The sequence below is a fragment of the Arabidopsis lyrata genome, assembly GCF_000004255.2.
Source record: "Arabidopsis lyrata subsp. lyrata unplaced genomic scaffold ARALYscaffold_6, whole genome shotgun sequence".
Lineage (NCBI taxonomy): Eukaryota > Viridiplantae > Streptophyta > Magnoliopsida > Brassicales > Brassicaceae > Arabidopsis > Arabidopsis lyrata.
Window position 1 is genome coordinate 22,053,752 of NW_003302550.1, and position 64,889 is coordinate 22,118,640.

General features: G+C 36.6%; 5 protein-coding genes, 1 long non-coding RNA gene and 1 pseudogene across 6 annotated transcripts; 2 read left to right on the top strand and 5 right to left on the bottom strand.

Annotated features, from left to right (window-relative positions):
- Positions 1-6,670: 6,670 nt before the first annotated feature.
- On the bottom strand, positions 6,671-7,874 carry LOC9310841. The gene has a single exon (XM_021022054.1). The coding sequence runs from the start codon at positions 7,551-7,553 to the stop codon at positions 6,720-6,722; it is 834 nt and encodes a 277-aa protein (XP_020877713.1). The 5' UTR covers positions 7,554-7,874; the 3' UTR covers positions 6,671-6,719.
- Positions 7,875-25,140: 17,266 nt separating this feature from the next.
- On the top strand, positions 25,141-30,279 carry LOC9310842 (oxysterol-binding protein-related protein 2B). Its single transcript, XM_021021988.1, is given in 11 exon segments — positions 25,141-25,608; positions 26,644-26,806; positions 26,809-27,005; positions 27,284-27,380; positions 27,637-27,971; positions 28,172-28,327; positions 28,611-28,778; positions 28,879-29,019; positions 29,107-29,316; positions 29,439-29,552; positions 29,645-30,279. Coding segments are annotated over 11 exon segments (2,064 nt in total). The 5' UTR covers positions 25,141-25,296; the 3' UTR covers positions 29,816-30,279.
- A 5,486-nt stretch (positions 30,280-35,765) lies between these two features.
- On the bottom strand, positions 35,766-36,603 carry LOC9308728 (pEARLI1-like lipid transfer protein 1). The gene has a single exon (XM_021022081.1). It carries the CDS (start codon positions 36,513-36,515, stop codon positions 36,018-36,020), a length of 498 nt encoding a protein of 165 aa, XP_020877740.1. The 5' UTR covers positions 36,516-36,603; the 3' UTR covers positions 35,766-36,017.
- A 2,241-nt stretch (positions 36,604-38,844) lies between these two features.
- Positions 38,845-40,220, bottom strand: LOC110227562. Its single transcript, XR_002331277.1, has 3 exons — positions 40,062-40,220; positions 39,242-39,291; positions 38,845-39,074 (listed from the first exon to the last, which is right to left on the bottom strand). It is a non-coding gene; the product is annotated as an uncharacterized LOC110227562 (long non-coding RNA).
- An 821-nt stretch (positions 40,221-41,041) lies between these two features.
- LOC110227538 lies at positions 41,042-43,410 on the top strand (annotated as a pseudogene).
- A 12,845-nt stretch (positions 43,411-56,255) lies between these two features.
- On the bottom strand, positions 56,256-57,362 carry LOC110227549 (lipid transfer protein EARLI 1). Its single transcript, XM_021022080.1, has one exon. The coding sequence runs from the start codon at positions 56,950-56,952 to the stop codon at positions 56,449-56,451; it is 504 nt and encodes a 167-aa protein (XP_020877739.1). The 5' UTR covers positions 56,953-57,362; the 3' UTR covers positions 56,256-56,448.
- Positions 57,363-59,407: 2,045 nt separating this feature from the next.
- LOC9310843 (pEARLI1-like lipid transfer protein 2) lies at positions 59,408-60,191 on the bottom strand. The gene has a single exon (XM_002874730.2). The coding sequence runs from the start codon at positions 60,117-60,119 to the stop codon at positions 59,559-59,561; it is 561 nt and encodes a 186-aa protein (XP_002874776.1). The 5' UTR covers positions 60,120-60,191; the 3' UTR covers positions 59,408-59,558.
- Between the last annotated feature and the right edge of the window lie 4,698 nt (positions 60,192-64,889).

Consider the following 64,889-nt stretch of genomic DNA (forward strand, 5'->3'; position numbering starts at 1 on the left):
ATAATTACTTACAATTATCTTTTTTATTATTTTAAAAAAGAAATTTTGTTTTACACGTGTCAAAATCTAAGATCGATAGATTTGTCATGTGTCACAATCCTATGAGTTATTAACTTTGAAATCCATACTTTATATAATAAGATATTTTGGTCCATATATAATTTGAAGAGATGGACATACTTAAATCCAGAATCTCTTAGTCATTAACAATAAAAAAAACATCGGTTAATATGTATTTTTGCTTATATCGAGATAATATATACGTTTGTGTGTATATTATCAATGATATTAACAATAAAAAAACATCGGTTAAGACTGTCGAAACAAGTTCCAAGAAGAGCAAATCTATCAAGGCTTCTTGCTCAAGTAAAAGTCAATCCAAGAAAAGCTTTCGATCTAAGCTGTTCTCATCTCCTCAAGCTTGAGAAAAGTATAAGTTATTTAAGGATATGAGTTTAGTTGAGGAACGCTTGATTGATTTAGAGGGGGAAGATATTTGGGGATATTTAGCTTTGAAGAGTCTACTGTGTCCAATCTAGGAAGCTATGTGAAGGAGGTAGTTGCTGAGTTCTATGCTAATCTCCCTTTTGAGAAGTCTGAAGAAAATTCTTAGAAAGTCAGTGTATTCGTTAGAGAACATATCTATGAGTTTTCTCCTCAGAAAATCAACAAGTTTCTCGGGTTCAAAGAGTTGAACAAAGATGAATTGAAAGCAGATAGTGAGGCTGATTCCATCGGAAAAGAAAAGCTTGTAGAGATTTTAAGTGAAGAAGAGGTAACTAGCTGGGATGACTTGATTTTCAAGAACCTTTCACCACGGGTTGGAGCACTTCTTTGTATCAAGGCTCATAATTGGATTCTTTCGTCTAATCCAGATTATGTTTCAGTGGAAAGAGCTCAGCTGATCTACAAGATCTTTCATGGGATCAGATTTGATGTTGGGAAGATGATTTTCAATCAAGTGATGTCACTCGTTCAGAACAAGGATGAAAGATGGTTGGTGTTTCCAAGAATAATCTATGGAATGATCATAAGTCAAAAAGCAGTGCCAATCTATTCTGGAGAAAGGTTTGTAAATCTGAAGTTCTACAAGAAGGATGTCAGAACTGGTCAGGCTTACACAGAAAGGATGAAGGGCAAAGCAAAAGCTGACACTCAGCCAAACACTACAGAAGCTGCTCCTCAAGATGCCTCAGAACCTCCTTCTCAGTTTAATCTGGAGTATCAAGGGTTTGGTGTTGTGGAAAGTGTAAGCATTCAAATGCCACAATCTGATGTGGATGACTCAGAGGGAATGTTTATGGCCCTTCTGGACACAGCTCAGACAATCTCCAAGCTGAATGAAGTAATTCACCAGCTTGTTCTCAGTCATCTTCTGTCTAAAAGGTTGTAGGAAGTTGGTTTTTTAACCTTGAGCTCTCATGCAGGGGGAGAAAAGGAGTTTGGCTGTAATTTTGGGGGAGTTCTTGGGTTGTGGGGGAGTTTTTATTTTGTGTTTTTGGTTCCATTCCAGACTTTGTTGCTTGTTTTTTCAGACTTTGTCAAATTCCGGGGGAGTTTGTTTTTTTGGACAAAATTGCTAAGTTTTAAAGACTTTGGTTGTTTGAAGCCTGTGATTGCTTGTAATGAATTTATGTCTACAAAAGTTATGCATAAGAGAGAAGATTTCAAATGCAGGTGCTTGAGAGACACAAGATTAAAAAGGGGGAGATTGAAGATGCAACTTCTGAATGAGTTTCTGAACTAAGTCAAGATACCTCAAGAAGTAACTCAAGAGAACAGAACAACGTGAATCAAGATTATGGAAAGAAGCAGAATCATGTTATGGCGGTTTGAAGTGAAGTCTAGAAGCTTGGAGAAGATTCTAGAAAACTGAAGAGTTTCATTTTCATAGGAGGAAAAGAAATATGAAGACAAAGGACAATTTCCTATTCGTACAAGAAAAAAAAAATTATCCTTTCCTAATAGTATTAGGATTGGAAATTGACCTGTTGTATGCTCTCAACCTATTTAGTATATATAGGAAGGCTAAGGCTTGCAGAAAGCTTAGCACAATCACTAGAGAGAATTTATAACAGTTAAGTTTTAGCTTGAGAGAAATAGAGAGCTAGAAACTTGAACAGGGCTAAGGGTTTTAGAGAAAGTTATTGTTCTTAATCGTTATGTGATTAAGGAACAAGACTTTGAGAGAATAGAAAATAGTGTTAAGGAGAAACCTTGTAAACATATTTTCTATTAATCGAATGAGTTTTTGAGAAACTATGAGTTACATCGTGAACTAATTCATAAAACTTAATAGCTCTTGCATTTACAATCTATTAAGGACTTGGAGGTATATTTATTTGTCTTTGTTTTTGTTTTTGTTTTTGTTTTTGTTTTGCAAAGTGTAATTTTCACGGTGAATTACAATTTTCAGGGAAGGGAGAGATTAGAGGGAAAGCCATTGTATGTGCTCGTAGAGTATCGATGATATTATTATTTCGTAAATTGGCGACAAAGCAAAAACCTTCAGCATAATGTGGTGGGTTTAGATTTGGATCAATTGGTCGTTAATTTATGTTCTCATATTCATGGAATATGGGATTAAATTTGGATTTTGCAAATTTCGTGTTCCATCTATGTATGACAATCTCCCATGGGAGTTGAATGGGTTTGGTTCGTAACCAAATAAAATTAATTAATTGTTTTCCTTTACAATGATTAGTAAACAAAAAAATGTTTCACAAACACAATAGGCTTCCGTAGTTAGCATTTTGTTTTCAGACAACATTCTTTATCGACCAACAAATGTTTTATGGACTCAGATAAACAAGTTCCGTTAAAAAACTATATGATGATAAAAACGGATATGAGTGAAGTTCATGATAAAGTATACTTGCTTGTCATCAGGGTATTACTAAGACAATTAGATTTCATAAATGATGTGGAGTATTGTATATGATTTTGATAAGAGAACTACATTTTTTTTTTTTTTTTGAGCAAACTGATAAGAGAAGTACTTAAATGCTACATTTATTCGCAAAGGGGGTTCCATCAAAGAAACTCTTTGTCGTCCTACTTGTTTGTTGTATGTACGAAAACTCTTATCTTAAGTATCTGTAGAGTGAAGCCATATAAAGCTCTAACGGTAATTTTTGTGGCATGAGTACCCTTAGATTTATCATCTTACCTTGTAGATGATAGTTTTTTTTTTTTTTTTTTTCTGTAAAACAGAAGTGCTTCAATGTGAAAAGATTATTATTAATACACTCCAACGTTTTGGAAAGATTTCTCGATCACGCATCAATTTTTCAAAATCATCAAAGTCACACGAAAAAAGAACTTAAACAAACATTAAAGATATTAATTCCCGTCGTATGGATTGAGGAGTGCAATGTGCGCTAAGCCATTGTTGGAATAAGGTATCCAACTACAAGACTTGGATCATGGTGTAATACCGTAGTGTGGAAGGATTCTTGGATATCACATACATAGCCGAGACCGGCATGTGGAACATGCCAAATTTTTCATCCTTCTCTCATGGTGAACTAACTTATACATTCAATAATCAAGAAATAGAATATCAATATGTTTGTAGACTCGAAAAATATACATCTTATTCGAGGGTTGACCATTAGCAAAGATTACAAAGAAGATAGCCTGTGTTAGCATTTTAAGAAATTAAAATTTAATCAGAATATTGAGTTTCTCGGAATCGACTTAAACTAAGATTGGTCAAACTCAAACACCAAACATTTGTCCGTTACAAGCTCATGCTTGTAGTTAAAAAGACCAGCAAATTACATTACACTAAATCTTAAAAGTATATAGTTTTAATCAGGATATTGAATTTCACATACTAATATCGGTCAATTACAAATGTTTTCGGTTACAAATTCATGCCTTTTTTTTTTTAGTTCATGCTTATAAAATAAAAAGACCAGCAAAACAATTTGGCAAACGACATACAAACAATCATTTAAATTTGGTTGTTTTTTGGTTTCATTTTTGTTTTTTTTTTGTTGCTTATGTCGTACATGTTCACACTTTTAATTCCAAAAATGAATGATTATAATTAGAGAGTTAGAGGATCATGCTTAGACACATATAAAAAGTTGAATGGTTTCAAAAAAAAAATGAAACTTGAAATATAAGTCACCAATAAAACTTAACAAATGTTAATAATTACTTGTGTTTTACTTCTGTCTCTCATTCATATCTGTTTGATTGTCCCTCTCATCTAACAGTTTGATGAAAAGCACCTACTAATTAATATATATTATACTCGAAAATATATCACTGATTATTTTGAAGTACTGAAGGGAATTTTACCTTACCAAAATGAAGTTCTTTTTTATGCATGTTTTATAGGATTTTGGGATCGTGGACGGAATTTTTCCAATTGATAAATTAAGAGAATACAAATTTATACACCTACTATGGTTTGATAACTATCCATTTATTAGTTATTAAAAGTGGTATCTACGTACTATTATATAATGTGGGATAAGCTTATTTAAAATTTCTTATTGGTTGGTTTTAGATTTCCTTTATAATACCATATGAATGCCATTAAATAGTAGAAAGTAATACTAGTACACAAAACGGAATAATATCAAACTGTTGCTTGAAAGCAAATGCTGCTGCAATTTAAAATTTCAAGAGATTGTCTAGAACAGTTGACATACTACCACATGTATTGTCTGTGTTTATGTTATCATATATAAATCAAATATTTAAGTCATAATGTAAAGAACTATCATTAGTATTTCCACTTGGTATTGTAATTATACATCATGATAATGTAAGTTAGTCTTCCACCAAATCTTCATTTTCATGATTATCTTTTTTCTGATCACTCTTTTAAAGTCAAACTAAATCAGCCTCACGAAGACACCAACAACTAAGTAAAGTTAATCTATATAACTAACTTCTGTTAGAAATGTTGAGTTGCATTGTATGGTACTCAAATCTACGTTTATATGACTCAGATCGATGGTGACTGATTAGACAAAACGAATAAAACAAATAAAAAGTACGATTAAATGATTGTTTTGTTTTTCAAGTATTGTTTAGTGGTTAGTTGTTACGAAGTTTAAAATGATATTTCTCAAATAGAAATGTTCAGCTCTCTCATATTTCTTTAATATTATTTACAAAATTGAAGAAACTGATAATTTTATTAGCCTGATTTGAGAACACATCCGCTTTGATCACAATTGCTGGCCATTCATGTTTCGAAATAAAAACTGAAAATTATTACAAATAATGACATATCTACTCCAATTCGAAATTTTTTTATGTTTTGTTTTGGCCTTGTTGCTCTCTCACTCTTCCACCAAGACAAGAAAACCTTTATAGTATTCACTTGTGGTGTAAGAAGAGATAGAGGGTATGTAACACAGATTGCTAATTTGAAATGCGCCAAATCCAACGTTCGTCGTTACTTGTTTTTATTAATAATTGATCTTTTACAAGGATCATATTTATCTCAGACTTACTTGATCTATTCTACCAAAATAACTAACCCCGACTAAAACAAATCTAAGCCTAACTCTCTGCTCTTTTTCTTATCACACAACTGTGAAGACAAAAAAAGTTCAAAACACACTCACCTTCTAAGCTTTTTAGTTAGCTTCAAAGTTTACAACCGTATAAATATTCAAGAGTGCTAATCTAGACTCGTGGCCAACTCTAGAATACTTATACTAACCCGAAAATCTTAATCCTAGAATCATCTAGAATAAACCCTAGAGATACTCTTGTAATAAATATATATTCACCTGTAATTTGCAAGTGAGTTGTCTCTTTGGCAGTCAGCGAATTATAGACCACTTGGTGATTGGTGAATATATGAAGCTCGTTTATTAGTGAATAAAAATTTTGAATAGATATTTGAGATTTCGAATGAGATCAATATACATCGTGTTCTGCGGTATGAATTATAATGTTGTGGTTCCATTCGTGTTTGGGTGTACCATTCAGTTTTACCATGTGCTGCATTTGGTATATCTAACAACTTCCACGAATATATCCCCCATATATACAAATACTAAGTGGCGTTTAATCAATTTTATTTGTTATTTAAATAAAGTTTACTTATTCAGTGCAAACATATGAAGTATCTTAGTTAATACTTAGTATTAATATTTTTGGAATTTCATTGGTCTTTGGACCCAAAAAAAAAAAAAAAAGAATTGTATTGGTAACTCTTTACCATAACGAAAAAGATTATATCATTTCAATGGTTATCAATCATAAAAACAAATTAAATACATGGTATTTAAAACGGTATCACTATTTATCTCTTATCATTTCTAACTATTCGAGTACTTTTTCTATTTTTTTTCTTTTCATAATTATATTTTTAGGTGTTTTGAATCACCGTCCAAACCCTTATTCATTACTACTTACTAGTACTATACAGTAGTATAATTCTATTCGACATTTTACGAATCTGCCTTAATACATGGGCATTCAAACAAAACATCCCTTACTTAATTAAAACATCACTAATAAAGTAGTAATGAATATTTTATTTTATCTATGATCAATGATTTTTATTCAATATCGAAACCTGCCAAAGTGTCTGAACCTTAAACATGAGAAAATAGATTGGACCCTAAAAAAACAACCAAAATTTAAATATAATCTGAAATACGAAGGAGATGAAACAGAACCAAAATATATAAATCAAAATTAATCTTTAACTTTATTGTTTTTATAATAATAATAATTTTTTACAATCTGAAAAAGATTAAGAAACAAGGCAACACGGCGCGTGCATCGAAGACAATCAACTCACCAGCTCGACCCGCTACTGAATCCGACCCGAATTCACCTTTCTTCGCAACCCGACCCGCAATTACTCTACAAATCAACATCGCCCTCCTCCCTCCTCCCCCGCCTGTGCTCGCATGCGCTTCACCGCTACCTGAAAATGTACAAACCGCCGCTCCTTTACCACCAGGAAAACCCCACGCGCCGCCGTTAATTCCTCCCGGAATCGGACCTAAAGGAAAAAACCTCATCATCTCATTCCCATCAGCCGAACACCGCGCGTCTTCATCACACGCGCCGCCGTTAACCTCATCGGAATCAAATTTCGTGCGCCATCGCGATTTCACATCTTCTCTATATTCCTCAAACCGGGTCACAGCTTTTGACCCGTTTTCAACTTTAAAGATCATTTCTACCCGACCCGGAAACTCGTCGGAGCTCCAACTAGATTGGAATATAATCTCCACGACGTTTCTCGACGGATGACCGTCGGGAAGATCGGTCAATACGGGCAATGTTGATTCAGAGGAAGCTCGAGCTGATACGCTTCTTCGGGTCTGGTGATGAGAATTGGATTCTGATTCGGGTCGACTAGAAGAGCGTAAACGTCGTAAAGCCGGGTCGGGTTTTGGGCTTTTCTTAATGGATCCGGGTCGGTTATCGACGACGTCTCTAACGTTTTTTCTGCAGCTGTAACTTGGCAATAAGAGTTTACCGTTGTTGGAGTGATGATGATAGACATCGTCGAATGCTCTTGATTTGCAATGTAAGGATTTGACCCACCCGATTGGCATATTCAGGGTACCGGAATCGAATACGGGTTTGTCTTTCTCTTTGTGTCTTTAGAAATTTAAAGTTTGTTTAGAGATTTGTGGGGGCTTTGAAGTTTTTGGTGTAATGTATGGAATGTTGTAGCTAGTACGTATGAAGTATGAACGTTGTCGGACGTTTTATCGGTTGGTGTTTCTTTATATTATTAGTAAATGACGATATTACCCCTTATTCTCAGCTTCTTGTCTGTTTTTTTTTGTAACATTAAAAAAGCAAAACAGATCAAACTAATTAATTATGTATCATAACCACGTACTGTGCTTTGTTTATCCATTTCAACAATGCTTTTACCTTGTTAATCATGATTGACTTAAGACATGTCTCACTTTAGTCTTAACATTAAAAGAAATTTCACGTTTATGTTGAAAAAAAGATTTAGCTATCTTCTTACTTGAAATGTGAATTTATAACATATGCATGATTGCATGTCACTATGAAATATGTAGAATCGCATGACGATATGATGGCAAATATTTTGTTATTTTACAGTTCTTAACAATTCATATAGGTTTACAAAATCGTGATTTTAATGACAAAATAATTACCATGTTCACCGGTATAGTTCAATTTGTTTTGCTTAATTGTTCTGTAATTTGTTTTTGTAAAATGTTTTTTTAAAAAGGTTATTTATTTATAACAGTAAGTTGAAATGGAAAGAAATTAAGAAAACCTATTTCCCTATTTTAGATTTTATAAAATTTGAATTCTTTAATGATTTATGTATAAATTAATCTTTTCTTCAAATTTAATCGGATGTCCTCTATTATACTATTCCGTAAATTTGCACCTTTTTTTTTTCCTAATTCTGCACCTTACGCATGCAATATTATTACGAATTAGAAACATTAGTACTCATATGTGTTTGTTTGTGAATAAAAATTTGAATTCGATCAAAATGATACGTATTCATTATTTATGGATTTAAAGTTGTTGGAGAAGGAAATTATAAACGAGACAAATGTAATAATTATAAGCAGTTGGTGAAGATTAAAAAAATCATTTAATGGAGAAAATGGCTATGGCCTATGGGAATGTGTTTGCTGTTCTTAAACATGTTGAGAGCTGAAATGAGTAAAGTCTATTGTCGGATGATGAATTTATTGACATATTCGTATATTATTACAATAAATGGGAAGTTTCAATTCGCTTGATTCAGAGAATTTAAACGTTATAAAATTTTGAAGAAGATTGATGATACTGTAGGATATATAGTTGTATTTTAATTTGTTCATTATATTAATTCGTTTCAGATATCATCTTTAGGCAATTTTAAATTTTATGATAAGTTCGTTTAATGAACTCTCGGAAACATCAATGCGTGCAATTTACGTATACGAGTATTAAATATTACACAACCAATGAACGAAATATAACCACTTTTATTTAGGGGTAAGAAAATCATGAGAGCAAACCTATGAATAGTGTTGAATTTGTATTAGTTTCTATCTAAATCAGTGTTATAAAAAATGGTACATGTGATTGTGGTACGCAGATGGTGATGTTTTAGCACCTAAACTTCACCTAGACACTATATATTAAACATTTAATCTCAAAATCTTAATCATTATTCTAACCTCGTCGAAGCTCATCACCACCATACCATATCATAATATACCTCGTTTCTCTGGTTGTACATGCGAAAATTTTCGTTCAGAAACTAATTTGTAAAAAATATATATATATACAAGGTGTTTTCGTAATTGTTTGGTAAGAAAAAAATATTTTTTTTATAACACTCTCAAACTAAACTGTCAATGAAAATTAAGTTTTCTAAAGGTATTGTCTTTCCTGTAATTTCTCAATGAACTAAACCTAATTATACTCTAAAAGCTATTAAAAACAAAACTTGTTCATTATTTTTTTAAATATGGTACGAAATAACTTAAACTTCCTCCAGCATACGCAAAAATTAGGAAATAGCTTTATTCGTATGAGGTTGGAACTTCGGATTAATAAGAATTTATTTTTTGAATTATTACGTAAACAGTAAACTAATTGCATACGATTTGTTGGAACAAACTTTAAATTTTAAGATGAAAAATATATAGAAATATGAAAAGGAAACGACAGGTAATGCGTCGCTATTAAAAATGGTTTATGCTTTAATAAGACAAAAAAGTGTCACATTTCAAGCTGCAATAACATGAAGCGACAACTTTAAGATTTGTACATTCCAGCACATCTGATTTATTTTTTTTCTCTGGCTAATGATTTCAGTACTAATAAAAAGGTTAGATACGTGTATAAACCATAGGTCCATAGTTTATAAGTAAATGAATAATATATAACTTAATTATATAATTGTGGAAGTTAAGTCAATAGCATAAAAGAACCTTCACAATTATTATTTTGGGTTTTAGGTAAAAAAAACATAATGGTAGTGATGTGGTGGTGATCGTTGCGATTGCGCGACGGTAATACTGATGGTACGGCGGTGATGGACCTGGCGGTGGTGGTAGTAGTAGTGATAACGATTGTGATTTTTTTTTTTTGGTGTGTAGTGATAACGATTGTGATGGTGAATGGCCTAATACAAAAGAAAAAAATGGTATTTTGATAGATATTGTAGTTTATATAAAAAAATACTACCCTTTAATTTTTTTGGGCTATTTAGTTAATTATAATTTTTTCTTCGTTATATTTGCAAATTTTTCTAAATAAAATCGGAAGAGTTATACAAAGCAAGGAAAAATCGATATCATTTTGGTATTAAACAGTCTGACTAATAGTTTTACCAAAATTTATATTGAGATATGACTGAAAGTACTCCTGGGCGTTCGTATATTCAGATCGGTTCCGGTTTGGTTCCATTCGGTTTTGATTCTTTCGGTTTTAGACTTTATGATTTATTCGGGTATTTTTAAAATTTCGCGGTTCGGTTTCAGTTTGGCTCCCGTTCTTTCGGTTTGAAAGTTTAGTATCCATTCATGTATTTTGTTTCGGATATTTTGGTTATTTTTGAGTATTTTCATATATATATTGGGTATTTTCGATTATTTTAGGTATTTTAGGTATTTTATATATTTTATGGGGTTATTTGATTATTCAGTCTAAAAATAACTAATATTTTTGGATCTAATTGTATTTTGGGTATTTTCGGATATCCGAAGTATTTAGGTTGTGTTACGGTTCTTTCGGTCATAGAATTTAGGATCCATTCAGATATTTTTAAATATTGGTGATTGCTCTAGTAATTAACTCAATAAACTTAACCGTTAGGCAGTATATTCGAGGTCGATCCACAAGGACCAAAGATACTCTAAAGATTTCCAAGACTCGTTCTTAGCTAAAGCTAAAAGATTGTTTTGTTTGGGTTTTCAGAATTATAAAATAAAAATGCAAATAAATTAAACGATTAAACTTATGAATTTAAAGACATTGGGCCATAGGGTATTTCAGAGATCAATAAATAATGGAAACATTAGACAAGGAATTCAACAATTAAGCGCCGTTCTTGAACATGAACACATTTAGACTAATTCTCTTTCAAGACATTAATCACTAAATTTGACTATTCGATTACTAAACTTTCGCATGTAATTTCTTAGTCAAATTCGCATTATCAAACAAGTTCATTAAGTTCACAATGCGTCCTAACGTCAACTTTCGTTGGCTAGAAATACATTGCTCAATTCACATTCTTTCAGGCATTCTATCGAACACTTTTGATGCATAGAAAAACCTAGACTCTACAACAGTGTGATCAATCCTATTCTAGCATTAAGAACATGTGAATCAAAGAACCTAGAGAATAAGAACTCCTAATATCAATCAATCCATTAATCCATTGAATCTCCTAATTAGAACTAAAACCCAATTGAGAAACTACTCACACATAGCAACAGAAACAAGACAAATAGATGAAGAAGACATAATTGAATTGCAATGAAAATAAGAAAATAGGGTTTAGAAATCTTCTCCAAAGTGTCAAAGAGGATGAATCTCTAGAATCCCAAAAAGCTTACAAGAGAGAAGTCTCAAAAGTTGCAGAAAAAGAACGTCAAAAGAAAATTAGGTCTCTGGGATTTTTATACCCAAGTACAAAAAAAGGAAGACAAAACCCGGTTTAGGAAAACCGTCTCGGGACGTCGAGGCTCGGATCGATCGATCCCATGGGTGGATCGATCGATCCCATGGGTGGATCGATCGATCCAGATATGCTGAATCAATTGGTCTTGGACGGATGATGCTGGATCGATCGATCCCCCCTGGGATCGATCGATCCCGAAGCTCCTGGAGTCAAGCTCTGCACCTGCTTCAAATGCTCGCCAGATTGACCTGTCTTCACTAATTTGGGTATAACTCTTGAATGCACCGTTAGATTTCCTTCAAACCACTTGGAAAATCAAGCTAACATCTTCATCTAGCTTGTGTCAAAAATTCAGAAAGATCTAACTGTGGAAAGTCTTCCATCTGAGGCCAAACGTTTGATACTTCTAACCGAAACTGCATCTCCAAATGTGTGTTTATATCCCAAAACAGCTTGTTTTCCTCCGAAGCAACCTAAAACCTGTAAAGACTCGATAAAAGACTAAAAGACTCTAAAAACACACTTTGACTCTTTAAAATATATGATCTAGGAAAGAAAACAAAGACTCAAAACCGATAAAAACACAACATATCAACTCCCCCCGACTTAGATCTTTACTTGTCCTCAAGGAAAGCAGAAATCCTTATCAAGAGAAGAGGTTTGAAAACACGAGAACTCACATTTTCTTCGGGATCATGCTCATATCAATTGCCTGCAAACCACGATCACAAAACTCATCAAACCGTACTAGACTGTACTTCGCCATAACCGTAGCAACAAAATTAAGTCCCGAGATCTAAAAGAACTTTCAGAGTCAGATAACTTAACCTTTTAACATTCATTAGCAGTGGCGTGTATTCTCACAAAGGGGATATCGAACACGCTATGGGCTTGGTAAAAAGGGCTAATATATGGTGGCTCAAAGTGTTTCGGGTTCTCGAACAGTATAAACGGATGCATGACATTATGCGAAATCACAGTGAGACACAGACCAACTAGGAGGTACATAGCTTCCCTTAAGCTCGGATCAAATCAACCAACACACTACCCCCAATCAAATCAAAGTGTACCCTTGATGCTTATCAATATAACCAATAATAACTCCACATTTCCGGTTCCAATCACTCTCCTTTCCCGCTCTTTCTTTTTATTTTTGTTTTTTTGTTTTTTTTTTTTTTTTTTTTTTTATATATATAGAAGCGGGGGAGTGGAACCGGTGTCTCACAAAAATCTGCATCAAGAACAATTGCAAACAGCAGCATATACCCATGAATATAACCTCTAAACCACAATGGCTCAATCTCATCACATATCGACAACCAGTAAACTACAACTCACTATCCTAACAAAAGGAAAGCTATGTCGGTCCGTATACTCCATAGTTTTCGCACATGGATGCATATCATGATGATCATATAAGAATGCATGAGGTTTCAAACAATGGGTGGGGAAACATGTGCGGTACTAGACTAAAAATGAGTCTAGCCATTCAGAGTTAGCAAAGAGTGATAAAAATGATGCGAACAAAACTCTGAATGTATGATCCATTACATGATTCTCAAGCCCCTAAGTGAGATAAATTAAGTCCAGATTAAGTTCAAGTATATAAGATTAAGCTCAATTCATCCAAATTTCAAAGAGATAGGACTACTATAAAGTGATTAAGTGATGGATTTTCCTGAACTTCCAAGTTATCGAATAGTGCTAAAATGGTCCCAAGGCAATCAAATCAAACATGGTGCAATTCCCTAAGAAAAGATCATAGTTCTCAAACAACATTTTGACTCAATAAAAGATACGATTTTGACTCGATAAAACAGACTCAACGAAAGCAACAAAAGAAACAACCAAAGCAAACTCGATTAGTAAACAAATGACATCCTCCCCCCGACTTGCTTCACACCGACTCGTAGTGAAAACAATTCAAAGAAAAGATGCCATACACACTCAAAAGAAAGCAAGAGAAAAATAAAGAAATGGTAGGAAAATCAGAAATACCTGGTGGATTGCCTCCCACAAAGCGCTTGTTTTATGTCACTATCTTGACCGGATTCTTGTGGACTAATGGGTACGAGTGCGGGAGCTTGCTCCGAAACAAGGTCCCCAATCATTCAACTTTAGCTTCAGAACTTTACCAACCACACTTTTCACAGCTTTTCTACCCTTCTCTTTCCATTCAGAAGTGAGAATGCTCCTAGATTTGGAGAAAGGTTTCGAGGTTCCTTTACATTGCACCTTATACTCAATGGTATCCCCGACACAACGCAACGGTATCAAAGCTATATGAGGATCTCCCTTGATCCTTTTCTGCTTCACTATATCCTTAGCAGCAATCTTCTTTATTGGAATGTGAGTGTCTCCATCCAGGACTTCTTTGACCTCACTCCAACCACTGCATTTCTTTACACACTTTTCGCTAGATTCATCATTCGTGTCAATAGAAAATGCATGACCGTCAATGGTGGGATTTTTTCCTCGTCTCTCTCATGTCAAACTCCAAAGAGTAGTCTCTAATCCGCAAGCTGATCTTGCTTCTTCTCACATCAATTATAGCTCCTGCGGTGTTCAGAAATGGCCTCCCAAGAATGAGAGGATCTTGTGGTTCCTTGTCAAGCTCCAAGATAGTAAAATCAGTTTGAATGTAGAAATTTCCCACTCGAACATGCACATCTTCCGCCAAACCCACCGGGTATCGCACAGAGCGATCGGCTAGAATCAAAGAGATCCTTGATGGCTTGAAATCGGTAATGCCTAGACGCTTTGACACAGAAAAAGGCATCAAGTTAACACCAGCTCCCAAATCGCAAAGACATCTCTCAAATATGGACTTCCCAATCCGGCAAGGCAAAACAAAACTCCCTGGATCATCGAGCTTCTCAGGAATAGTGACTGGAAGGATGGTGCTGGAAGTGCTGACCATCTCTTTCCCTGCTACCACCTCTAAAGCATCACTGAGTTGTACCTTGCTTTGTTGTCTCTGAGACTCCTCCAGCTCAGCATACTCCTTACTCTTAGAGATCAACATAACTCCTTCCTCAATGCTCCTCTTGTTGGACAAGACATCTTTCAGGTAATTTCTGTAGGTTGGAACGTGGAGAACCAACTGTAAGAAAGGAAGTCTCACATACAACTGTTTCATGATCTGATCAAAGCGTGCATACTCTTTCTGTTTCTGAAGCTGTTTCTCACGGCCTGGAAATGGAAGCTTAGGAACATAGGATGGCGGCTCCACATATAAAGGTTCATCAACCTTTCCAATCTTGTCCTCTACAGGTGTCTTAACAACAATAGTTTTAGCTTCCTCCTGTTTGGCAACATCAATCTCTCTGGGCTCTTCCTGAATCATAATTGCATAACAATGTTCCTTACCCTTGGATTCTACTTTCCCAGGATGAGCACCGGTTGGTCGTGTAGAGGCTTTAGATATTTGAGCAACCTGACTCTCAAGAGTCTTGACATGTGAGGATAGCGTTGTAAACTTTCCATTGAGATCATTGTACATGCTATCCACCTTTACATTGATCTCAGCAGCATTCTTCTTCTGACCTTCAAGAATTTGCTTCATCATCAATTTTATCTCATTATCTCTAGATGTAGATGCATGAGTGGTACTTGCAGGAGGTTGGAATTGTCCCTGGTAGCTCCCTTTAGTCTGAAAACCGTGACTAGGCTGAAATTGTTGACCTTGTGACTCTGCCTGAGTCGGATACACCTGATCTTGAGGATTTTCGACATTGAGTACTCCTGTAAGAAAGGTTAGGATGGTTCCGGTAATTCTGATTAAACCCTCTGTTCTGATAGTTGCCATACCCATTCACGAAATTCTACTCTGCCTGTAGATCGTCAGAACCGTCTCCGCTAAACTCTTGATGCACTGGACCTTTACCCAAATCCTCGCAGTAGTTGACAACCCGCTGATCTCTCATGAGGAGCTGCTCAACCTTAGCTGTCAACTCAACAATCTGCTTTGATTCTCCTCCTCCACCTCTGTACGACCTGTCATAGACAACATTGTGGTTACTGTTACTGGCTGCCAGATTCTCAATAAGCTCTATAGCTTCCTCCTCAGTCTTGGTCATAAAATCCCCATTACTAGCAGTATCTAGTGCCATCATGTAGTCTTTGTCGACTCCTCTGTAGAAAGTATTGATCAAAGTGGCACGTGGAAAGCCGTGGTGGGGACATTCCCTGTAGGAATCTTTGAACCGTTCCCAAGCTTCATGGAACGATTCTGTACCATGCTGCTGAAAAGAAGAGATCTTGTTCCTCAGAATGGCTGTCCTGGACTGAGTAAAATACTGTGACAGAAATGCAGCTTTATAGTCTTTCCAGCTTCTTAAATTCTCAGTGTTCAAAGACTTCAACCAGCGATGGGCTTTGTCAGCTAAGGAGAATGTGGAAAGTCTGCATTTGATGATATCATCAGGTACTCCATTCATTCTTGTTGTACTGCATATATCCTCGAAGTTATCTAAATGGTAGACTGGATTCTCTGAGGTGAGACCATGGAACTGATTCTGCTTCACCAAAGATAGCAACCCTATCTTGATCTCAAAATCATTCCTATTGATTGGCAGCTATTGGTTCCTGTCTCGAAAATGCACAACATTAGGAGCATCATGATCTCTCAAAGTCTGTCGAGCAGGCGCGGGCCTAGCATTTACTGCAGCTAAACGAGCGGCATTAGCAGCAGCCACACGTTCAACAGCTACACGGGCAGCGGCAGCTTGTTCACCAGCAGCAGGAGCATTGTTGTTTGCATGAGGTGGAGGTCCTGAAACACTCCTTAATGATCACCTCCAAGTGGGAGTTCATCCCTATTCTGAAGATTTCCTGCAGCATCAAATTCAGCCATTTCAGCTTCTCTCTGCTCGGCTATCTTCTTCTTTTTCTTATTCGCTCTTTCAAATTTTCCGATATTCTCTTGGTAATCCGCTAGATGTGACGAGCCTTGGCTGCGGGTCATACACCTGAAAACACCAAAGAGAAAACGAAAACGAAAATTAGTAACAGAAAATAAAAATGCTTTAGACTAAAAGCTAATCCTAAATCCTTAGGTAACGCAATTGGTCCCCGGCAACGGCGCCAACTTGATTGCTCGAGTAATTAACTCAATAAACTTAACCGTTAGGCAGTATATTCGAGGTCGATCCACAAGGACCAAAGATACTCTAAGGATTTCCAAGACTCGTTCTTAGCTAAAGCTAAAAGATTGTTTTGTTTGGGTTTTCAGAATTATAAAATAAAAATGCAAATAAATTAAATGATTAAACTTATGAATTTAAAGACATTGGGCCATAGGGTATTTCAGAGATCAATAAATAATGGAAACATTAGACAAGGAATTCAACAATTAAGCGCCGTTCTTGAACATGAACACATTTAGACTAATTCTCTTTCAAGACATTAATCACTAAATTTGACTATTCGATTACTAAACTTTCGCATGTAATTTCCTAGTCAAATTCGCATTATCAAACAAGTTCATTAAGTTCACAATGCGTCCTAACGTCAAATTTCGTTGGCTAGAAATACATTGCTCAATTCACATTCTTTCAGGCATTCTATCGAACACTTTTGATGCATAGAAAAACCTAGACTCTACAACAGGGTGATCAATCCTATTCTAGCATTAAGAACATGTGAATCAAAGAACCTAGAGAATAAGAACTCCTAATATCAATCAATCCATTAATCCATTGAATCTCCTAATTAGAACCCTAAAACCCAATTGAGAAACTACTCACACATAGCAACAGAAACAAGACAAATAAATGAAGAAGACATAATTGAATTGCAATGAAAATAAGAAAATAGGGTTTAGAAATCTTCTCCAAAGTGTCAAAGAGGATGAATCTCTAGAATCCCAAAAAGCTTACAAGAGAGAAGTCTCAAAAGTTGCAGAAAAAGAACGTCAAAAGAAAATTAGGTCTCTGGGGTTTTTATACCCAAGTACAAAAAAAGGAAGACAAAACCCGGTTTAGGAAAACCGTCTCGGGACGTCGAGGCTCGGATCGATCGATCCCATGGGTGGATCGATCGATCCCATGGGTGGATCGATCGATCCAGATATGCTGAATCAATTGGTCTTGGACGGATGATGCTGGATCGATCGATCCCCCCTGGGATCGATCGATCCCGAAGCTCCTGGAGTCAAGCTCTGCACCTGCTTCAAATGCTCGCCAGATTGACCTGTCTTCACTAATTTGGGTATAAATCTTGAATGCACCGTTAGATTTCCTTCAATCCACTTGGAAAATCAAGCTAACATCTTCATCTAGCTTGTGTCAAAAATTCAGAAAGATTTAACTGTGGGAAGTCTTCCATCTGAGGCCAAACATTTGATACTTCTAACCGAAACTGCATCTCCAAATGTGTGTTTATATCCCAAAACAGCTCGTTTTCCTCCGAAGCAACCTAAAACCTGTAAAGACTCGATAAAAGACTAAAAGACTCTAAAAACACACTTTGACTCTTTAAAATATATGATCTAGGAAAGAAAACAAAGACTCAAAACCGATAAAAACACAACATATCAATTGGTTCGATTTTTTTAGCCTTGATTCCAGTTTGGTACTTTCGATTCGGTTAATTTGCCAACATCTAACTGGAAGTGACAAAATAATTTTTATTAGTGCTTTTTTGTTGTTGTATAATTTAGTTTAGATCTCAATACTGGTACATAATATTTGTGTATATAATGATTTAGATAAATATAGTTATTTTTGTTATTAAATATTTGTCTTCAGCTCACATTTTCTTCAATTCATCCAAGTCAATATTTCCTTGAAATTGACTTCGAAAGACAAAATGGAGGTCATCGTCAAATAATATCGCATATACGAGTTGACATCTAAGGACAACCACAATTGTGGGATCTCTTAATCACTATTTAAGGGTCCTCCTACCTATTAAGCATGGTCATAAACATGCTTCTTGCCTTAATGGATCATAAAAATTAAGTTGTGGAGTCCTTAGCTGTTGAAAGATGGGAGAGGTTATCGGGTTTAGAGGAGGGTTTTCTGAAACAAAAATCAAAGTTGCACTGGTTAGATGTGGGGGACAAGAACAATAAGGCATTTTATAATGCTATAAAGGAAAGAAATACTCAAAACTCTATTCATGAGATTTTAGACCCTAATGGCATTTGTCTTAAGAGTATGGAGGAAATAAAAGCAGAAGGGGTTCGGTTTTTCTCGGAACTATTGACATATAAACCGTCGGACTATGTAGGTATTGAGGTTGATGATCTTCGAGAGCTGCTTCCCTATCGCTGTCCTCCGGCAAAGCGGGATCATCTTCTTGCGGATGTTACGGTGGATGAGGTGAGAAAGGTTTTGTTTTCTATGCCTACAAATAAATCGCCGGGACCGGATGGTTACACAGTGGAGTTCTATAAGGCAGCTTGGTATTGGAAGTGATTTCACAGTTGCAATACAATCTTTCTTCAAGTTTGGTTTCTTGCCGAAAGGACTAAACGCGACAATTCTAGCTCTTATCCCAAAGACGATAGATGCACGGGTGATGAAAGATTATGGACCCATTTCTTGCTGCAATGTGGTGTATAAGACTATCTCAAAAATATTGGCTAATCGGTTAAAGACCATTCTCCCCGATTTCATTGCTCCGAATCAGTCAGCGTTTATTGAGGATAGACTTCTAATGGAAAACTTACTACTTGCTACTGAATTGGTGAGAGATTATCACAAGGAAGGTGTGTCTTCTCGTTGTGCGATGAAGATAGACATTTCGAAAGCTTTTGTTTCCGTACAATGGGATTTTTTGTTGAATGTGCTCGCAGCAATGGACCTACCAGAACAATTCATTCACTGGATTTCTCTATGTATATCAACGGCCTCTTTCTCTGTTCAAATAAATGGAGAGCTTGCTGGTTTTTTCAAGAGTGAAAAGGGGTTGAGACAGGGATGCTCTCTCTCTCCATATCTATTTGTGATCTGTATGAATGTTTTATCATCTCTACTTGATAAGGCTGCGGTGGAAAAAATATTTGGTTTTCACCCGAGATGCAAAAATATGAAGCTTACACACTTATGTTTTGCAGATGACATAATGGTTTTTACGGATGGTAGAGCAGCCTCTATGGAAGGAATTCTCGATGTTTTCAAGGATTTTCACAAGATCTCATGATTGAGTATAAGTCTTGAGAAGTCAACTCTGTTCTTAGCTGGTATATCTGCTCATAACAAAGTTGAGATTCTAGCCAGATTTCCTTTCGACTCTTGTGCATTACCAGTCCGCTATTTGGGATTACCTCTGCTAACAAAGCGGATGACTCTATCTGATTGTCTTCCATTGCTTGAAAAAATAAGAGGCCGGATCAGTTCATGGAAAAACAGGTTTCTATCCTTTGCGGGAAGATTACAACTACTACGTTCCGTGATCGCAAGTCTTACCAACTTCTGGATTGCTGCATTTCGATTACCTTCAGCCTGTGTAAGGGAAATAGAAAAGATATGTGCTGCATTTTTGTGGTCGGGTCCGTCTCTCAACATAAAGAAGATCAAGGTAGCATGGAGGGATGTTTGTAAGCCAAGAGATGAAGGTGGTTTGGGGCTCAAATCTGTGGTTGAAATAAATAAGGTAAGCTGTTTTAAGCTCATTTGGCGGATAGTCTCAAATCCAAATTCTCTCTGGGTAAATTGGATAAAAAGAGAACTCATTCGATCAGGTTCATTCTGGTCTGTCAAAGAAACCACCTCTTTGGGCTCTTGGATGTGGAAGAAGTTGCTCAAATACAGATCGCAGGCCAAGGTTTTTCACTCAATGGAAATTAAAAGTGGGTTACAAACATCCTTTTGGTATGATCACTGGTGCTCTCTTGGTCGATTATATGATATTCTTGGAGTGCGGGGTTTCATTGATTTTGGAGTTTCCTCTAAAGTTACGGTTGCTGCAGTCCTAGCAAATCACAGAGCTAGGCACCACCGTCTAGATATTTTAAATCAAGTAGAAGCGGAGCTAGAGAGACTTCGAAGCAAGGGACAATACCTTGATCCGGATGTATCCTTGTGGAGAAGACCAAATAACAAGCTCAGATCACGGTTCATCACTTCTGAAACTTGGAAACAACTCCGAACTGCAGGGCCAAAAATAAGCTGCGCTAAGAGTGTTTGGTTCCCGGACTCTATTCTGAAACACTCTTTCCTGCTATGGCTTGCGGCAAAAAACAGACTAGCCACGGGTGAGTGTATGGTCTCTTGGAACAGGGGAGTGAATCCGTCATGTGTTCTTTGTCAAGCTCCGATGGAGACACGAGAGCACATTTTCTTTTCTTGTGTCTTCTCTTCGCGAGTCTAGGAGGAGCTGGCAGGTCGACTTCCTCAACAACGCTACACTACCAGTTTCATAGAGGTACTGAATCTTCTATCCAACTCCACAATCACATGCACGGTTGGCTTCATTCTTCGCCTTCTTTTCCAAGCTACTACCCACTCTATTTGGATAGAGCGGAACAAACGAAGGCATGGCGAATTACCAAGTACTGCAGATCAGTTAATCAAGTTGATTGATCGATTGATACGCAATAAAATCTCATCTATCCGGCGACAGGATCCCCGTAAACACGAAGATGGCCTTCGTGTATGGTTTGAGTCCAGAAGCTAACATTATTTTCTTTTATTTCGGATACAGTTCAAAAACAAGTTTGAATTAAGGTTGCATTCATTGTAAAAACGTTTTTTTGGTTGAATAAATTTTACATTCTTTCAAAAAAAAAAGAATTAAGTAGTGGATGTCATGGTTTTGAAACCAAACGAAGCTCCATGAGACCTCGAAAACTAGTGGATTAACAACGCATTAGTTGATTTCTAAAATAAGCTAACAACTGATCCAATCTTGCAAGTATGCAACTCACAACTAAGTCATCATAACATAAAAGTGGAAACTAGTTTGAAGATCCAATATGTAAAATAAAGAGTTCGTAACTACAAGATATACATTAGCTATGTATATCCCGCATTAACTGGTTAAAGGAAGCCGATTTGAATACTTCTTACTTTCACAAAATCTGTTTGTCGAGAGCAAGTTTCAACACCATCAGATCTTTCATGCTGCACTCCGGTGACCTTATTGTTGATCCGATTGATATGAGCCTTCACGCAATCTCTCACTTTAAGTCCATTTTGGCTCCAGAGCTTCTGCAAAGGCCCTCTCTCCCGTCTTCTCAAGAGTGGTTCGATCAGGTGCTTGAATCCTTTCAGATGCTCTCAGTTACAGTCCCATTCTTTGACTGCTGCTCCAAGCTCCTTGGAGATCTCAAAGGTAATTTTCAAGCTAAACCCAAACAAAGCACCTGGTCCTGATGGGTTGACTTCTGGTTTCTACAAGTCTGCTTGGGGCACGTTGGGTGCTGAGGTTGTTGCCTCAATTTGCCATTTCTTCCACACAGCTTTTCTTCCAGCTTCAACAAATGCTACCATCCTGACTCTTGTGCCTAAGCGACCTGGAGCCTCAAAAATTGAAGTCTTCCAACCAATCTCTTGTCTGAATACTCTCTACAAAGTGGTCTCAAAGCTTTTAGTGACCAGGATTAAACCATTATTACCGTCTCTTATTCTCCCAAACCAGACTGCTTTTGTTAAAGACAGGCTTCTACTGGAAAATACTATATTGGCTGCGGAAATAGTGCATGGCTACCACAAAGCTGCAGGTCCAAAAAGAATAGTCATCAAGAGTGATATTGCAAAAGCTTTTGACACTCTCTCCTGGGAATTCTTATTTGGCTATCTACAGGGGCTTGATATTCCTGACATTTACTTAAGATGGCTCCAAGCTTGTATCTGTATAACAAACTTCACTATTGGTTATAATGGAATGGTTCATGGTTATTTCAAAGGTAAAAGAGGGCTTAGACAGGGTGATCCCCTCTCTCCTTACCTTTTTGTGATAGCCATGAACAATCTCTCTTTGATGTTGAATAAGGCAGCTGAGGAGGGGAAGTTCAAGTACCATCACAACTGTGACAAAGCCAAGCTCACCCATCTCTGCTTTGCTGATGACCTTCTTATCTTCCTTGATGGTTCTCTTTCTTCGGTGCAGAATGTCCTTAATGTTCTTCATGAATTTGAGGAGAGGTCGGGTCTTGCTGTTAGCATTCAAAAGACTTTGTTTTTTGCTGGTGGTCTAACTGAGGGTGAGATCTCCCAAATCAATTCTGCCACTGGACTGACCCTTGGCAGCCTACCGATGCGCTATCTTGGGGTCCCTCTGTGTACAAAAAAATTCACTTTACAAGAATGCGAACCTCTTCTCCAACAAGTTAAAGGAAAAATCAACAATTGGTGTGCTAAATACTTATCTTTTGCTGGCAGGTTACTTCTCATTAATACAGTTATTGCAGGAATTTCCAACTTCTGGTGCTCTACTTTTGTGCTCCCAAAGCTGTGCATAAAAAAAATTAACTCTCTTTGTAATGCTTTTCTATGGAAAGGAAGCCTAGAAGGACATTACACTGCTAGAGTTTCTTGGGATACTGTAATTAAACCAAAGGATCAAGGTGGACTAGGTATTAGAGATCTTACTGTCTGGAATCGTGCCTGCTCCATCAAGCTTATTTGGCTCCTGTTTTTCCAATCTGGTTCAGTGTGGGTGGCCTGGTTTAAACATCATTTCCTGCGGGGGTCATTGAATAATTTTTGGACTATGAAGCAAAGACCTACTTACTCATGGATGGCCAATAAGTTATTGAAAATCAGAGAGGATGTGTATAAGTGGATTAAGTTAAGAGTTGGTAATGGTGTTACCTGCAGATTTTGGTCTGATAACTGGTCACCTTATGGAAGGATTTCGGAGTACTTCGGGTCTGCAAGGATGTCAAGACTGGGGATAAGGAATGATGCAACTTTGCACCAACTCTACAATAATGGGCGTTGGCTCCTTCCTCATCCTAGAACTGATCACCAGGTTACTCTTCAGATTTATCTCACTACTGTCTCACTCTCTGATGTTGATGATCATTATGAATGGGAATTGGATGGCAAAATTTATCAAAGATACTTTACGGGCCTGGTCTACAGAAATCTTCGAGAGCTTTCGCCTCTGGTTCCATGGAGAAAGGCCGTCTGGATTTCTGGTGGTGTCCCGAAACACTGTTTCCTCACCTGGTTACTAGTTTTAAATCGCTGTCCAACTAGAGATCGAATTCTTGGCTGGGGTTTTCAAACGGATCCGGCTTGTCTTCTCTGCAACACTTCGGAGGAAAGCCGCGATCACATTTTCTTCAACTGCGGTTTGTCTTGGTCGATCTGGTCTTCTATTGCTATGTGATGCAAGCTTCATCCACTGAGATCTTGGGAAGCTACTGTATGTCAGATGCAGGCTCTTCACGGCTCAAAGGAATCGATCAGATTGAGTCTCCTTGCTTGGCAATGTACTTTATATTTCCTCTGGGGAGAAAGAAACAACCGGCTTCATCGCCAAAACTTCAGATCTGCTGAGTCCATCCTCAAACTGATTGATTTTGTTGTTCGTAACAGGATCTCTTCTTACAAAGACCAGAACCCCGCTCTTTCTTCTGCGATGCTTCAACTTTGGCTCTCAACTTCATAACTCTGTTCTTCTAGATGATTCACTATTCCATTGCCTAGGTTACCCTACGATCTAGGTTCACCCCTAAGTTCCAATTGTGTGTGTGTTTCATATTTTCTGGGCTGTGCCCTTCTTGTTTGGGCTTCGGCCTTGTAAAAACTCTAAAGTCGGGCTGGGCTTTTGTATCTTTTTATTTCCTTATGCATTTAAATAGAAAGCCTTTTTCAAAAAAAACTACAAGATATACATAAATATCCATTGAGTTGTATATGGTAAAGAAGAAATTGATGGTTTGTACTTGCTATGCGATAGTAGTCATATAATCGAGAATTGTTTCACTACACATTTTCTAAATTTGATATTAAAAATAAAACCTCATTAGTTATAAATATATATATACAACATATTACATATAGAAAGTAATAAAATAATGGAATATTTAAATGTTTTTTTTCAATTATGTCAATTCTGATCTTACCCGGAATTTATTTGACATAATTCGAAAAGATTTTGTGTTCATGAAAAAATTTGTTTTTTTTTTTCACTTCGCAAAGTAAATTATAGTCTGAAATACAACATATTTGTATTAGAAATTACAAAATTAGTCAAATTTATCGATAAATTAATATTTTTATAGCATCATTATCAAATTGATGAATTAAAATATGTGAGTGATAGACAATATAAAAAAATTAATTTAGTAATTTTTATAGTCTATAACAAATTAAAATTTTTCCAAAATCTTTATAATTTTAAAATTTATGAATCTATGATCCAAGTATTTTATTTTGTAATATTTTTAGTTATTATCCTGATAAAAAATAAAATAATGATTCGAAACGTGTCATATTTTTAGTTATTTTTAGCACACCATTTTTGATCACCTTCGCATCTTTGTCATCATCTCTCAGATAATAATAATAAATTTTCAGCATATACATTCATATATTCGCAAAAAAACCTTTTAATATATATATATATATTTTTTTTAAGTTTTACGCAAATCTCTTTCTCTCTGCATCTCCAGATTTTGGAATCATCATCATCAATGTGATCAAAGCATCTTCATCGTTGTATCGCTTCTTTAGTACTTCTCGACGAGGTTTCGTGAGATTTCTCCGAAATCGGTGATGCCTTTAACGAGGTCAAAGAGTCTGCCGGCGACGGAGAACGGTGGATCCGATTCGGGAAGATCAGTGGCTGGGATTCTCTATAAATGGACTAATTATGGAAAAGGATGGAGATCTAGATGGTTCCTCCTCCGCGATGGAATCTTATCGTATTCCAAAATCCGAAGACCGGAGAATGTGAATCTGTTATCTCCTTCCGATGATGTGAAGTTAATCGGAGATATTTCCACCGATCGTTTCTCGAGAATGAAGAGTTGTAGTGGCCGTAGTCGTCGGAAACATCACAAAACCATCGGCATTGTTCATCTCAAGGTATATAGATACATTCATACTTCGATTTCAAATGTTGTGGTTGATTTATGAAATTGCAATAGTTAGATTTTTTTGTTCTTATCCTGAGAGATGATCTATTTTCATGATTTATATGAATACCTTATTTACAATCATACTTACATCGGATAATTTGGCGCGAAAAGTTCGTACTCAATATTCCTCAGCATTGGCTTATATGAATTAATCTAGTATTTTTGATGACAAAAAAAAATCACAAGTAGAGTAAAGAACCAGTTGCTGTGAAACAGAGTAAAATCCTAAATGTGATTTTTTCTGACTGAGGAAAGTACTATTATTAGCATCATCTTCTTCTTCTTCTTCTTCTCCATTGCTTGTACTTGTGTAGTTTGTCTTTATGCATTTCAATTCTTGTTTGTATTATTATCTTCTGTATTATAGTTTAGAGAACCTCTCTGGTTTCTGAAAAGTTTTTGACTAGCTGCTTATCTGTAGTGGGCCACAACAACAGGTATTGCAGTAGTTGGGGTCTCAAAGTTCATTACACAAAAAACAAATAGCCAAAATACAAACAAAATTTTGGCTGGTGCTACCAGACCAGGGTCTCAATTTTGTTGAACACATTACAGTCACTAACACAATTTACATTTGTTAAAATTTGGTTTATTTAGTAGTAAAGCCAAGAAGTGTAGAAATTTGTCAACTTTGGTCACATGTAAAAACTCTTTATCTTTTGATTTTTTTGTTTGTTCCTTGATTTTCTTTCCACGCATGGGCCAGTTCATCATTGACCAGTAGGTTTAGTTATACCTTTTATCATTGGTGAATGGTAGGTGTAGCTAGTCGGTAGGAAATAATCAAGTGTGGATAAATAATGGAGTGTGGCTGTGTGGGAGCTGAAGGCCACCTCTTGGGGAAATTCTAGCCATATGTTTTTTTTTTTGTTAACTTGTAAGAGTTATATTTGCTTAATCTAAATACTCCAAAGCTTATACAGACATAAGCTTTGAGTCTATTTTTTTCTCTGGGTAATTGCATTCTTTTGTTTTCCAGCAGGTTTCATCTTACCGAGAAAGCAAATCTGATCATAGAAAGTTTTATATCTTTACTGCAACCAAGACTCTGCATCTGAGGACTGATTCTAGAAGTGATAGAGCAGCATGGTTACAAGCTTTAGCATCTACTAGAGGCATAGTTCCTCTCCAGTCAATCAGTGGGGAGTCTCCTTCGTATCACCAAAGGATTTATTCATATCTACAGAGAGACTAAAGAAACGGTTGCTTGAAGAGGGAATGAACGAGAGTCTTGTAACAGAGTGTGAACAGATTGTGGATTCAGAGTTCTCTGAAGTTCAAGAACAGATTAAACTTCTCCATGAAGAACGGACAAAGTTGCTTGATGTATTGAGGCAGCTAGAGGTAAAGCTAAATTCTTGCTTTTCTTCTGTGATCGTTTTTGTTTTAGTGTGGTCTTGCCCATTGTTTCGTTTCTTATGATGACTTAGTATTCCACTGGCTTTACGTTACAGTAGCATTGGTAACACCTGAGCCTATGCACAAAGGCATGTTATGATTGTTGTGAACCTTGCGAAAGATCCCTTGCCGCTTTTTATAATTTGTTAAAGATGATTTTGTTTCACATGTATTCAGCTATATCCTTGTTGGCTATTCTACAGTGAGAGTTTCTTTGTGTACAGATGGCCAACCTTGAAGCTGAAACCTCAGGGATCCATGACAATGTCTACCATTTAAGAAATCATAAGTATTCCAGCTTAGGACGTGGAAAATATAGTGGTACACAAAATTTATGTCGCTTAATTGTTCTCCTATTCACTGCATCTCTGTCTCTTTCTCTGTTTCAGTTTTGCCATTAAATATTCATGAAGCAAGCTGCCTAGGATCTCGTTAGTGCAGAGAAGAGCAATAATTTCTTATACGATATTCTACTAGCTTTTTTCTTAATGTTCCTTCTTATGCTTCTTTTACATAGCTTCAGTGGACTTGCATAGAGCTTCCTGTGTTGTTTTGCTTGACAATATTTAGTTTCTAGAATGCAGTACTAGTGCTTCATCTGATGATAAGCAAGAGTTTGAGGATATCTCTGAGGAAGATGAGGCTTCCTTCCATGACACAAAGGAGTCATTTAGTGAACCTGATGTTGGTTCTGTGTACACACATTTCAAGAGACGAACAAAGCTTCCTGATCCAGCAGAGAAAGAGAGAGGTGTCAGTCTCTGGTCTATGATCAAAGACAATGTTGGAAAGGATCTCACACGAGTTTGTCTTCCTGTTTATTTCAATGAACCAATATCTTCCCTCCAAAAGTGTTTTGAAGACTTGGAGTACTCTTATCTCTTGGACCAAGCATATGAATACGGAAAATCCGTAAGTGATTTAAAAACTTATTGTTATATGTAATTTTCATCCATCTGGAAATGCAAACGTTTTCTCTACTCTATACTTATGTTTACTTCCTTTACTAAAGATTTTGAATACGTAGCTTCCATGATATCTGGTCTATACTTATGTTTTTATCTTGAATTGACCTCTCAGCTTCTTGTATTAACAGAGTTTTTCATCATCAGGGGAACAGTCTCCTTAGAGCCCTGAATGTCGCTGCTTTTGCGGTCTCTGGTTATGCTTCCACCGAAGGACGACACTGTAAACCTTTCAACCCTTTACTTGGAGAAACTTATGAAGCTGACTTTCCTGAAAAGGGAATTCGTTTCTTCTCTGAGAAGGTAATATCATACATGTTTAACTAAAGTTATAAGATGAACATAAATGTCAGTTTTCTGAGACTGATAAATGGTCAATAAACAAAATCGGTGATTCATGCAGAAGCTCTCTGATTCAGGAGCAGCTCTGTAGTACTCTACACATGTTTATATGCATGTAATTGACACTCAGCTTCACACGTATCCGGATTTTAAAAAGTGAAACATAGGGAGAAAAGAAAATGTGAGAATCTTTTCTTAAGAATTTTGGCATATAATTCGTTGGGGTATTGTACTCTCATAATAGGTTAGCCACCATCCAACAGTTATCGCCTGCCATTGTGAAGGTAAAGGGTGGAAGTTCTGGGGTGACACAAATCTCAGGTCGAAGTTTTGGGGGAGATCGATCCAACTTGAACCCGTTGGAATCTTGACTCTCGAGTTTGATGATGGAGAAATTTTCCAGTGGAGCAAAGTATGTATAAGACAAACTACAAAACTCCTGTCCTTTTCCACTTTTTATTTCGTGTCCCTGAGACTGATCACTCGACGCTTATACGTTATTTGTGTTTTAGGTAACAACAACGATATACAATATCCTACTTGGTAAACTGTACTGCGATCACCATGGGATAATGCAAATCCGTGGAAATTGCCAATATTCTTGTACTTTAAAGTTCAAGGAGCAATCGATTCTTGATAGAAATCCCCACCAGGTGATTTCACAGAGATACATACTGTAAACAGTTTTCGATCTATTTGTCTTGCATACCTGAAATAACTTGATGGTTAAATATATATAGGTTAATGGTTTTGTAGAAGATGTAACTGGAAAAAAGGCCGCGACCGTATTTGGTAAATGGAATGATAGCCTTTACTATGTTGCTGGTGATGGACTCAACAAGGCAAGCGCCTCATTACTGTGGAAAGCGACTAAGCCACCACCTAATGTCACTAGATACAACTTAACATCATTCGCGATGTCGCTAAATGAATTGACACCTGGTTTGCAGGTATATTACTGTCTGTTGCTTTGGATTTATTTATGAACATGGATTTTGGGTTTCTGCTGTACTTAAAATCTTGTTTTAGCAGCTGTCTGATATTTTGTGTAATTTTGTTCAATTGGCTTAAGGAAAAGTTGCCTCCAACAGATTCTAGGCTCCGACCAGATCAACGGCACTTGGAGAACGGTGAATATGAGAAGGCAAATGAAGAGAAACAACGATTAGAGAGAAGACAAAGAATGGTACACTGAGTATCTCAACACTAATTCGCTGGTCCATAAACTCATTAACCTTTTTATGTTTTGACAACTGTAAATTGCTTTTGATTCTGCAGTCACGGCAAATTCAGGAAAGCGGGTGGAGACCGAGATGGTTCGAGCCACAAGGAGAGAGTGAAAGCTATAAGTACACGGGCGGTTATTGGGAAGCACGGGATGATAAAAGTTGGGATGATTGCCCTAACATATTTGGAGAGTTCACCGAGGAGGTTGTAGATTGTGCATAAGCCGAGGTATTCTGGTATATCAAAAGTTGTGATGTTCGTCAAGTGGTTGATACCCTCAAGAAACTATAGCATCTTGATCACTCGATCGATCCGTGAATCAGCTCTAGATTACGGATACATCTGGGATCTAACATTGTTATCTTTCAGGGGTAAGGAGGAATTTGAGCCGTTCCGCTCCCTAGGGATTTTGTCTCGACAATGGACAGAGCTTTCTTTCGGTTTGAGTTCTCTGTTTATCTAAACTCCGGAGATAGAAAGAGGATATATTATTTTTCAGTTCTTTTGTAATAATGGTTTTGCTATAGCTTCAAGAGGGTCCTAAAAAGAGAGTTTATAGAGCTTCAATGTAAAGGTCTCTGAGAGAAATGTAGTGTGGTTCCAACATTTGGACAAATATTCGTTGTAATCTATTTTGTACAAACAAAGGAAGCAATTGAAATTTGAGTTTATGCACTTGTTGGTCATTTATTTATCTGTATCGCCCACGTCTCAATCAAAGACCACCTAACCGCACCACTCTCCATAGATCTTACGTCCAAGATGATTAGAATCTCTCGCCCCTCCACTGTGAGAAAATGTTTTTCAAAGTGACTTAAAATTGTGTTCTACATAAGAATCAATGACCTCTTTTAATATATAGAGGATTTGGATGTGCACTGTGTTATAGAAAGCACCATTTTCAGAAAATGTTTTAATAGTCTGATGTATTAAATGACAAAATATAGAAACTCAAATATGGACTATTAGAATGGAAGTAATGATTCCTACCAAAAAAAAAGAATGGAAGTAATGATAAGTTGTTAATATCTATAAACTTATTTATATAATAACAAGGATACATATGACTTGAAAAGAAATCCCAAATAGCCATATAACCATGTTCGGACTAGGTCGTGGTTTAAAATATATGCTTGAATTTTTTTTGAATTTGGCTAGATCGAACTTAAATATATGCGAGTCTTACTGATCTCGGATTACACTGAGCCAGGCATCCCGATTAACATGTCTATGTACAGTATACGTATTATAGGTTTATAAAATTTTCTTAAATTTCTATTTTTAGTGGTATCAGATGTCTATATAGTGTGCCTAAAGATTTGTAATTATAATTCACACTGTTAATTAGAAAAACACTAGAGATAGCTCCGGCCAACAAATGACAAATAGGAACCTTAGGGCCAAAGTTTCTTTTTGGGTCCCTAACTAAAACTTATGTTTTTCTATGGGGTTTTCATCAAATATACGCTACAACTTTTGTTATTTTGGGTCCTAATTCACACTAAATATTTTTTTGGCCTTCTTTTAAATATTTTTAAAAACACTGAGCTTTTTGTATAAGTTTAGCCCATGCACCTCTACCCTATCCACTTGGGTCGGACTAGTTAAAACTTAAACTATATTCGGTCAAAGGTCTCATACTTTTTTGTTATGTTTTTTTTTTAGTTATATAGCTAGGTTTCACCCTAATTCACAATAATGTGTATTAAGGAATTCATATATGCAAATGTTTAATATGTAACTATCAAATCCTATACCTCTATTGTACCCTTCGCCAGTTCGCCTATATATTGTGGTCTCAAAGAAAGTAACATTAATACAATAATGTTTTTACACAAATCTCTTATTATCTTTGGCTCAACTCAAAGACGTGTTTGTTGTCGGCCAAGATTAGATATTTTGTTCCTATGGAATAAGCAATGGGCTATCTCAAGCTTAGTAGCGTGGTCCATATCTAGTCGATGTTAATGGATCTCAAGATTAATAGTTTTATATATGATGCATTTTTATTTTATCAAGTATTTAATAGATTTTATTTATTATTTACAAAAAAAAAGTTTCTTATAAAATTAAAAAAGAAGTATTACTTCGATTGTAGAAGTGATGCATAACCATTAACAATGACCATATAAAGTGATACAACAACAATTTGTTAGAATCAATTACAACAAGTGACATAAATATTTTTTTATTATTTTTTATAAGCGTCACAAAAGTTAATATCAGTTGTGATAAACTGATACAATTTATTTCATCGTTATACGAACTGATGTCACTATTAATATCACATATTTTAACTGACACACATTTACCATCACTTTTGAAAATAGACGCAAATTATTTACATCAATTATTAAAACTGTTAGTAAATATTTACATCGGTTATTGTAGTCGTCGCAATATTTACATCATTTCTTATAACTGACGTATTGTAGTATCATTCGATATAATTGATGGAAATGTTTCTATCGGTTGCTATAACCGATGCATTAATTTGCATCGCCACTTTTGATATCAATTATATAAGTGATGCTAACTCAATTGTATCATTCGATAACCGATGTAAGTTTAGAAAATAAGTGATGCTATCCACACGTTTTTCTGTAGTGATGGTGTCGGCACCATGACTCATGTTAGTTCATGCATGTCGTTATGTGATTACAATAGTTGGTGTAGCTATCGCAACATTTTCTTTGTCTGCATGTGTGACGATGTAATGACGTATTGTTGGCGTAGCTGAGAAATATTTTCCCTTTTTTGTATTCATCATTAATATAGATCGTCCTATGTTAGATGTTGACGATCATATTTTCTAAATAAAGGCCTTATATGTTTGGAGTTTTCGTAGGAATTGATGCTGTGTGGTCCAAATAGAAGCATAAATCTTTATACTACTGAAATATTGGTGGTTTCAAATAAAGTCAATCCGATTAATCCCAACTGCAGATTTTCGTTTTTTTTTGGGGAAAGAATTCGACGTTAAATCCTCCGCACCATTTGTTAAAATTGCGTCGTTTGTCAAAAATAAGAGAGAAATATGTTTGCATGTTTTGGCAAACTGCAAACAGATTACGATAATAGTTTTAGACGTTACGTGTGTACATTACATGTATACTTTGAAATAGAGGAAGAAAATTTTGCAATCTTTCTTACCAGTTTGCCAAAACATGCATGCAAAGTATGTACTTCTCTAGAATGAAAACGTAAGAAATTTTCCTTCAAAATAAAATCTGTAGAAACAAATGTGAAACTTAGGAACTATCTTTGCTCCATGAAGAACCTTATCATAACTTTACCAAGAAGAAACCTCACTAGTATTGTAAAACAAGATAATACAATGAGAAACCACACCTATCGCCCAATAGCCTGGCAGAGAGAGCTCACACCTTTCGCTATTTTGGTTGTGTGGTTCTGCTTGGAGAAAGCTCATGGATTTGTGTTCGAAGTGCTGCTCTCACATGACCTGGGAGCATTATGTGATCGAGGGTATTGAGAACTATGCCGTTAACGGCTCAGTCTCGGGCCGCTTGTGAAAGGTTTCTAGTGCTAGACGTTTGCGAAGTTCGGCGTTTTACAAGTTGCTTTGTCGTCTTTTGTCTTTTGTCTTCTGTAACTCAATTGGAAGAACTTCAAAATCCATGTTAGCTTAGTGTTAGCATCGAGTCGATGGACTGAAAGTGTGTTTATATGCTTCCATGTTTTTATCTTTTTTGCCATGGACCATTGCCTAGGTCTATGATCTTTGATTGTATTCCTAACAATTTTTCATTTTATGAAATATTTACTTTCTTAGCAAAAAAAAAAGTATTGTAAAACAATCATCATGTAAATAAATCGTTAGTACACGTTTGTAGAGGTGTCGGACGGGCCGGTCCGCGTCCATCTGGGCCGGCCCGCGATGGGCATTTAAGTTTGTGAGACCGCGACGGGCCGGCCCGCTAGGACAGCGGGCATAAATATTATGTCCAGGCCCACCCCGCTAAGCCCAACGGGTTAGCGGGCCGGCCCACGGGCTTAGTTTTAATATTTTAAAAATAATAAAAAAAATAAATTTAATTTTTAAAATTTAAAATTAACAAATTTTCAATTTTAAAAAAAAACTTTTAGTATTAATTTTTTTATAAATCTTATAATTTCATACATTAGATTTCGTTATATGTTCATATATTTCACATATATATTTTCATAATTATGTAAAAGTGTTTATTTATTTATATTAATTATTTATTTTTATTAAATATTTGTAGTCCGCGTACCGACCCGCAAATCCGCGGACAAAACCCGCAATCCGCCTGGGCTTATCCGCGAAGCCCACTATTTTATGGACATGAAAAATGATGTCTAAATCCGCCCCGCCGTGGGCTACTTAGACAAAACCCGCGGGCTATTGGTCTTGTTAACACCTCTACACGTTACGTTTGCACACTAATTCTCATGATTTGACCCAAAAACTCATTAATTTTTGACTCTGCACTAAACAACCAAAATTTAAATTAGGAAAAAAATCGATCGATTTCACAAACAAACAATTGAATCGGCAATCCCAAAAAAACGTAGGCATCTAAATTATTAACATAACCCAAACATGAATGACGTTGTGAACGTACTCATACATTAGACAACTATATTAGAGTGAGAAACATCATTGTTCTTCCGGAAAAAGCTGGTTACACTTTCTTAAAGTCAATAAAAACATTTGTCCTCAAAAACAAATATCATATATTTCAACGATACTAGGACCAAAAATAGTTAAATCCGACAACAAAACAAGATTATTTCGAACTTCTTCAAAAGAAACAAAAAACAAGAAAATTGTTAAAGAGGGCATGTAATTTGATTGGGCAGCTAATTAATACTTTTCGTATTTAGCATATCACACGATTAAACGTCACGTTCATTTTAATTGTAGATATTTGAAATAGTTATCTTTCCAGCAAGGTCTTCGAAATATTTTTAAGAAGCATATTCTTTTATAATTTTCTACGTATTTGACATATATTGCTTTTTCAGATAAATAAATATATAAAATGAAAAATTTATGAATAATATCCACATTTATATAATTTTATAAATACGTTTAAATTATATATTTGAATTTAGCAATTAAAAATAGCTGTCATGATGAGTTTTTTTTTTAAAAAAGAAAAAACTATATCTTAATTTTAGTAGAAAGTAATATATGGTAGATAATTAATAATTATCAAAGGATTAAAACTTTTAAAAAAGTAAATTATTATGCTCATAATTTGGTAATGTTTTCCTCTTAACTTTTTTTTTGAATAAATGTAAAATTTATTGAAAAAAAACCGTGTTACAATATATGCGTCCTTGAATTAATGTTTTCCTCTTTAACTAATATTAATCATTTCATTACTTAGAGATTCTAGATTATATATTCGTAGTGTTAACCATCTTTGATCTCTCTGACTCATCTTTGCGACTATATTTGTATTTATTTTTGCAAGACTCCAAAATCCCCAGTGTCCCCACATTCATCCATTTGCTTCTGTCATTGAGCTTAATGTAACTCACATTCACATCATCATGACTCGCGAGTCATACAACCCGAACGGAAACTTTCAATTCGTATGAATATTATTATTATTATTTTTTGGTAAAATTTGTATGAATCTTATAAACCCGTTATAAAAAAAAAAAAACCATTCGTTAAAGCTCTGATCATCCAATTCTAAGTGTTCAATGTTCATACAAAGTTTGATATGCGGATTTATAACTTGGCTCGATACAAATGAGAAAACGGAATTATATGAGAAATTGAAAGAGAAAAATATTTTGTCAATTTACGAGTTCAGGATATTCGAGTTGAGATATATCTGTGTCTCGGCTAGAAGATCTAGTAATTCACTATCTAATTTACAACATGAGTAAATCTACAAGATCTTGAACTCGAGATGATAAAGTTTCAAAACAGGGGAAGAAGAAGCAGAGTTACATGCTTTTATATCAAATTCTTATGATATCAAACCCTCCATCCGAATAAGAGACTACCTCAATACAGAATTAACCAGTTTCCAATATCCCGGTTATGCTATAAATCTCACAAAGATCAAGAGTTGTTTTACTAGAAATCAGCTCGAAGAAAAAAATAGCATTCTACAGCAATGTGAAGATTGTAATAATAATCTAAATGCAAGAATTTGAAAATGAGACGTTGGTTACGAAATTTCTTTCACTAAAATTTCGTTGAAACAAAAATAGATTGCAACAAAAGCATACAAGCCTGGACGGCGGGGGACGACGTTTACAAAAAAAAAAAAAACTATAAAAATCTCACACATTTGTTTTTTATCTTTAACAAATCAAGATTCATATAACTCTAGATTACATGCATTTATTCAAACTGTAGTAATTTTGAAGAGTATATTGTGTACGGGCATCGCATCGTATGCATAGCTGGTATCGTTCAAGCACATTGGAAACCGGACGGAACCTTTCTGTTACAAACGTTGAGAAGAACGCTGAGAGATATTGGAACGTTAAGGTTGATGCCAAGAACGTTAGCCCTAAGAGCAGTGCAGAGACAAATCGCAGCGTCGAGGTCAACCAAACCTTGGATAAGCGAGCAACATGGTTGAGCTGATGGCTGACCCAACTGGATGTTAAGTAGACTGCTTAGGACATTTGCACATACACCGAGCTTGAGAGCATCTATAGGGCAGTTTCCAGATGAACCAGGGGTGCTTGGAGGTGTGACCGGCCTAGGATTAGGACTTGGGACTGATGGAGTTGGGACCGAAGGACGAACTGGAGGAGGACATGGGACCGGCTTGGGTTTAGGACTTGGGACTGGCTTGGGTTTAGGACTTGGCTTGCAGTTGCAATTAGTTGCAACGGTTAAGGTGAAAAAGAGGATGTTGAGAGCAAAGAAAAGAGCAAGAGAGGCTGAGTTCTTTGAAGCCATTCTTGTTTTCTCAAAGATATATTCGGTGTTTTGATGGTTATTGAATGAATATAAATGAAGAGAAGGTGTAGGTATTTATAGGGGTTTAGGAGGATGTCAAGAGGACCAACTTGATTTCGTATACTTAATTATTAATTTATAGATATTTGTAATTATTTGCGCTTATCTATATATATATAAAAAATTTGACCATTTTTTCCCTATATGCATGTACCTACGTAGAACCATGAAACTTTTTTTGGAAAATCTTTTTTGTAAAGCATTTTATATTTAAGAAAATATTTGATTCATTGCATTCATATAAGTATTAATGTCAATGCTGTTATTATCACCACCATCATGAGGTCGTGGATGACCCCAGTGCTGCAGTGCAAAAGTTATTTAGATTTCTTTTGCATTGGCTCGTAGCCATTTTACTTGACGGCTTCTATACGTCAGGTTGGGTAATAAATTTCCAGTGTAGTTATAGTCTATGTATTTATATCAAGCTGATCCCGGCCATGGGAGACACACCCAAATATCTCGACACACACTCGAAAAAATTGTTATATTTGAATATTTTTGAATTTAAGATACCCTAATGCATAAAATAGGAAGACATTAAAACCCTGCATGATTCGGGGTTTGTCTGAATATGGTAGTCGGTTAGGGGTGTGAATCCGGAACCTCCAAATTTTTTTCTCTATGCACAATGGACAAGGTTAAAACAATTTGTACTATTTTGTATGCAATTTGTTTAATGAAACAATAGAGATGAATTGCTAAAAATTAAAGTTTTAGAGCCAAAATTACTAAAAATGTCATCTGAATAATGTTGTAATTCATCTCAATAAAATTAAAGCCAAAAGATACTTAAATTGAAGTAAAATATGACATTCGTTAGAAGAACAGAGCGATCGAGCAATTGACTAGGACAATCTCATGAAAAACAAAACTCAACACTTTCGAATTTTTTTGTTAATATTTTGAACATGCATGGTTTACTCACTAGTTACGTTAGTTTCATGATATAATAAACTGATATTATTTAAAATCAATCCAAAATTAATTAACTGGTTGTTTGAGAAAATATATTCATATATAAAAGAATAGAGAAATCTAAAATTTTTTAATTTTCCAGAGAAGGCTGGTTTCTCAAAATCAATAAAAAATATATCTCCCAAAGTAACATTTCATCTTTGATTCATGTTAGAATCTCCACCAAGTGATTTCACCAAGATACACACTGTTAACAGTTTTCGATTTATGAATCCAAAAGGCCAAAACAACTTCATAATCATATACTGATATACATATGTCTTGCATACCTTAAATAATTTAATTATCATTAGTATTTTAGTCTTTTCCGCTACTAGTTGCCCTTTGTAACTTCTTTCAAAATTTTGATAATGATATAAATACTTCTATTTAATACTAAAGATAGAATAAAAACTTCATGATCATATATATAGAAGATTCTACAGGGAAAAGAGGCCGCGACGATTTTTGGTAGGAGGCTGCTGGTGATCAAACACGTCTCTGAGCTGAGCCAAAAATAAAAATATGAATCTAAATTATTGTATTAATGTTACTTACTGAGACCAATATACATACACGAAGTGTACAATAGAGATATAGGATGCTGATAGTTGTCGGCTAAGACTAGATATTTTATATTTCTATTCGCCATTATCCATTATTAAGAATTGTCTTATATATGTTAGATGTTGACGATCATAATTTCTTAATAAAGGCTTTATAATATGTTTCGGGCTAAATTTTCGTAGGAATTGACGCTGTACGTGAGGTCCAAATATAAGCAGAAACATTAGTGGTTCCAAATAAAGTCAAACCGACGACGACTGATTAATCCCAATCGATCATTTTCGTTTTTTTTGTAAGAATTCGTTGAATCCTCTTCACCATAAAGAAAAAAACATTTTGTTACGACGTTTGTCGAAAAGAAGAGATATGTTTGCATGTTTTGTCAAACTGAAAACAAATTACGATTATACCTTTAAAAGTTACATAATAGTGCATGACGCTCGGGACGAAACTAATATAGCTAGTAATATTACATGTTTTGGTTTCGGTCATGGAAGGATAACAGGCTTTGCTCCAGAACCTCCTAGTATTTAAAAAAAAAAAAGATATACATAAACTTGTTACATTCAAGTCTGTCACTATCGATAGATGTACGTAAATAAACTTTGTGTATTTCAAAGTTTAGCTTCAAATTTAATATTTAGGGTTTAGAGTGTAGTTTTTAAGGTTTAGTTCGATGTAGTGTGTATTGAAGATCAACTATAACTACATTGTTTTTTTTTAATTTTATTTTTTATTTTTTTTGGACAAAGACTTGTTTTCATTCAACTAAGAAAGAAACCAAGTACAAAGATAAAAGGATACTGAAATCCCAAAGTTTAAAATACAACAAAGAAGGGCATTTCCCAATGCCACACAAAGGTAAACAAACAGATAGATAAAGTACATCAACAATGGTTCCATAAGAGCTTTGAGCCAAACTCTTGGAGGCGATTTGGTACATGTGAGCAGTGCCGGCCCGATAAATTTGGGTGCCTAAGCAAAATTAAAGCCCATAAAAAAAAATTTCTTTTAAATTAGATTTTTACCATTAAAAAGAATGTTGTAGTTGTCTCTAAACACCCACAATATTTTTAAAAGGCCCTACAAAAATTATTGTATATAAGAAAACTTAACAAATTTTTAAGTAAAAAGGCCCTTACATTTTGAAGCCCAAATCGGTGGTTTCAGTGGCTTGCCCTCTGCGCCGGCCCTGCATGTGAGATCAAAGATTGTTGACAATTGTTCCACGAACAAATCAGTGGATGAGATAATGGTCAGTATCAAAAGATGTAATGACGTTGAAGAAGAAGCCAAAGACATAGATCTCGCCGGCACGAGAAGAACTACACGAAGTATGGCTTTGGCAAGGATTCGAACAAGGTTTCAGGAAAGGATGTTGGTGCTATGATGCTTAAAGTTGATTGCTAGGATTGCCATGAAGTGATGGTTGACCGTAGGTAAACCAAGATCGCAATCAAAAATCTGACAACTTGGAGTCGGGACACAAAAGCCATAAAACTTTAAGGATTGAGGTTCGCATAACATAGACATAAGGGAAACTAAAGCCACGGTTCTCATATAGTTAAAGCAAAGCCATAGAAACGACAGTGAATTACTTCTCAGATGGAGTCCTCGACCATTGAGTTTGTAATCACACAGCCATCGACAAGGTTTTGGCAGAAAATAAATTGGGTCAGGCTTGGGGTTATGATAATAATGAATGGACACACACCTTATGGGCTTGGGAGGCTGAAGCCTTAATGGGCCAATTTCAGGTTTAGGGCCCACTTGGGGAAACCCTAATCTCGCATTGGGAGTTGACGGATTTAGCTCATGGCGGCTGGCCGAGAAAGGTTGCTGGTTTTGCACCGGATTCAGCTTCATCGAAATCTTTACTGGCGGCGGTACAAGAATAGCGTGGTCCGATGTTGTGACGAGCAAACAAGAAGTCTTACTAGAACCAGAATGAAGAGAGATTACCTGAAGAAGAGAGTCGTCTTGAGCCATCGATGTCTCCCCTGAGCATGGCACACCTGCTGGTCCAAGAGGGATTGTTCCTACCAGCAACGAAGCCCAGGGGTGTGGATGTTGGATTCGCACACTCAAGTATTTTTATTAAGTAGGAAAGATTATTCTTGAGGGACAAAAATAAATATGTAAAAGGCTTATGAATTGTTACAAAAATTGCTATAGTATTTCTTGCTCGAAAGAACGATCCCCATACATGGCCATTGGCCTTCTTATTTATACATAGAAAAACGACATTTAAGTGGCTAATTAAGTACAATTATTCTCTCTTAAATGTGTCCGTTTGAATTTGCTTTTAATGCTTAACGTTTGAATTCTGATCTTCATGGGCCTCGCCTTTTGGCCAAAATGTCCTTGGACTGACTTAACCATTACTTCGTCTCCGGCCTCGTGTCGAGGTGTAGTCACTTCGGATTCTCCTTACGGTGATAACCACTTCGACTGTTCTTTTGACTTGTGGGTATAATTGCTTTATCCTTTATGGGCCGTTATCCTGACTACGTGGCAATCTTTGGTTGGTCCTGGACCTCTGGTGCGGGATCCGACACCAACAATTAGCCCCCCAAGTTCTTCGAAGTGCCATTCCAATTCGGAGGACTTTAAATGCTTAAATGACCAAAAATTGCGCTCGAGAATCTTTCTGATTTCCCGCCGAAAATCTCATCACTCCTTTAATTTCGGTACTAGCCATTTTTACCCGAGTGACATCTGTCATCATTATGACCGTATATTAATTAATTACTATTAAAACGGGAAAAACCTTCTCACTTCCCACACAACTTCCGAGGCGGTTCCATCATTTAGCTTGTGTAACGTAACTTTTTTTTCATCATCATTTTCTACTTTTACATTTGCACTTTATTCGAAACTTCTCTCTTCTTTTCCTTCGCCAAATTTCTCTTCGTCGGATCTCGAACCTTTCATTTTCCCCAATGACTTCTGATTCTGAAAGGCCCGAATCTCCGTCATTCGACGATAGGCGCTCTAGTAATGACGAATGCACTCGCCCTAATGATATTGCCGGTCCGCACTATAGATCCACTTGTACTCTTCAATCCCTCGAGCGGTTGAGAGAGCTTTGCCGAATTCCGCCAGAAATTATGGCGGAAGCACAAATAGCTGCCCCCACAGAATCCCCAGAGAACCATCGCGATGGTTACTTCTGTGTGTACGAGATTTATTTCAAGGGTTGCGGATTAACCTTCCCACTTCCCGAAGCCCTGGTTCGGTACTTGGCGGTTCTCGAGATCGCTCTTCCTCAATTAACCCCCAATCTTCTCCGAACCATACTCGGAATTATAACAGTAGCGGCGGAAGCCGGATACATTATAGGGGTCCCCGAGCTGAATGAGCTTCTAAGCGTGAGAAGTTCATCGAAGAAGACAGGGTATTTCTCGGCATACCCTAATGCTAACAGGAACGTCATTTCACATCTTCCAAACAAGGATGAAAATTGGCATCACCCTTGGTTCCTGATTAAGAAAACCCCTGCTTCGATTGGAAGTCTATCAGATCTACTCCCATCGAAGTGGTCCGCGAAACCTGGTAGAAATTAGGTCGCATACATTCCTCCAATTTTATTATTCCTATTGATTAAACTTGTTATTTTCACTTTGCAGCTTTTGTCGCTCCGACTTTACCAACTGAAGAATTCATTGGCTTCTTCAAAATAATCCTCGAAGAGGAAACCCTTTGGAATTCTTTCACTCTCGAACGGTTCATAGAAGCCAATCGAAAACTCAGGATGAGCCCTCCCAATCAACTTCATCGTCTTCCGCCTCTTCCCTCGACCCAGGGAATGTCAGCTCGGGCTCTCACTGGCCAGCGAAAAATGATTTCCAAGCCGATGGCTGAGGCTTGTGACGAGAACAAGGCGTTCCTTGCGACCGCCATTGACAAAAAAGATTATAGCAAAACCTTATTGGTTGACGACGGTAGCACCGAAGGAGCCAGATCCGTCGCCGTTTTCAGATTGACACCTCGACGTGAACGTCACGATGACCGTCCTCCCCGGAGGCTCCAATCTCCTAACCGCGACTATCCTCGTTCTTCCTGAGATGACTTTAGCAACGAACCGCTTAAGGATTTAATTCGCAAAAAGAGGGATAGGTCATCCCGCAGTGGTTCTTCTCCGTGAAGAGAGAAGTCAAGGGCCCGAACTGACCGTTCTCCTCGATCGTCCCCTCCTACTGAACCAATGGGTCCTCCTCGTCCTGTTGATATGTCATCTTCTTCTCAACGTAGTGGTGAGAAGACGAACCTGGGTGCAGCTTCTCAGAAGGAAAGTTCTGAGTCTCGAGATGACTCTCCGAAGACAAAGCCTGCTCTTGTTCCTCAGATCAAATCGCTCTCAGGTATGACGATATACATGTATTCTTTTCTTTTCGTCTTGTACTTATTTTGAATTTCTAAGACCTTTCCTCTTTTGCTTTCGTAGCCATGGAGAAAGAGGGTAACGTTTTTCGGTGCTTCAAAACCCGATCAGGTGCGATCCTGCCAGAATTCAACAAGTGGCGCTCTGCAATTCGTGAACGATACCTACTTCATGCTCATCATTCATCTCGGGTTAGTTTCGCTTCATTTTTCTGACTTCACTGTCATTCTTCGAACTGATCCGTCATTCCGGGTTTATGTGTAATATCAGGCGAACGACGAGCTCAATGACATAATTGAACATTACGAAGGGTTGGTCATTGGTCGGGAGAAGGAGATAAACACGTGGAAGAGCAAGTTTTCTAATCTCGAGGCTGAACTCCGTTCTTCTACCGACTCCAAGCATGATTTGGAGGACAAGGTTGATGGTCTATCATCCGAGCTTGCGAAGATAAAGGGGGAGCTGCAAGACCAGTATGACCGGAATTACAAGCTCCAGGATGAACTTTTTGGTGTTCAGGGTAGACTTCATGAGTCTGAATCATTCGCCGATACCCTGAACAACCAACTTACCGAGCTTCACGCGAAGTACCATGCGATCGCCAAGTTGCGTGATTCCGAGTTAGCAAGGTCAGCATCGAAGGCCAGAAAGGAGGTTAAGGGACGCGGGATGGAGTTGATCCAAGGGGCCATCCGCTTCATGCAGACCGAGAAAGCTAGGTCAGATTTGGAATCAGACATCAAGGAGCACGAGAGCAACCTGATTCTGTTGGATCAAATCCATGATACAGATTTCTCCGAGGAGCTAGAAAGGACCGAACTGTCGGCTAATCTTTCAGAAAAGCGGAGTCGTTTGGCAGCTCTTCCTACTTTGACCTTCAATCCGCAGGACTTCGAGGAATTCTTCACTGAATCGTCTCCTATAAGTGAATCAGGTCTAGACTGGGCAGGTAACGCTTGGCTCCTGACACTTACTACCTTTTTCTCACCTTATGTTTTGTTTTTTTTTAAAAAACAATTGACTGGAACTGTCCTTCCCAGGCTCAAGTGAGACGGAAGATGTCTTCCCACCCGAAGTTCCTGCGGCACCGGCGGTCACCCCGGAGGATGGTTGTACTGTGGAGGGCGGACCAGGAGCCCCATCTGACCAAGCACCAACCAAAGAGGAGAATGAAACTTTGACTGCCGAGCCGGAGTCCGAGGTGGCTGTTACTCCGTAGTGGCTGCGTCCACTTTAAATTGGGAATTGTCCCATTTATTTTAAAACTTAATTTCGAACTTGTTTTTGCCTAAGGAGGCTTTATTATTTCTTTTGAACGAGAGATTTGCCTGAGGAGGCTTTTAAACCTTTCTAGGTTTTGACCCCAAGGGGGTTTGGTTAAAATTATGTGCGGGTTTGCAAAGTCCGCTTTTAACCCTTTGTGGCCTTGTGGTTATGCTTTCGAGATTTTTAAGCTGATCAGACCTTTCTCTTAAGAATGCGAGAACTGAGCTCGGCTTAAAGCGAGTTCCCCATTTCGGGTTTAGTCAACTCGATAAATTTATTGGGCTTGGGCCTTAGAAACTTTTGTAGTTAATGCGACGGTTGCTCTTTCCCTTCTTATTTCTTGAAAGTAGGAAAAGCGGCTCGTCTTTAATGTAATAATTGCCTTTTCTCGATTTTCCAAAAATGGTTTAATCCACTAAGGCACGCCACCATTATTGAATTTTCATTCCCAAGGCAAACCTTAACCCTATTATAAATAGGAGTTTGTCCAGCTTTGATCTTTCCTCAAGAAACTTCATAACACCATATTAATGGAAAACGAAAACATAGCCCCCATTGATCCCGGCAGCCCACTCTTCTTGTCCGGTGACAGCTTTGAACCGGCCGGCGTTCTTTTCCCTCACGCCGTCTTTCACTTTCCTTCAAAGGAGAAGAAAGAGGCTTGCGAATTTATTGACAAGGTTAATATCTGTCGTCTTTGACTAAAAACTGTTTGTCTCATCTTATTCATTCATCTTTATGCTAGGTCGCCGACAAACACCGTCGCTTGTGCGAAGAGAGACAGCGGCTAGGCCTCAAAAGGCAAACACTCGAGGCTCGCATCGCTCGGGTGGAGAGGAAGATACGGGCTTTGGAAAGTGACCCCTTTCAATGGGAATCGCGGAACTTTGATTATGTCGCTAAGATCCCGAAGATGCTCCGGATGTATCTCCATGCTAAAAGAGTTCCGGGTCCCGTGAATGCTCCAGTCCATACCGTTCCATCCGATAGCGAGGAAGAAGACGAAGAGGAGGCTAGTACCAGTCGGAAACGCGTTCGGGATCGTCCCGAAGTGGATGCCAAGAACAAGGCGTCCACTTCGAAAACTAAACCGGCGATGAAGGAGCCTGTTCCTGAGCCTCTTCCATAAATGTTCTCTAACTTCTTCACTTACTTTGAACTCGTAATGGGCTTCGGCCCCTTTTTATTTATGGAAATATTTGCAATTTTCCTTACTCTTCAAATATTCTCGGAGATGCGTCTTTTAATGCAGGATCGGTTTAAGGGCATAAATCTTTCCGCGAATCATTCCATTCTTAGGATAGAATCCGCAGCTTACCAAGAATATGACATTCCTATAAATTATAGTCTCAACTTCTCTTTTCTCCTCACCACTCTTTTTCATTTTAGCAGGTATGGAGTTTAACCTTCGATGTTCAGAATCTATGTCCAACTTCTCCAGGATTAGAATGATAAACGAAGATGCTCCAAATGAGCCAAATAGGCGGCCTCTTCCACCTCGCGGCATCTTCAGATCCCAGATTCGAGCTCCATGCGCTTTGATCAGGGATCTCTCGATCAGAGACCAAGGAACAGCGATGGCATTCATAGATGCACTTGCGCTTCAACATCGGAAGCTTACGTTGAAAAAAAGGAGACTCCGGAAGAGGATTAACCGGATGCAACGCAGGCTTACTACGGTATCAAGAGATCTTCACGTCCTTGAATCTCACCCTGAAGAATGGATCGAGCTTGGAATCTCTGACTTTGCTCGAATTCCGGACTGCATGAAGCCAATCCTCGACCTTGCTGGTCAAGGAGTTGAAGTGTTCTGCTCGTCAACAAGATCTCCATAACCCAAAGTGTACGATGAGGGACATTCCATTTTTGTTTTTGAATAAACGCTCTATTTCCAATCTCTTGTATGTTCGCATAGCCGAACCTTTATTTGCTTCACTTGTTCGCTCAGTCGAACCTTTTCCTTTAATAAAGAAATAAAACAAAAAATTTTATTAATAGCTGAACTCGTTTCCGAGCTGCCTACGTACCCATTTCGGGATCAAGCCACATCGTAGTTCATGTACATAAAAATGCATGTAGCTTTAAACATAAAACTTCTTTAGGTTGATCACATTCCAAGGTCGCTTGACTGGCCTGTCTTCTAAGTCTTTCAATCTATAAACACCGTTCCGAACCACTTCAGTAATAATGTAAGGTCCTTCCCAATTAATACCAAGTTTACCGGCACCTTCTTCTTTTTTATTGTCAAAGACGCGCCTTAACACATAATCTCCCACGAAGAACGGCCTACTTTTGACTTTAGAGCTAGGAAGCATGGAAGCGCCGTCCAACCTCTGATTCTCGCTTTGGAACCAGAAGCGGGTGCGGAAGCGACCGGAATCGTGATGGAAGCGCGGTTCCAGAAAATTGAAGATTGGAAGCTTCTGGGAAGCGTTCGATTCGGACTTGGAAGCGTGGTTTTTTTATCAACGGAAGCGCAGCCTTCCCACAGAAACCCACCCGTCGTTTATCCTCACAAACTAATCCAGAGAGTAGTGAATCAAGAAGAAGTACGTACCTCCGGTGAACAGATCTGACGTGGAGATCACAAGAGAGTAGAGAGAAGACGCAAAGCTCAAAACTTTCTGTTATAGACTCGTAAAAGGGAAGTGAATGAAGAAGAAGATACAGAGCCAACATGAAAGACCCTTTTACCCTTCTAGTTGTGACTAATTACTGATACCCACAACTTGTGCTTCTCACGTGTCAATGGAGAGAGGTTGTCTTGAAACCTCTGATTGCTTGAGAGTCTTCATGACACCAAAACCTACACTCTTTTCAAGTTGTCTTCGGTGGTTTCAGTTTTAGATCTAATCGGCGACTCTTCTCTCAAGTCAGTCTCCGACAAATTTATTGAAAGGAATCTGACTACCACAAGCCATATTTGGGCTTTAATTTTTTTATTCTTTTAAGTCTAATTTTGTTTAAATGGCCCGTTTTTATTTGCGTTTTTATTCTTTTATTAAGACATCCAAAATATTTTATTGTTAACAATGCATTTCTTACTTTTGATGACTATATTTATTATTCTACATGTTATGTATTTCGTTTGGTTTAAAATTTTCTCAATTATCATGCATATCCAATGGTTAGTGTAGAGTAAATTAAATATTTAATAAATCTATATATATATATATATGTATATATTTACGCTTCTAACACGTACCCGCTTCCTAACTTTTTTAAAAAACTCGTTTCCCCGCTTCCAAACGCTTCCGCTTCCGATTCCATGCAGCTTAGCTTTAGAGTTGTAATATCGGGCTGCTGCCTGCTGGTAGTTCTGAATCCGAATCAAAGCTTGATCACGCCTTTCATTTATGGTATCTAGTGAATCATTAAGCATTGCTGAATTTTCTTCCTCATTTAATGGTGCTTCTGTTCGGCGAAGTCCGGGCACGTTGAGTTCAGCTGGTTGAGTTCAGCTGGTACTACTGCCTCCATGCCATAAACCAAAGAGAATGGAGTTTCTCCGGTAGGTCGCCTAGGGGTTGTACGATAGGCCCATAGGACGGGTTGGAGTTCTTCATACCATCCTCCCTTTAGATGATTCAAACGTTTCTTGAGATTGCTCAGTATCGTCTTGTTCGCGGCTTCAGATTGACCATTTCTTTGCGGATATCGTGGAGTAGAGTAACTAACTTTGATTCCCCAGTCTGCACAAAAGGCATCAAACTCTTGTGAAATGAATTGTGGCCTGTTATCGGTGACTATTTTATACGGAACTCCATGTCGACATATAATATTCTTCCAAATGAAAGTCTTCACCGCCGAATCCTTGATGCCAACATATGCCTCAGCTTCAATCCATTTCGAAAAGTAGTCCGTCAAGACCAAAAGGTATTGTACACCTCGAGTTGATCTGTGCAATAGTCCAATGATGTCCATTGACCATCTCATAAACGGGTACGGGGCGGAGATGGAAGAGAATAACTCCGAAGGTTGATGGATCAATGGTGCATGGAGTTGGCAGCGCTTACATCTTTGGGCAAATTTAACACAATCCGTGATCATAGTGGGCCAATAGTATCCCATTCTTTTAACTTTAAAAGCCATAGCTCTTCCTGATGAATGACTCCCACATAATCCTTCATGCACTTCGCTCATGACGATTTCGACTTCGGGCCCAAAAATGCATAATAGGTAAGGGTCGCTGACACCTCGTTTATATAATGCATCCTTTGATAGACAAAATTTCGCGCTAACGACTTTCATTTTCCTGGCCTGCCACTTATTCTTTGGGAGCTCGCCTGTCATGATGTAGTGCTTTATTGGCTCCCTCCAGTCAGCCCCCCAGTCTTTAGCCGAAATTTGGTCAACCTTGTAAAATACTCGTGGTTCTGGTTCGGGATGTTCGTTTGGTTCAAGAACATCCTCCTCGATTAACGGCTCTATTTCTAATATCGTTTCTGGAATCACATCTTCTGCTAAGACAACGGGTTCCTTGTTAGATGTGTTTGATCCCTTTGACTTCCTCCGTTTGTTGGGTGGTGGTTCGATCTCTGGTTTGCCATGGTCACGTGCCGCTGCTCGAGACCTTGTAACGACGAGGGTTTCTTTGTTGTCTTGAATGCTTCATTCTGAAATGCATTCCACTGGAATAACTCTTTTCAACTCAGGATCTGATGTTGACGCTAATGCGGCAATTGCGTCCGCAGTTGTATTCTCCCCCCGAGGTATGCAGATTAATTTGAATTTCGAGAAATTTTTAGATAGATCCTTCACCACTTTGAGGTATGCTTCCATTCTTGAGTCCTTGGCTTCATAGTCTCCATTAAACTGGTTAACTACTAATTGCGAATCACAATAAGCCACTATTTCCTTAGCTCCAACTCCTTGTGCCAATCGAAGTCCGGCAATCAGGGCTTCGTATTCTGCCTCGTTGTTGGAGGCATTGAATAACAATCAGAATGACTGTTCTAGAATTTCTGATGTTGGAGACTCCAACTTGATTCCCACTCCGGATCCTTGTTTTGTTGAAGACCCATCTACATGTAATTTCCAAGTTTGGTTCTCCGGTTGCTCTATCGTTCCAGTATTGTAGCTCGGTCAAGAAGTCTGCTAAAACCTGAGCCTTCATACTGATCCGGCTTTTGAATTCTATATCGTACTCGCTTAATTCCACCGCCCATTTCGCCAAACGTCCGGACTGACTTGGACTATGAAGTATTGTTCGGAGTGGTTGGTTGGTTAATACTTCAACCGGATGGAATTGAAAATATGGGCGCAGCTTCCGAGCCGAGATCACCACCGCGAGTGCGAGTTTTTCCATCATTGTGTATCTGGTTTTCGGATCCGTCATTGACTTACTTACGTAGTAAATTGGCTTCTGTTCCCCGCGGTCTTCCCGAACCAAGACTCCACTAACCGCATCGTTTGAAACCGACACGTACAAATAAAGTTTTTCATCCACTTCTGGCTTGGACAGTATATGAGGAGTGGTTAAGTAAGCCTTAAGCTGCCCAAAAGCTTCTTCATACTTCTCATCCCATAGGAATCCTTTGTTTCCTTTTAGAATTTGGTAGAAAGGTAACGACTTATCTGTTGATCTCGAGATAAAACGATTCAAAGCCGCAATCCGCCCAGTCAACCGTTGTACTTCCTTGAAGTTTCTTGGAGATGGCATGTTTAGAAAGACGTTAATTTGGTTTGGATTGGCTTCAATCCCTCTTTCTGTCACAATATAGCCAAGAAATCCTCCGGATGGGACTCCGAATGCACTTCGCCGGGTTCAGCTTCATTTGATATTTATTGAGAATATCAAAACATTCTTCTAAATGCTTAACGTGATCTTCTTTCTTTAACGATTTAACCAACATATCATCTATGTAGACTTCCATTGTTTTCCCGAGATGATGGTGGAACATTTTGTTAACCAACCGTTGATAAGTTGCCCCTGCATTTTTCAAACCGAAAGGCATTACCTTATAACAATAGATACATCTATCAGTGATAAATGACGTTTTTTCCTGGTCTTCGGGGTTCATCATTATTTGATTATAACCCGAGAATGCGTCCATGAATGTTAACAGCTCATTCCAAGCGGTGGATTCTACAAGTCGATCTATATGCGGGAGCGGGAAACTGTCTTTGGGACATGCTTTGTTGAGGTCTGTGAAATCGATGCAAACCCTATCTTTCCCATTCTTCTTCTTGACAACGACAGTGTTTGCTACCCACTCCGGGTATTGCACTTCTCTTATGGACCCTATCTTCAAAAGTTTATCCACTTCGTCATTTACTATTTTTGCTCGCTCTACTCCAAGCTTTCTTCTTTTTTGTTTCACCGGTTTGAAGCTCGGATCCACGTTTAGTTCATGACAAATTATACTTGGATTTATGCCAGGCATGTCCGCCGCTGACCACGCAAACGATGTTTTGTTTTTCCTCAAGAGTTCGATCAAAGCTTCTTTTAGTTGGCCAGTCAAAGTTGCCCCAATTCGAATTTTCCGGTCCGGTTTGTCTTCTTCCAACACCACTTCGATTACTACATCATCTTTTTTCTGCCCGCTAAGAAATTTTGTTCTTAGTCCCTCTTTTGCGGACTTCGTTAATTGCTATTGAATCTTCATACGGTGGCTAGCTAGATAACACGTCTATGAAGCTTCTTGATCTCCCCGAATTGTTTCCACTCCTCTTGATTTGGAAATTTGATACATTGATGATATGTAGAGGGGACTGCTTTCATTTGATAAATCCAGGGAGTCCCGAGGATGATGTTGTAAGCTGCGGGCTTATCGAAGACAACGAAGTCCACGATCTTTGATACCTTTTTGGAAAGGAGACGGAGGCCCTACTATGTCCGCCTGACTAATTCCCATTCTTTCTAAAGTACTTAAAAAGATCAAATCGACCGAACTGCCTATATCTATAAGGATCCTTGATACTTCGAAGTTGGCAACGTCAAGGGTAATGACTAGAGCATCATCATGAGGTCTTTCGAGGTGCCGCGTTTCTTCTTCATTAAACGATATTGATGCACCTTGAAAATCGACTTCTTCGCTCAAGCTTGCTTTGAGTAGGACATTTCGTCTATGTTTCTTGATGGAACTTATCGAATCTCGACAAAATTTGGAACCTCCTAGAATAACATTGATCTTACCCTTAGAATTCCTCGGTTCTTCCTCGTTGGTTAACCTTGGTCTTTTGGAATTTTGATCTTTGGAATTTTCCTTTGCTTCGTGGTATTCCTTCACAAAATCTTTTATATCGAATTTGGAAAGATCTCCACTGGCCCAAAGCTCTGCGAGGTGCCTTTTAAGAACGCTACAATCCTTGGTTAAATGTCCGGTTACTTTATGAATGTCGCAATATAGACTTTCATCATGGACCCAAGTGTTTGATCTTCCTTTCCCTTGGAATTGCTTTCCGACGGTACTGTTGAAGGGTTGCAACCCAAATTTCTTTGGTCCTTTATTCTCCCTAGGTTCGAACTTCTTGGTAGGGACGGTGATTGCCGGCTTTTCTTGCTTATTTCTTTTGGCAAAATTTTATTTTTTGTCCTCTACCTCCATCCAGTTGTTTGCGCGGAAGAGCGCATCCTGAATTGTGTCTGGTTTATGAAGTATTAAATCTTCTTTAAACCTTGAATCATGTCGCAATCCCTTTCGTAGGGCGGATAAAGCCGATTGTTGTGAGATTCTTGGGAGTTTTGACAGCACTCCTTTGAATTTGGTGATGAAAACTCGAAGTGACTCATTTGATCCTTGTGATAGGTTCCAAAGATCGGCATCCGAAACGCTTTTATCCATAAGGATGGAATATTGCTTTAAGAACACAGCTGATAGCTCGTCAAAATTGCTGATCGAACCCGGCTCTAATTGGGTGAACCACATTAGAGCTTGGCCGCATAGATTTTCTGAAAAGAGCTTACAGTAACCTGCATCCTCGTCAGCTTCATCCAATTCGACTCTTCCAGCTGCGATCAGAAAAGCTGCGAGATAGCTCTTTGGATCCTCCAATCCGCTGTAAGGGTCCAACTTGAGCTTCCGGGAATCTTTGATTCTCAAACTCGCAATTCGCGAGATGAAAGGTGTTCGCCTAGCTTCTTCAATGACTCGATTGATGTCTAGCTCCGAACTTGTAGCTTGATGGAACTTTGACTTCATTTCTTTTAGTTCCTGGCTAACCTTCCTCATAGTCTCGAACTGGTCGAGGTTTTCCTGCTCGTATTGATCTGCAAGTTGAGCTTCATCTTCGAGTTGTGCCTCTCCATCCAATGGCTGAACTATATTATTAGTAGCTCCAGGAGTTGTTTGTCCGCTGGTTTTGTTTCGCGCAACGGAACTTGGCGAGTTGAATATCCTCCTTCGGATTCCCACAGGATTTCCTGCACTTAAAGAGCGAACACGAGTTTGTATAGTATTGACGTTTTGGCTAAGAGATACCTGGGATGTTTGCAACGTATCGACGGCCTTTTCCACATCCGAGAACTTTTGTGATATGTCCGACATGGTTTGCTGCATAGCTCTGAGGGTTTCGGCCAATGATGTCTCAACGGCGTCTCCTCCGTGCTGCTTATCTCGGAAATGTAGTAAAGAAAAAATCTGACCACTCAAGAATACTCTATCCCCACAGACGGCGCCAAAATGTGGATGTCGGATTTGCACACTCAAGTATTTTTATTAAGTAGGAAAGATTACTCTTGAGGGACAAAAATAAATATGTAAAAGGCTTATGAATTGTTACAAAAATTGCTATAGTATTTCTTGCTCGAAAGAACGATCCCCATACATGGCCATTGGCCTTCTTATTTATACATAGAAAAACGACATTTAAGTGGCTAATTAAGTATAATTATTCTCTCTTAAATGTGTCTGTTTTGATCTTTGCTTTTAATGCTTAACGTTTGAATTTGAGTTGATTCTGATCTTCATGGGCCTCGCCTTTTGGCCCAAATGTCCTTGGACTGACTTAACCATGACTTCGTCTCCGGCCTCGTGTCGAGGTGTAGTCACTTCGGATTCTCTTTACGGTGATAACCACTTCGACTGTTCTTTTGACTTGTGGGTATAATTGCTTTATCCTTTATGGGCCGTTATCCTGACTACGTGGCAATCTTTGGTTGGTCCTGGACCTCTGGTGCGGGATCCGACACCAACAAGGGGGAGAGATCTTCATGGGTGATAAACATTTTGGCTCGAGAGGATTTAACCTTAGTGGATTCTAGATCCAAATTTTGTAGATCACAAGATTTTTGGTGCTTCTGTTTGGATGTTGCGGACATAATCTGAGGGAGGGAGTTCACCGGATTCACCCTCCTTCCTTTGAATATCAGTGATGCGTAGCCGCCGTTTTGGGTTGAGATCGAGAGGTTTCGAGAGATTTGCAAAAAGAGAAAATAAAAGGGGGAACAAATTAAACAAAAGGAGACAAAGAGATGAGATCTAAAGTAAAGAAATTTCAGGGAGGTGAAATCCCGACGCCGGCGAGCAAGAGCTCCACCGGCGTCGAAAAGCTTGAGCAACTTGACCTCCTCGATAGTCGTGTCTGAGAGAGTTCACGGGTTAGTACAATTTTTTTTTTTTTATAAGTATACAAATGTTAATAATGCTCTATATATTTGTTTACATATATACAAATATTAATAACTCTCTATACATGTGTTTACATATTAATAATGTTTAATGTACATGTTTACATCTATACAAATATTAATATCGTTCTCTATATATCTATTTACATGTATACATAGATGATAGATCCAATAAGTTAATGCTATAATTATATTTAACGTTTTATATATGTATATTTTTTTGCATGACTATTTATTGGGTATCTATTCCATTAGGTTAGTGGTTTAAAATTTTAAATACCCGCCTAAAAGTTTGCGTTATAGATTCAAAATTAAGAGATTCGAAGACAGTCCGTCAGTTTGCATTTAATACAAGTTCCCTCCTTTCTATCGTCGAGTAAATGTCACTTCTACAACAGAGCATTTAATAACTGTCATTTCATTTTTTTTTCTTCCCCAAATGTCAATGGCGCTATCACACGCGCATGACTCCGTAACCAACTGGTTTTATTGTAATTTTTTTGAAGTTGAGGGCCATTAATAACGTTTAATTTTTGTTTGTCTCGAACAAAGTGACCTATTACCGATTATCTAATTAGAAGTCACATTTTTACCTCTGCGCAAATTCACTCTAAAGAAAAAACATTGTCATCACCTATTAGTAACAAAAGTTTCATGCTCACGTGTCGTTCGAAGAGAGATTCTTAGCCATTTAAATAATTGCTTAAACTTTATATATTTACAAATTTTGCCATTAGTGTTATAGTATATACATATTTTACACAAATAAAAAAAAAGAAGTTTAAATTAAATAAAGCATATTATGAACTAATAAACTATTCACAAAAATTTATATGATTCTTTGTTATTTAAGTTAGAAAATATTTTATCGTTTTCAATCATTGTACGGGTAAAACAAATTTAAATACGAAAAATCGATGATTGGAATGGTATAAAAAATTTATTAGATGTTTTTTAAAATAATTTAGATATTAGATAATAACAATACGGGAAAATATCATTTAGATAATCAGTTTACCATTTTCGTTGGTTTAAAATATGAACTCTGGACCTGGTGATTTAAATCTTCAATTTTATGTGGATCTGGTGTTTTAAATCCTCAATTTTATGTTGATTTTCAATTTAATCACGAATTCTCGTTGACTAAGCCAATTGAGGCACATTGTTAACTGGCTAAATGTCATCGCATATTTTTTGAAGAGGAAGACGGAAACCCTGTTGGTGTAGAAGAAAAATTAATGGATGGCTTCGAAGTGATAGTTATGCGATGACATCTTCTTATTGATATGTTTAGCCGGTTAACGATATGTCAATTGGCTTTGTCAACGAGAATTCATGATTAAAATGAAAATCAACATAAAATTAGGATTTAAATACCAGATCTAAAATTCATGCTTTAGACCAACGAAAATGGTAAACTGATGATTTAAATGACATTTTTCCCGATAATAATACCAATCATTTTGTAAATAGAAGTACAATTTAACAATCATATCGGTAAACTATCTAGTTAATTATGCTCATATTTTGTTACGTTTTTCACTTAACATATCTAAGTAATATTAAATAACTCATAAACTTAACTTTATGTAACTCAATTTTCATATTCTGCTAGATTATTTTAGTACTGTTAACCATGCATCTTTGACTCCTTCTTTGTAAAATATCTTTGCAAGATTCCAAATTTTCCAGTGTCCCACATACATCCATTTGCGTCTGTCATTGAGCTTAATGTAACTCACATTCACATTATCACGGGTCATAAAAACCCGAACACGAACTTCTATTGGTATGAATGTTAAAACTGATGATAACAAAATAAAACAAATAACATTTTCTTTAAATTCATACTACGCAATTCTAGGTAATATATAACGTTCATACAAAGTTTTTGAGAATTTACTAATTACCTAATGCCCTGATCGAGTTCAACCTGAGAAGCTATAATTTTGGCTCGTTATGAATGAGAAACTGAAAAGAAAAAAAAAAGTTGATTTACGAGTTCAGGATATTCGAGTCGAGATATTTACGCGTCTCGGGCTCGCGGCTAGAAAATCTAGTAATTCACTATCAAGAATATACAACATGCGTAGCTCTACTCTAAAGTCGTGAACTCGTGATGATGGAGTTTCAAAACAGAGTTACAAGCTCTTATAATATCAAACCCTTCATCCGAATAAGAGACTCTCTCTTAAACCTTGATACCGAATTAACCAGTCTCTATTTTCATGGTTATGTTTTAATGAGCTAAACCGAATAAACCTGAGTTCTAAACGAATCACTTCTTCAACAGTACCGCTCATTCATGGATAAAATAGATTCTTAAAAAGTCGAACAACGCATCAAAACATTCGGTCAAGAATTGATTTCGGTTCGAACTTTTCGCTACAAAAACATTCGATCAAGGCCTCTTAGACATGGGCGTCCATATTCTCTTCCAAGATCTCTCATTCATAGGAATATAGGATCATGATTTATTGAAAGCACATAAACATCATTGTATAGATATGATCAATCAAACCACATTTCTCCCGGTCAAACAAGAAGAAAACTTTGATGTCAATAACTGAGCTGTTCATTCTCTTACTCAAAAGCTGACGATAACACACACACATATATATATATATATATATATATATATATATATCTTTAGTTGAGAATGTCTACTCATAACTTAGTGTTTTAAATACAGTTTTAGGATTATTGAAAATCATGTTTTAAATGAAAAATTCAAACTAAGCTCGAAATATGTAATAGTTAGGTGAATATCACAATGATCAATAGTTTTTAGTAGAAATGAACTATTTAGTAAATAAAATTAGCATTCTACAGCATGAAAATTTAAATATAAAGATTTTAATTATAATCTTAATGCAAGAATTTCGAAATAAGACATTGGGTACAAAATCTCTTTTATTAAACGGGGAACGTTGAAAATAGAAATAGATTGCTACAAAGCATACATTTGAGAGGAAAAAAAAAAACTATGAAAGTCTCACACATTTATTATTTCACTTTAACAAATTCAAATTTAAACAAAAACTCTAGCTTACATGCATTTATTCAAATTGTAATTGTTTTGAGGGGGAAACTGTGCATCACATCGTATGCATAGCTGTTGATATCGTTCAAGCACATTGGAAACCAGACGGAAGCTTTCTGTTACAAACGTTGAGAAGAACGCTGAGAGATATTGGAACGTTAAGGTTGATGCCGAGAACGTTAGCCCTCAGAGCAGTGCAGAGACAAACCGCAGCGTCGACGTCAACCAAACCTTGGATGAGCGAGCAACATGGTTGAGCTGATGGCTGACCCAATTGTATGTTGAGTAGACTGCTTAGAACGTTTGCACATACACCAAGCTTGAGAGCATCGATAGGACAGTTTCCAGATGAACCAGTGCTGGGAGGCGTGACGGGCCTAGGGTTAGGATTTGGGACCGAAGGACTTGGGACTGAAGGACTTGGGACCGGCTTGGGTTTAGGACTTGGGACTGGCTTGGGCTTAGGACTAGGGACCGGTTTGTGCTTAGGACTCTGGTTGCAACCACAATCAGTTGCAGCAGTTAAGGTGAAGAATAGGATGTTGAGGGCGAAGAAAAGAGCAATAGAGGCTGAGTTCTTTGAAGCCATTTTTTTCTTTTGAAAAGATAGGTTCGGTGTTTAAGGATTATTGAGTGTGTTTGAGAGAGAGTGATGAATAAAAATGAAGAGAGGGTGTGGGAATTTATAGGGTATTAGAAGGATGTGAAGAGGACCAACTTGTTCTAGTATAATTGATTATTTACAGATATTTGTACGTAATTCTACAAAATATCTGTTTTTATTTTTTTTATTTGTGCGTATCTACATATACAAATTCTGACCTTTTTATTTTCTTTTATGTAGATTCGTAGAACCTTAGAAATTATTTATTAAATCCTTTTCACGAAACTATTATAATTAAGGGGATGTGCCTTTAATCAAGTGGTTAACTCCATTTGACTCTGCCTTCCCCACCGGAGTTCGACTCCTCTAAGTCGCGTTATCCCGCGTAGTAGGGATTGGCTATGGATCGTCATTGTCGATCCAAAGATGTCAAAAAAAAAAAAAACTATTGTAATTAAGAAAATATATGATTCGTGCATTCATATTAGTATTATTCTCAAATTATCAATGCGTTATAATCACCGCCATCATGATGAATTCATGACCTCATTGCACATATTTTCAAATTCTTTTTGGCTCGTAACCATTTTTACTTGAGAGTTTCTATATGTTAGTCTAGTAGTTTTAGTACATTCCAGAGGAACTTGTGCTCCGCATCCTTTTCGGAATCTTGCTTGGAATGAATGTATTTATCACAAACTGGTCCTAGAAGAGGGAGATATCATCGGAAATTCCCGAACTTCCTCGGATTTATTTTTTCAGAATGTGAATGTTTTCGAATTTTTAGATCCTCTTATGCATAAAATAGGAGGACACCAAAACCCTGGATGAATCGAGTTGTTCTATATGGTTGTGTCATTGGTGACGTAAAGGAAAAACATAAATACAAATTGGACCTCATATGGATTATGACTAATCCCAATTGGCAAGAGAATTTAGACATGACTGGCTTTTAAGGGTGTATAAACACCTCAATTTTTTCTTCTATATGCATAAGGTTAGACCGATTTGTATTGTTTTACATTCTTGCATTTGAGATTTGAAATTACGGAATTTTGATGAAGAAGGGGTTCGCGGTTGGCTAAAAACAACCCGTGATGACATCCACGCGAATAGAGTGATCGAGCACTTTTCTTGGACAATCACATTAATTAGAATTGAATTTTTTAGATTATACATTTAATAGGGTAAGGTTTAGTCGATAGTTAGATTAGAATCCTAATTTAATAAACCCAATATTATTTAGTCTATACGCTATTTTCTATGGAGAAATACAACTAACTTTGAGAAAATATGTTCACATATAAAAACAAAGGAATCTAAATTATGGGTATAACCCAAACATGAAACTAAGATGTGAACTAACTTAAGAGTAACGCAAAATCATTTGATTTTCCGGAAAAGGCTGGTTAGAATGCTTTTTAAAGTCAATAATAACTTTTGTCCCAAAAGAAAATATCATCTTTTTTCAGCAATGCTAGGACAAAAATAAATAAAAGTCAATTATAATAACATTTGGAACTTCTTAAAATTAAACACAGTGATACACGAATATATAATATGGTTTGACTGTGCATATATCTATTATATACTTTGAAACAGAGTATTATTCTTCATGTTTAAACGCCAATTACATTTAAACTGATATTTCAAGGGCAGCATATTCATATCATAATTATTAATATGTGGATTATAAATTGAACTTCGTATTAAGAATAAAAACTATGTATCAATTTTTTCTTACGAAGATTTTATTTTGTAACCGCAATAATATTTTAAATATATATGCTGTATTCTAATATAAACAAATACCGAAATTATTTTGTAGTTATCGTTCTTTTGAATTGCTCTGTCCAACTAGAAAAACATCTCCAAATTAAAAAAATTATTTTACTGCTACAAAACATTACTACATTGATATATAAATGCAACATACTATTATATGCTGATATTGTAGTATCTTTTATCAAGTTAAAAGTTTGATTATCAAAGGCTAAACAAAGCATCGGTACGTTCAACTACACTAGAATTTTGGTGAAGTATCAAATTATATTTTGATACTTTAAGCTTGACTTCATATTGATTTTTTTTTGTCGAAAGACTTCATATTGATTGGAAAGTAAAATTTAAAGGAAATACTTGTAAATATATTTGTAAGATGGATCTCCTCCTTTCTCACTCTTGTAAATATTGATTGTAAATATAATTGTATTTTAATACAGTTGAAAAATACTTAATCATATATTTGTAAGCTCGGGATTAAGATTTGTTTGTATTGAACCTCATTTTTCAAAAAAAGACTAAACTCATGCGGAATATTCGAATCCAAAAATAGAAGTAAAAAAATATTTGAATACATAAGACATTGACTATGAAACGTCGTTCATTTAATTTAACTGTATTAAACAAAACACAAACTTACAACAAAAACAGAAAAGCGTTTACAAAGAAGTATATAAATAACGTCTCTCACTTAAACAAAAGATTGAAACATTAAACCTTAAACTTGCATACATGCATGTAATTATTAATATTGTAATTATTTTGAAGAGGAAAATGTGTGTGCACGTCCTATGCATAATCGATACCGCTCAAGCACATTGAAAACCAGACGGAAGCCTTCTGTTACAAACGTTGAGAAGAACGCTGAGAGATATGGGAACGTTAAGGTTGATGCCAAGAACGTTAGCCCTAAGAGCAGTGCAGAGACAAATCGCAGCGTCGAGGTCAACCAAACCTTGGATGAGAGAGCAGCATGGCTGAGCTGATGGCTGTCCCAACTGCACGTTAAGTAGACCGCTTAGGACATTCGCACATACACCGAGTCTGAGAGCATCGATGGGACAGTTTCTCGATGAGCCAGGGGTGCTCGGAGGTGTGACGGGAGTTGGTACGGAAGGATTTGGGACCGAAGGAGTTGGGACCGAAGGAGTTGGAACCGAAGGACTTGGGACGGAAGGAGTTGGAACCGAAGGAATTGGGACGGAAGGAGTTGGAACTGAAGGACTTGGGACCGGCCTAGGCTTAGGACTTGGGATCGGCTTGTGCTTAGGACTTGGGTTGCATCTACAATCAGTAGCAGCGGTTAAGGTGAAAAAAAGGATGTTGAGGGCAAAGAAAAGAGCAAGAGAGGCTGAGTTCTTTGAAGCCATTGTTATTGAGTGTGTTTGAGAGAGAGATGAAATAAAATGAAGAGAGGGTGTGGGTATTTATAGGATTTTAGAAGGATGTGAAGATCATTTAAACTAGTTTGAAAAATACAATTAGTTTTAAGTATATAATAAAAATATATAATTTTTGTTTTGATATAAAATGAAAACATATAAAATTATTTATATATATACGATAAAAGATAAAATTTGAGGATCACATTATGAACAAAAAATTTGAGTAGAAAATGGAGTACCATTGAAATAGTCTCAAAACCGGTCGTAATTAACAACCCAATAATTACAAATCCTGGTTGAATTTTAAATTGCTAGCTATACACAGTGTTCACTCGATCGATAGTTAGATTAGTTTCCTACTTTGATAAACTGATACTTAAAACCAAACTGATTATACGTAGTTAGCTGTTCGATCATAAATATAACTAACTTTGAGAAAATATGTCATGGGGAACTAAGATGTGAACATACTCATCAAAATTTAGTGTAACGCAAAATCATTTGATTTTCCGGAAAATTAAACGCTGGTTCAGTGTATCTTAAAGTCAATAGTAATATTTTGTCCTGAAAGAAAATCTCATCTTTTTTAGCAATGCTAGGACAAAAAGAAAAAAAGATAGACCAATATTTGCACTGCAAAAACATAATTGTTTCAGCAATGCGAAGACCAAACAAAATAAGTCAATTAAGACAATAACATTTGGATTCTTTAAAAGAGATGAAGAACAAGAAAAACTAACACGGTGATATGGACACATTAATACTTTAATATAAATGGAAAAAGTCATACAAAAATAATAATAAGGTTTAACTAGGTAGCTATTATCTTTCCACCACGGTCATACGTGACATCGTCGAAATTTTGAGTTAGTCGTATATTCATTTCATAACTATTAGATATTGGATTGGAGGTATATTACTATAGTATTCGATGTATCACACTTTTTAATCATGTTTGTTTATGGTATCCCGATACTGAATGTAAATTTAGAGTTAAGGTTTAATATTCAAATGTTCGTATTAAAAATAAAGTTGTAAATTAAAAAATAGTTAATAAATTTCAAAGTAGAAAAAAGCCTAAAACCAAATGAAAAAAAAAAAGCCTTTGAGCGGCTTCTCTCACAGAACTTGAAAATTCTAGCCGCCGACTAAATTTTTTACTAGTTTTTCTTTTCGGCTTGTGCGTGTATCACTTACGGTTCTTCGTTTCGTGGTTAGTGTCTCTTTCCGGTGGCGATAAAAGTGACTAGAGTTTGCAATACGGAGATGCGAGAGTGAGTCACGACGGCAACATTTGTTCCTCGGCTTGTTGAGTCACTTTGGGAGTTTTTGGTCTTTCCAAATTTGTGAGGACTGGATCGGGGGCTTGTGTCACCACATATGTAAATTTACTTCTGTACATAGAACTTTTTTTTTTTTTTGGTTTAATTTTTATACATAGAACTTAGTGTAGCTAACATTTACATTATCACGAATCATATACATTCCGAACATATATTACCCTCCATTCGTATGCATATTAATTAAAAAGAATTAGAAATAGACGTCCAAACATATTTCATTAAACAGGTTGAAAATTGATAAATAAATTGCTACAAAAGTATTCGATATTTTGTTGAGTTTTTAAATACTTTAACTGGTTAAGATCTATATATAATAATATTTGAGAAGTGTTTTTGCTGACGTGTCGGACTCTCGGCTCTTGTTGAGTCATTGATTTTACGTAATTACTTAATTATCCTTAATGAAATCTAATTAATTTTGGAAAAATTAAATTGAATTTCGGAATTAACCAGGAAAAAATAATTTTTGAAACAATAAACATGATAATTAACCAAAAAAAAAAAAAGGAACAACGAAGTACGAGTTAGGAAGCTTTAATTGAATTCATCGTGTTCTTCGTCGTGTGAATATAATTCTTCTAAACGAAGGCAAAACTTGAAATCCTAACATAAAGCATATATTCATAGCAATAACAGAGATCTAATAATTTAGTGATAGAATTTCACCTGTTGATCTGTCGAAGCAGAATAGTCAAGCTTCTCATAGTATCTTGCCCATGTTATGTCTTTAAGACGTCAATACTATCCTGCACCCTATAATTCTAACCAATGAAAAGAACAAATATTTATTACCTTGGATACAGAGTTGACGAAGAAACCTTGGATAAAAACTCGACGAAGAAACTTGTAAGTGTTAATGTATGATGAAGCTTCCATGAACGTGAAGTCGTGATCATAATGAAGAAACGTGTGAATGGAGACGGTTGATGGTTTTTTTTTTTTTTTTTTTTTTTTTTTACCTTTTGTGTAAACAGATCTGTTTCATAATTTATCGGAAAAGGAATTATACCAAAAAAAAAAAATCGGAAAAGGAAAATATTTATTATAATATTGATATATTTAAGATGATAATGTCAAATATCCGAAAATTATTAATCGGAGCATTAATATAAACATAAAAGAATACTATTCTAACCTTACTCAAATTAATAAGATTTAGATATCCGAAATTAATCGTAAACGGCTATTAATTGTTAAACTAATTAAAATAAAGATCAAACGTACCGGAATAGATGAAATTTTTGGTATGATCGTCGTGTTCGTCGTCGTCGTTTCAATCTAAATATTTGGAAAAAAAAACGAACAAAAAAAATAATATGTAGATCAATGAAAGAGAACCCACCAATTTAGAAACGGTTATCACGCCATCGTATTGTTCGTCGGATGATTATAAGTCTCTAATCCGGAGATTGACTTGAACCCTGACAAAAACATATATTCATAGCATAAAATCGTAAATAGAAGGTAGAAGACCACCTATTAATCGGTTGTAACCTTGTGCAAACTCGATTTAATTTTGACGAATGAAATGTTGGTGTGGTGTCAAAACTTTCTTGGGGAGACTCGAAGATGAGAGAACTGAAGTCAGAGATAGGCAGAGAGGTTTACATGTGAATTAAGGTATGGAGTGCTAACGTGAACATGAACGTGAACGGTGGTGATTTTTGCACATAATAGCAATTAGATCGAGTTTTGGAAAAAAATATGGATCAGCGTGACATGACGCATATGGATACCATGCATGTCTATCTATTGTAAATCAAAAATTATATTATTGTTCCGCCTTATTTTTGAAACAGAAAGGAATTTTCCTTAAATTTTAATATATTTTATAAGATAGTATCAGATATAGTAGTAAATCTAAAATAGTTGTTATTATTCTATATTTTTACCGAAAAAAGTAAATATTATTTTAAATAAACATGGATAACAATGAATAAATGGCAGTTTTACAAATATTTATTATTATGATAGTGATTTGCTTATTAAAATATGTAAATTTTCTTTTCTTTTTTTGTATTTATCGTCGAAAAATTTAGAAACTCTAAATCATGCACCGCCTCCTATTCAATATAAATACCTTGCTCATGGTATTCAATTTCAGATCATAACTAACCTTTGTTTTTTTGTTCTTTTTTTTCAAACTTTTTTTTGCTTCTACCTAATTTTAATTTTTCTTTTTATTGTAGGGTGGATGTATGGAGGGGACGATGTGAACTGGTGTATGGAAAATTTGGACCTAATTCAATGAATAAACAGGTGATCTTATAGTTTATATGTACAAATTTGATTTTTTTTTTTTTGTATTTATGGTTTCACTATTTTCACCACTAATCAATTTTTATAATCAAAAAGTTTGGTTTCAACTTTTGAGAAGGTAATCATCGATGGTTTGGTATGTTTCTTTTTGTTGTAAAAAGATGAGGTACCTCCCGATTTTGTTGAGGTACATGTTCTTATTATTTTCAAATATGTCTTTTCTCAGAAGAAACACTCAACTTTTGATAACACAGTTGTCACAAAGTCAGAAAGATGACTTATTTCAGGGATGAATCTTCAGAGGAGGCTAATTTTTGTCGTTAATACAATTTAAGTATTCCTCTCTTTAGATTAGGGATAACAAACTTGGCTGTTAAATTCAGGAATTACTCTTCGTTGCCAATCTCTCTCCCCAAACTAATATATTACATATATGGAAGTAGTAACTTAAAGTTTTTGGTATCGAGGTCATTCTAAGGCACTGAGATTCGGACTTTGGTATGTATAGGATTCGTTTTCCATGCACTAAGATTTAATTATTGTTTAATTTATTGGTTTTTAGGTTTCTTTCCATGCTCTGATGCGTTTTCGGGTGTGCCAATGGAAGCTTGCATCACTTTTTACTCCAAGCGTAAGTATGCTCTGCATTAGCTTCTTCTGTTCCATTGGTTATTATAGGTTTTGACTTTTGAGAAATATACAACAATTTAAAACCAGGTTTTGTTGTTGATTGGTTCGGTTTGTATACCATATTTTGCTAAATACATATGACCATAAATAAGACCAAAGGAGCTGGGTTAGCTCCTTTGCCAGCTAGGTTGACTTCGTCTCCTCCCCGTCTTGCGGATTTCCGTTATTCAACGGGTATATTTGAGAAGTATACGGTACTAAAACCACAACCATTGATCTTAGCTTGATCGGTTCTTCCCTAGGATTTATACATAAAAGTAAATTGTTTTGTTTAATAATTTTCCATTGCATGAACTTTCGAGACAACAAGTGGACAGGAGTGTAATGTCATCAAAAGTCAAATCAAACACTGTGAGGAACATATTAGACAACGTTGGCTTCTTTCGCAGTTGCTCAACGTTGTCTCTCCCGATGGTCCCAACACTCTTGGGACACTGTGGGCCACTCTACTTATTCGAAGACG

What these genes read in the sequence shown, in the direction of transcription:
- LOC9310841 (XM_021022054.1), bottom strand. Translation starts at nt 7,553, where the DNA reads ATGCCAATCGGGTGGGTCAAATCCTTACATTGCAAATCAAGAGCATTC.
- LOC110227549 (XM_021022080.1), bottom strand. Translation starts at nt 56,952, where the DNA reads ATGGCTTCAAAGAACTCAGCCTCTATTGCTCTTTTCTTCGCCCTCAAC.
- LOC9310843 (XM_002874730.2), bottom strand. Translation starts at nt 60,119, where the DNA reads ATGGCTTCAAAGAACTCAGCCTCTCTTGCTCTTTTCTTTGCCCTCAAC.
- LOC9308728 (XM_021022081.1), bottom strand. Translation starts at nt 36,515, where the DNA reads ATGGCTTCAAAGAACTCAGCCTCTCTTGCTCTTTTCTTTGCTCTCAAC.